The following is a 72,089-nucleotide window of genomic DNA, read 5'->3' as shown; positions in this document are numbered from 1 at the left end:
TCTGACTACACTTAATGCCCAGGTGGACTCAGCCACGCGCCCCCTGCTTTCAGGGCTGGCCGTTCCATCCGCCAGCGACCCCGTTGCTATGGCCAGGGAGGCTCACGCCCTCCACCACCTTAATTCCCAAAGCCTCCGCCACATGTTCTCCATCACGCGGGAACAAGCCCGGGCTATTGTTAAAGAATGCCAGGCATGTGTCACCTTTCTTCCCGAGCCACATACGGGAGTCAACCCTCGTGGCCTCATGCCTGGACAGGTCTGGCAAATGGATGTTACTCATTTCTCCTCTTTTAAGAAACTTAAGTATATTCATGTGTCTATAGATACTTTTAGTGGATTTATTTGCGCCTCTCTGCACGCTGGAGAGGCTACTAGAGATGTTATTGATCATGTTTTGTATTGCCTTACTGTTGCCCCCAAACCCTTTACATTAAAGACTGATAACGGCCCTGGGTATACAAGCTCTGCCTTCAAGTTCTTTTGTGCCCAACTGCAGATTAAACATGTTACGGGGATACCTTACAATCCCCAAGGACAAGGAATTGTCGAGAGGGCCCACCAGACACTTAAAGCAATGCTTAATAAGTTACAGTTTTCTAAAGGAATCCTATATCCCTCTACAGCAGGGCCTCGCCTGCTTCTCAATCATGCATTGTTCGTCCTAAATTTTCTACAAAAGGATGATCTTGGCCATTCGGCGGCCAATCGCCTTTGGCACTCTTCCACCTCCTCCACCTATGCCAAGGCTCTGTGGAAGGATCCACTGACCCACCGATGGCATGGACCCGACCCAGTCCTTATTTGGGGCAAAGGTCATGCCTGCATTTATGATCAAAAAGAACAAAATGCGCGCTGGTTACCTGAGCGCCTAATCAAACCTTTTAACCCCCCTCTCCCAGGGAACTCCCCTGAGGAAAAGATGTAATTGTGCTCTTTTTTAGGATAAAAAAGATACCACCGATTCATCATGTTGCTACTCACCGCGTCGCTCCTTTGCCTCTGCCTTCCTGAAGTGATTCTCGCCGCATTCCTGCGCCAACCTCAGCCTTATACAATCTATAATTTTACCTGGGTCATTATTAACCAAGCGGGAGATATTGTTAATTCCTCCTCCTCTCAGGGCATTAACCCCCAGTGGCCCGATTTACAGGTTGACCTCTGTGCCCTGGCCCTGGGAGGCCCCTCTTCTTGGGGCGTGGAAGACATTTTTTGGCCTAAGGCTCCCGAGGAGACGCCCCCTTTCTCTCGCTCGGTTGGTGGTCCCAGCCCCGGCTGCCGTAATGACCTGGAGCGCATCATGCTCCACAAAACCTTACACCAGGATGGGATTGCTTGGGCCGGAGGACTCTATGTTTGCCCGGGACCCTCTCATCGGCCCCGTCCTGATAACCACCGCTGTGGTGGGGCCCAAGATTTTTACTGTGCCTCTTGGGGGTGTGAGACCACTGGCGACACGAACTGGAAGCCATCCTCTTCTTGGGACTACATCATTGTTGATTCCTGGGTTCATCCTCAGCCCTATGGTGAGGCCGTTAAAGACCTTTGCAATGCAGCTCGTTCAGTCACCAATGGCTGGTGCAACCCCCTGACCATTCGCTTCACTGAGCCCGGTAAACGTGCCAGTTGGACGGGTCGTGGATTTAAATGGGGCCTCCGTGTTTATAAATCAGAGTACGATTTTGGACTTACGTTCAGGTTACACCTCCTGAAAAAGGTACCCAATAAGGGCACTGCAGTGGTTGGGCCTAATCATATTTTCCATCATCCTGTTCCCGTTCCTGCTCCTGGCCCCCCGCCTAAACCCGCCACCCCCATGCCTCCCTCCCCGCCCACCCCCTCGGACGTCCTCCTTCGGTCCATTTCACCCCCTCCCTTCCGACCTACCCTCCCCGTGGGCCCCCCCCAGTTCGGCTGATGTCATTCTCCAGTTGACAAATGCCTCCATATGGGCCTTTAAAAATGACTCCTCCTTGTCGTTTCCTGAATGTTGGATGTGTTTCTCCCCCTCCCCGCCCTTTTACGAGGGTATTGCTCTTCTTTCCACCTTGCTCTTTACTAATGTTACCCCACCCTCACCGGCTTAGCTCCCGACAATCGCATTACCCTCCAGTCCGTTTCCGGCATAGGTACTTGCCTCCTGGGTCCCCATATGCTCCCTCCTCTTCCCCTCAGCGGCGTTCGCGCCCAGACTGTCATTCCCGACCTCTCCCTCCCCTACATTCCCGCGCCAAATAACACCCATTTTGCTTGTTCCTCTGGTTTAACCTCGATCGTCTATGCCCCTACCTTCCTTTCCTCCAAAGACTGGTGTGTCCTTGTTATTCTTCTTCCCCGTTTTACTATTCATGACCCCGACTCATTTTTAAATTTTCTGAAAGGGGGAATTTCCCCAACCCTAACCTTGCCTCCCCCTGGCTTACTACTCTTCTCCCCACCCTGCTCGGGCCCCTCGTTGGTGTTCTCCTTCTATTATCCTTTGGCCCATGGACTTTAAACCGTCTTACATGGTTTGTTAAAAGTCAGGTTGAAGCTGCCACCAAGAATATCCAGGTTCACTACCGCAGCCTGGAGACTGAGGACTCAAATGAGACTTCTATTTCCATCCAGGAGATTTCACCTACGCCTCAGTCGGTTAACTACGGGCGGTCTTTGCAGTTCCTATGGGCGGCCTTTGCAGTTCCCGAGGATGCAGAATGCTGGATGGCGAGCCTGGTTGTGCCCTCGGTGCCTTTGGTAAACCTGTGCAAGCCCTCCCCTATATCTTTTGGCCTGAGCCCACCTTGACCTGACCCGCGATAGTGCCTGGTAAGTCAGAGACGGAGCGATCGAATAAGTCTCGGTTATCAGACGTCGGTCGGTCCTTGGTGGGAGGACAGACCATAGGCGTGGTAAGATTGAGCATCGATCCTCTAGCAGGCTCAGGCCATCGCGAGGCCCCCTTTCCTTGGGAATTTGGCCGGTCCAGAATAACTGTTGTCCTGAAACACTTGGACAATAGTGATTCTCAAATATACCGCCATCCTGTAACAATGACTGGTGACCTCCTAAAAGTCATTCGCTGGGCTGTAAGGTCTCCCTCAGGCCAAAATAAACAAAAGGGGTGAAGATGCCAGGGACCAAAAGGCCTGAGGCCGACCCCCACCCATTCAGCATTTGCAGCAAACATCCTGCTGGGCCACTCATTAGGTATGCAAGGCATCCGGCTTAGTCCTGAGAAGACAGCGATCTGATCCTAAGATAACCACAGAGATATCCTGCTTTGTCTCACCTGGAAGAACCCCTCCCCTTGCAAATGTTCCCGGGGCTCAACCCAGAAGATTTTGTACTTTTCCACTACTCTCCTTGCGTACCCCCGCCCTCCCTAAAGCAGGTTTTAAAAAGCCTGCCATTACCCTCAATAAATGGCTCTTGACAAGCAACTGTTCGCTTGAGCTCTATGTCTCTCTCTCGCCCATTTCTTTAAATACAGGTTGTGACCCCCCTCGGCCCCCCAATAACTGACCAGCTGGACTGGTTAGTGGACTAGTTATCGTTACATGGACTAGTTTAGAAGAGTGTTCAAGACTGAAGGAGAGAGACTTGTCATTCAGGCAGTGGAATTTGAGTCTAAAGGGATAGGAGTCTGGATAGGCTTTTACCAATTCTTCTCTGTGTGAGAATTTACCTGTTTTCATTCTGCTTTTGAGTTCTTGGGTACTTGTGCTTGAAGTTATTGACTTGAGAGTTCTCTCTGTGGCGTACTGAGGCTTTTGGGCTGATAGAGTTTGTTAAGGTGAATCTGTACTTTCTAACTGCCTGGAAACATCATATATTTGTGCCTATAGCACTCATTAAAACAAATCCACTCAACACTTCTATACTCTTATATGCAAAGCTACCAGGCAGATAGAGAGGAAAACACAAGAATTTAGTATTCTTCAGGTTTTTAATGATCTGTCAAAAGATATAGTCAGACTTTTAGACCTGGAGTATTTTTGACATATAATTTGCTATGAGTTTAACTAAATACAATATAATTTTCTATATTGCCATGTTTTTTAAAAATTATTTTGTATATGTGTGTTTGAGTCTATGTATTTTATGTGTATGCACATGTGATGCTCGTGCCTGCAGAGCCATAGGCCTCAAGAGTCACTGGCAGATGTAAGCTGTCCAACTTTGGTGCTGGGAATTCAACATAAGCCCTATGGAAGAGCAGCGTATATTCCAAATGGTTGAACCACCTTTCCTGCTGCTCAGTATTGCACATACTAAAAAACGAAACATTTTAGTGCACCAAATAGAATATATGTGTTTACATGTCTATTGTTGTTGCTCAATATACTTCAAAACATATATGAACAAAATCTGAATAATTAGATTTTACTCCTATATTTCCTTGAAAATTCAATTCTATTCCCAATCCCTTACAGAATTTTATCTTAATATAGTGTAACTTCAATTTTAAAGTATTTATTAGTCATCTTATAATATATTGCTGCAAATATGTGTATATAAATAAACACTCAGGCATATACACATATACATAAAATTAAAAAGAAAACCTTTCACTGTAAGGTTATAAGACTTACAAAAACTTTGAGTAGTCATCATTATAAATATACATTTAATCAAAACAGATGATACAAATTGATAATAAAAAATAAACTTTAAAAAAAACACCTCCTTTGATAAATCAAATGGAATATCATGATTGAAAGAGTTGCTGGCTTATTCCTTTGTTTAATATCCTGTAGTTTTGTGCCCTTTGGATAAGACATTAGTTAGATGCACCTGACTAGTGAGAAATAAATTGTCTTCTCACAAGTGAGCAAAAGTCTGAGGTGAAATGTGGTGGGGTATGGGAGCAGAATCTTCTTTCTTTCTTTCTTTCTTTCTTTCTTTCTTTCTTTCTTTCTTTCTTTCTGATTTTAGAGTTATTGTCCATAGTTTATAATGTTTTCATATCAATAATGAACTTTATTGCTAATGGGACCCAAGTCTGAACCTAAACTCATTTACATATCCTAAGCACCTTAAATACAACCTGTAGGTTAGTCTAAAATTGTTTGATTGGGAGAAGAGGGGGGCTGGGAAGTCATAACACATGTGTGGAAGCCAGGACAACCTCTGGGGACACAGAGCTCTCTGCTATGTTGCTTTTGAGGCAGGGCCTCTCAGTATTTGTCTCTGTGCTGTGTGCATCAGGCTAGCTTACTCACAAGCTTCTGGTCCTCTTCTTGGCTCTGCTCCCCACTTTTCTTCAAGAGTGCTAGGAGTACAAGGCATGCATCCAGATCCAGCTTTCTCATATGGATTCTATATGTGTAACTCAGGCTGTCAGGCTCCATGGCCAGTGTTTTACCCCTTGAACCATCTCTGAGCCCTGAAGGTAATTTTGTACAATATTTTTAGCATGCCTATATCTTGCCTAGGACCTATTGCTTGCAATCGGGAGTGGAATCTTCCATCTGTGGTATGTTGGTGCCCCACATGTTTCAAATTTCAAGAATCTAGTGAGGCAGGCTGTGGGTAAATATGCTTTTTTCTGCAAAGCCTAGCAGCATGAGTTCAATTCCTGGAACCCACATGGCAGAAAGAGAGAACTGACTTCTGAGATTTGGCTACTGACTACCATGCACATGTGAGGCATGCATGTACCCACCCACTCTCCCAACAAAGTGAAAATGTAAAAACAAAATAAATGAATGCACTTACACATTCATATACACATATGTGCAATGCAAACCCACTCATACCCATGTATATGTACACATATATGTTGTATGTCACTCTCTGCAAAGATCCAGGGCTACCTGGTCCAACTGGGATGGTGAAAGAATGAAGAAAAAAATGAACATATTGACACATAAACACAGAAAAGCCGGAACTAGGAGCCCTGGGTTCCCTAATGGAAAGCTGCAGCATCCCAGAAGTTCACCATGCATATTATATGCAGTTGAGCAGGGATGTGGGGTTACTGCATATAGCTGAACAAGAAGGCAGGTTTATATAATCCTGGCAGAAGTATTCTGTGTAAAACAGCAGTGTTCAAGATGAAACATCCAGAAGGAGAAAGCTACAGTGAACCTTTTCTGTGCACACTTCCAACATTTCCACTTGGACCAGAGGAAGCTTTGCCATTCCTCGGAGCCTTACCAACAGAGGGTTTGGCCACTCCCACAGGGCTGAGGCAGTAACACTTGACATGGCCACGTTCTTGTCAGCCATAAACAGTCACTCAAGACTTGCCTCACTTCCTACATTTGTACATGTTTAGGCACATATGTGACATACATAATCACTAGTCTTTGCTATTTGCAGTACCTATGTTTTTGTAAAATCACTATGAACATTGTGTTAGCCAATGCCATTGCTGGAAGGAATATTCAGAGTTAGAATTTTACTAGTTTCTAGTTACTATATTTTGATCAACAGATTGAGGCATAGCCTTTCTTTACATATATCTAAAATAAATATTTTTAAAGGTATCTTATTTTTTATTGCTTGAATTTAATTGCTTAAAATATTGTATAATAATGTTTGATCAAAGATATTTCTTATGTTATACTTAGATATTGTTGGCTCATTAACATTGGACTCATAGGCAACAGCATTATAAGTCATGTCTGATTGACACGTCTCTAACAAAAATATTTTCTCTATAAGAGCACATCCAAGAGAGGAAAGCCTTAGCCAGGTAAGATTTGAAGTGGATAACATGTAAAACTTAGGATTCTGATATTTACCTGTAGCCATGCTCAAAGACCAGGGTGAAGTCAACTGTGCCAGTCTACAAGCACCTGTCCATGTAATAAATATGAAACTCAGAGTCAAAAAACTTGGTTATTCTTGTTTCACAGTGAATTAGTGGCATGTCTGGGCCTCTAGTTTGGACATGTATCCTGATGCCTTTTGGACTCTGTTATAAAAGTACCTTACCGTTGTGAAAGACCATGTATGTCTTCTTTTTTTTTTCATTTTTTTATTTTATTAATTTATTCTTGTTACATCTCAATGGTTATCCCATCCCTTGTATCATCCCATTCTTCCCTCCCTCCCATTTTCCCCTTATTCCCCTCCCCTATGACTGTTCCTGAGGGGGATTACCTCCCCCTGTATATGCTCATAGGGTATCAAGTTTCTTCTCAGTAACCTGCTGTCCTTCCTCTGAGTGCCACCAGGGGTCCTGCTCAAACTAAGGCACCATCCAAGGACAATACAGGTGGTAAACTTTAAACCCCTACCCAGATCTAGCCAATGGACAGAACAGTCTCCACAAGTGAGTGAAGAGTGGGATATGACTTTCTCACATACTCTGGTGCCTCACATTTGACCATGACCCCTGGAGGGGGAGATCTGGTGGCACTCATGTATGTCTTCTTATTTACAAGTATAGAATTCTGTTTTCTTAATTCCTAATAGTTATAATTGAAAACCAGAGGACAAAGACCATAGGTTTTGCTGTGATATGCCACTTGTCATTGTAGTGAGAATTTCGGATTCTTTAAAAAACCAAAAAAATATTATAAGAATGTTTTTGTTTTAATATCAAATGTGTGTATATGGGGCTGCTTTATAGCAGCTGACTATGCTAGGGCACCAAGTACCAGGGTGGGTTGTTGTTGGTTGCTGTCGGTCATGGTTTGCTAGGTAGTCATGCACAAAGATGAAACAACAAAGAAGAAGAAATTAGAAATCCTGATAGTGAAGATCAAACTTGCCTCAAGGAACTTGACATCTTCATCAGCAGGAAGTAGCCTAATGATACCATCCCCACTTTCTGACCACTGACTTTATTCAGGGATCTCTTTCCTTTCCTCTCTCTATTTTTTTCTCTTATCTAGTGTTAAGGGGTTGGAAACGTAGAAGAAAAGGAGTGGAGAAGGATGGAAGAAAAAAGAACCCACAAAGGAGCAAAGTCTGGTTATAGATAATATTATGGAACTTACAATAGATTTCAATTATTACGAGGCATGAGAATCTTAATTCTTTTGTTTCCAAGTATTCTGAAACCAATGTTTCCCTCCCTCCCTGTGACGTTTCCTTTCTTCCTTCCCTCCTTTCTTCCTTCCCTCCATTTTTCCTTCTTTTTCCCCCCGCAATCTTCTCTTCTTCCTCCTCCTCCTCTTCTCTTTTTGTAAGAAAAGTAAAATTCCTTCATCAAAATTCAATATACCACTCTGAAGTAAACTGTCAACTGGCCTGTGAAAACTATCATTTTGACACTTTAACTGTATCAGCATTATAAAAACAAGACATAAGCCTGTAAGAAGCAAGCTGTGCGGCACTTTAGACAGAGAGACTGGGCTCCTGAGCTGGCTTTGACCCAAAAGCCTCTTCTCCAAGAACTAACTTTTATGGTACCAGAAGGCACCATGCTAGCTTTCAAAGAAGGGATCGAGAAGCGAGTGCCATCCCTGCATACCTTGGCAGTAATCAACAGCTCCCTTATTGGATTATATTCATTTACCAAGAGGGAAACCATGCCTGATAATTAAAAACCTGGCCAACTCTCTAGAGCTAGCTAAGTCATGGGCCTTGGAGGAGAACGTACAACTGCTACATCATGAAGGCAGCATAGTACTTGACTCCATTCTATATTTGTCCTTATATCAAAAGTTAAGTGTAAGCATCAAGGAAATCTCTCTTAGCAGCAGCAGGAGACAGTAACAGCAAACCATAATGACTCTAAATGCGCAGCTGCGGAGCTCAGTCACCATGGATACATCGACAACGCCACTCCTACACCTAAGCTTAGGGGAAAATTGTAAAAGAGGGACAGAAAAAAAATGGTCAGAACCAGGAGAACAGGGAGTCTCCTGTGAAACTGTCTGCTCAAAATGTCAGAAGTTATATCCATAAAGTCTCACAAACATGATCTCAACAAAGATGGCACCCATAGGCATGCTAGTGAAGATGAGGGAAGGCTTACAAGGTCTCAACCCTAGACAAAGAACTATAGACAACTGAGGAATTCGGAGAGTGGGAGATAGTTTCTTCCCAGGATGAGCACACCAAGGAGCTAGTCGACACCAAATGTTCAGCCCTAAAAACATATACATATACATACAAGTAACATTATACAGGCTGACCAGGCTTTATTTATGTATTTAGGAATGTGTGTGTGTGTGTGTGTGTGTGTGTGTGTGTGTGTGTGTGTGTGTGTGTAGGAATATATACAGTGATGTTAGTTCACATGCACTACTCTTTCAAAAGCTATCACTTGTTGAATTTTAATAAAGTATCTGTGAAGTGTCAAGTATGCATATTTATAGATGTCTGAAGAAGTAATTAGAATGTGACTTCCTTTTGCAACTGCATGTGTGGGAGGTGAGGTTTCCTTGACCTACTTAAATCAAAGTAGCATGTTAAAACAGACAGTGTGAAAGCATCCTTGAGTACTCAGATGTCTTCCACTAAGTCAAACATAAGATATATACACACAGAAAATCCCTCAGGCCTTTTCTTTTACAGATTTCAGGATTAGCTGGGTAGGGGTGGGGGTCTTACCATGAGGGTGCTACACCCTTTATTTCATTTACCATCGGGTCTTCCTTTAAACTTTTCATCTCCCTGAACACAGGACTTGGCTCCATCATTAGACTCCCTGGTGCTCTTCTGCTCCTCAACCTGTGCATTTTATAATTCTTTCTGCCCTGATGACTTTCATCGTGGATCTGTATAAGAGTGGTCACTAGTAACTATGTGACTAGTTCTCTTGAAGTGTCTTTTGCCGACGATGTTAGTCCAAAATGCTTTCATGAAGCCTCATGGCAGAGTCTTTGAACAAGGGCAAAATGCAGCCACATCCTTTGTCAAACTATCCCAAGAATGGTCTCCAGGACAATTGATCATATGCTTTCCCTCTGAAAACCCTTGGGCTGGGTTTCCACAGTCTACATTGCTCTCAGCACAATTGCCTTCCAAACTCCTACTATGATAGCCCATTGAGACCCATTTAAAGCATTCAGCTGCCTTTTTACAACAATACAGCACTCTGTGGTACCAACTCCTGCCTTAGTTACTGTTCTATTGCTGTGAAGGGACACTGTGATGAAAACACTTATAAAAGATAGCATTGAACTTGAGGTTTGCTCACAGCTGCAGATCATCGCGGCAGGGAACAGGACAGCAGATGAACTGGCGTGGCACTGGAGAGCTTACTTCTTAATTCACAGGCAAGAGGGAGAGAGAGGAGTGGGGAGAGAGAGAGGCGGGGGAGAACAACATTGACATTTTAAACATCAAAGTCATGCCTAGGGACACACTTCCTCCAACAAGGCCACACCTCCATGTCCTTCCTAAACAGTTCACCAACCAGAAACCAAACTTTCAAATATATGAGCCTATGGTGTTCATTCTCTTTCAAACCACGGTATTGAGTGAATGATTTCTTAAAGTTGTACAAATTTGATGCATTGTAAATGTCAGTTGAGAAATACAATCTATTTAATAGCTCTTTGAAGCTGTTGGTGATTTTTAGGAGTGTGAGGAGAGCTAAAGATTTATGAATACCCATCTGACACAGCAGTGTTCAATACAGATTCACATGAGTATTAGTAATGACCTTCAGATACATTGCATACTTGAGACCTAGCCTCAGAAATGCTTATTAATTACTCGGTGGTGGCCTGCATAGAGACTTGGTAAAACTTTTCGTGATGACCTTACTATATATAGACAAGGATTAAAGTCATTGCCAGAGCCTGTGTGCCTACACCATAATCTTAGGCACAAACAGCTATGTAGCTGTTGCTGTACCTTGGCAACTTGTGCTATAAAACAAAAACAAAAACAAAACCCATGTTTTAAGTGTTTTTATAAACTAGTGTGATTTCCTCTTGTTTGCACTCTTTTCATATGGGAGTATTCATTCAACAACTGCTTTGGCGTGAGCTTTTTCCTTGTTTGGATACTTACTCAAAATGTAACTAAGAAGATAGCTGTGGTTGGCAGTTAATAGGGTTGTGCTAAAACATCTTCATGGGAGGAATTTCAGGTTAAACAAAGGTTAGGAGCATTTCCTTACAGGAAAATGTGACCAGGTTCTGTGCATTGGTTGACAATGACTGCATTTAGAGATGGCTTTTTAGTAGTCAGTGTTCTCTAGAGGCACATAACTGGTGGGATGAATATAGGCATATGTGTGGTATGTATGTGTGTGTATGTATGTATGTATGTATGTATGTATGTACGTATGTATGTATGTATGTCTTAGCATGGCTTACAGCCTGTGGTCCAGCCCATCCAACAGTGATAGTCTATTAACAGAAAGTTCAAGAATCCAGTAGTTCTTCAGCCCATGAGGCTGGATGTCTCAGGTGTTCATCAGTATTTACTGGAGTCCCAAAGACATAATAGTCTCGAATATCAGTGCAGGGATATATTTGCCAGCAAGAGACACAGGCAGGCAAACAGCAAGAGCTTCCTTCTTCCATGTCCTTTATATAGGCTGTCTCAAGAAGGTGTGAGCCAGATTTAGGGTGGATCTTCCCACCTCAAAAGATGGATTTATGATGAGTCTTCCCAGAATGCATTCAATCCTGATGAGACTTGATATGATGGGGTGGGTGAGGGTGGGGAAAATCGCCTTCTCTGAGAAGGAAAGGAGAGTTTAGGGGGAAACAGGGAGTGAGCGTGGGACTAGGAGAGGAGGGAGAGGGCCATAGCCAGGGTGTAAAGTGAATAATTAATAATACAAAAGATGGGTGTTCCCACTTCAAATAATTTAACCAAGAATATCCCTCACAGGTTTACCCAGCCACTTGGGTATTAACAAAGCTGACAGTCAAGCATAGACTCACAATGCTCACCAGAAAGTTCTGCCAGACTCAGTGGTGAAATGAGTTAGCATTTCAGTGACTGCTGCATTTCTTCTGAAAAGTCCTTCCTTCAGTAGAGTAATTTATGCTCACTCAGAACATTTGCCACATCGTGTCACATCTCTTTTGAAGGCACTAAGCAGAGAAACGGCAATACTAGAGCCTGTTGCTGCAAACACAGGCATTGGTTTTTATTTTATTTATTAATTCTTTAAATGAACAATGCACCTCTCTTCTGCTCCTCAAAACTCCAGAACTAGGTTGACTGGGGAGAGTATTCCCTATGGCTTAGTCCTTTGTGATGTTTTGTAATGGCCACCAAGTGTCACTCTTGCTCTTTCTTCCTCTTCCAAAAAAATGCTGAGAGACAAGGGGCTCTCAGTCTTCATCCTATTCCTTCTGGTTTCAATTACTGCTACATTTAACTAGGTGTTTTGTCATAACAACTCAGAGCTGCTAGTTTGGGTCAATGACGATGACATGAAGATGAAAGAGTGATAAATGTGGGCCTTTCTGTCTCGTCACCTGGGCAAGCTGGGTCACCTAGCTCATTTTGCACCTCGGAGAAATCACTCTGACATCCCTGCTTGCAGGTGACCATTCAGAATCAGTCACATGTAGATTCCTGTTGATAGCAACAAAATGCCGGTTATTCATAGCAGTGGAACTACATAATCTCAAAGGGGTGAAACAGTTGGAAACTCAATTTTCTTATGTCTAAGACAAATTACAAAAGCTAAATACAGAGTCTACTAAATGAATGTATTGTTTTTAAGGAAACAGGAAACACGCTTTGTTGGAATCTTAATGACAAGATCTAGAAGTGGGCAGCTTTTACATTTTAGCCTCCAGATTATTGAGGTGGGCAGGGCAGGATTCAGTAAAGCTGAATGTAGTGAGAAGAGTTGATGTTAGTGCAAATAATACCCTAGAGTTCATCTGGGCTTAGGTAAGAATACACCTTTTAAATTTCTTTTAAAACTCTTTTAAAATATTCCTTAATTAAAATAGAACTATATCACTAGTCTTCCCTTGCTTCATCTAGTCTCTCTCAAGAACCCTCCTCCCTTCAATCTTTCTTATGCTTCCCCCTTCTCAATGGACAGTCTCCTTTCTTTGATTATTATTATGATTGTATACATGTATGCATATGTATGCACAAATATGTAACTACAACCTGCTGAGTTCATTTTTGTTGTAGATAAAGGCTTACACCGAATTTTCTAGAATGTTCATTTTCAGTCCCATGGTCCATAAATAGAAAGCGATATTCTGAGTGTCCAGGGTCACCTAATTTCTCATAGCCCTTCTCTGACCTTCTCCAATTCAGAAAGGAAGAGATGGGAGACATGGTGTTGGGTCTAATCTCTTCAAGTGGCACTTTCTCTCCTCAACACATACCTGAGACATCATAACTGTTCCCAGGTCTGTTAAAGAAAGACAGTGTGGGCCTGTTCCCTGCATATTTATTCCACTAGCTAAGAAGAATATCACACTATTGTCTCACTCAGTATGCTGCAGAGGGCTGCAGGGTTGACTGGACCATCCCTGAAGGCAGAACACAAGAAAGACAGTGCATCTCATTGTTCGTGCAAAGAGGGATGGTGATCTAGGGTCCAAGTGTGCATGGACACACTGACTCATAGGCACAGACTATTCTCCTGTGTGCAGGCTCGGAGAGAAAGAGAGAGTCTGGGCAAAGAGATATGAATATTTCTCTTAGAATGGACACAGAGCATGAAGACATTTATGTCCCCTATAAATGTATGCCAAGGGTCATCTACATGGGAGGGGTGCCTCCTGACAACACTGCAAGGACATAAGGGAACTTATTCCTGGACCTAGCCCATTTCCCCCCAGTTGCCCTAGAACTTAAGTTATCAAAGAACTAAGTGGCTACAATAGTTGGAATGGAGGCTACGTATAGGCTCAACAACATAGTCTTCTCTTACATTTTATGGCATTACTATCTTTAGAAAATATGTGTGTGTGTTGGTTGCGGGGTGGCTGACATTCAAACCATAGCACTATCCCATTTAACACTGCACTGACCAGGGAATACTCTGTATGAAAGATAAAAATAAAATGAAACAATGGGTTCAGTCTCCTATAACTCACCTTCATCTTGTCTAGGCTGCTTTAATACAGTGCTAGGGTGCCTGAAAGAAACTCATTTGTGGTACCTCTTGAGGGCTGGGGTGCTATCTGACCCTCAGAGGGAGATTCTTGCTATAAATAAACAGCGAATGTGTGATATCATCTTCATGGGCAGAATACATGAATTAAAAAAACAAAGTGAGGCATGGCAGCAGCTCTCCTCACTGTTACCCCTGATAATTCACTTGCCCTTTTTCATGCCCAGTGCCCATAAATATAGGGTCTAGATGTCCTGGCACCCAAGAAAGAAGTGTTTCTACATCACCAAATTAACATTCCTTTGCACTAAGCTGAAGGAAATATGTATGCATTGTGATAGGACACAAAGTCTTCATCCATTGGATCATTTTGTCCAGTGGCTAGCTTTTGCCATGTGCCTGCCATTGACCATTTCAGTGGTTTCTCCACCACTGTCCACTCTTCTCTATGTCATGGGTATTGCATTAACATGTCATCTTAACATCTAGGGTTAATGAAGAGGTTCCGGTTGAAAACTGGAGGAAGAGTTAGAAAACACAATTTCATGATTTTCATTCCTTTGGCCATATCCATACAGGAAAGAGAGGATCTGGATGGCTAGTTCTCTCTCTGTTTTCATTTAATTTTGATTGTTTTATATCTATATTTGATATATCATGATCATGCCCATCCTCATTACTCTATATTCCTCCCATCTCTAATATTTTCGTTCCTCCTAAATAGTCCCCTCCTCCTTTATAATTTTTTTTGATGTGCATTTTTGTGTGAGCAGGTCTTGTACAGGTTCCCGTAATTACTATGAGTTCATGAGTGTATTGGCCACATCATATTCAGAGGACAGTGTTGTTCAGCAGTCCTCCCCATTCCTCATGACTTATAGGCCTTTCCCCTCTTCTGTGGCATCCCCTGAGTCTTTAACGGGTCGTGTAGATGATGTCCTGTTGAGCAGTCATTTGGTTTCAATACCACCACTGGTTAGGAATAACTGCAGTAGTCATAGCCAGCTGCTCCAGAATGCTTCTCTGACCCAGGCTGAGAGCAGCACTCACCTGGAAAGTTGGCTTTGTAGCACCCAAGCTTCATATCTGGGTAAGACTTGATGGCTTTTCTCCCCAAGCATCCTTTACTGTAGAGTACCTTCTGGGATAAGGAATGCTAGTCAGGAAGGAGGAAGCCTTTAGCTTGATTTCTCTGTGTCTTGTAACCAGAGTATCTGATGTCTTTAGCAATGGGGTTTTACTGGATGGTTTTATGTCTACTTGATACCAGCTAAAGTCATCTGAGAGGAAGGAACCTCAGCAAGAAAATGCCTCCATAAGATTGGGCTGTAGGTAAGCTAGTGGGACATTTTCTTAGTGATTAATGGGGGAGGGCCCAGCCCACTGTGGGTGGGGCCATTTTTGTGCTTATGGTTCTGGCTTCTATAAGAAAGCAGGCTGAACAAGCCATAGGGTGTAAGCCAGTAAACAGCACGAGGCCACGGCCTCTGCATCCACTCCTGCCTCCCGGTTCCTGCCCTGTTTGAGTTCCATGATGAAGCCAAATAAACACTTCTCTCCCCAAGTTGCTTTTGGTCATGGTGTGCTATCACAGCAGTGGGAACCCTAACTAAGACAAGAGTCTTAGAAGTTACTGGTCATGGAAGCTTTAGAGGCTCCTAAACCAACACAGGCTGTTGTTATTGCACTTAGGTGGCCCTAGCTCTCACTGTTACTTCTCTTAATAGCTTTTCCACATGACTGACATCTTGTGAATTTTGATAACCCATTCTTTTATTAAGGACTTGGTAATAGTTCTACCCATAAATACCCTATGTATTTTATGTTTGTTTGTTTTTCATACCTTATTCTTATTCTGAATATTATCTATTTAAGAGCCCTTTTCAAGTTATACTAATTTGGTACCATTGATTTAGTAAATACAATAGGTATTACACTGCTTTTTGATCAAAACAGTCTAGTAGAGAGACATTTCATAATATACAAAAATAAGGAAATACTTGCAAGAGAGAAGTTATTGTGTGGGTGGAGGCATTGGAATTAACAACAAAAATTTCTTTAGAAAGAAACTGGTGAAAACCACTCCTTGTAACAGACAGAAGGACAGAGTGAAGAGGTAAAAGTTGAGTAAGTTGAGAAACTTTGTAAAACAGGGAAGAGAGTTGTTTTATGATTTATTTTACCTTGTCAATAAATGAAAAAAGGTACATTGTTTTAGTAATAATAATAATAATAATAATAATAATAATAATAATAATAATAAAAAATACCAGAGGAGAGTGATGCTGAAGAGATGACTCAGCAATTTAGAGCACTTGCCTGTTTCAGAGGATATGAGTTTGGTTCCTAGCACTATGCCAGGCAGCTCACAGCTCCTTTTAATTTGAATGGGAGCTAATGGTCTCCTCAGGCCTCTGTGGGCACCTAAACAAGTGCACATATACACACACAGACACAGTAATACAGACACTTACACATACATAAATAAGAAAATAAATCTTTAAAAAGTTAAACAGGACATTAAAAACCCCAACCATAAAGAAACAAATGACACCGTGGCATGAACACGACTAACAAGTCTACTTTGCTGTGGCTGAAGGTGTCACCTCCAAAACTGAGACACTGTCAATGTGATAGTTTGAAGAAGTGGGTAGGCTTGGAGGAGGGGCTAGGTCATAAGGGCTACTCCCTTGTCGATGGGATTAAAGCCCTTATTTTTTTTTTTAAATAGCCTTAGAGATTGTGCCCTTTGCTCTTAGCAAACAGCTACTCTTCTTCTGGTGGGCTGTCTTAGAAACAGAGGAGGCCTCGTCAGACAAATGAACTGTGGGCACCTTGAACTTTGAGTCTCCAGTGCTGTGAGATGATTAACTCTGGTTTTCATAAATTACCCAGACTCAGATGGTCTGCTGTAAAAGCACATAGAGGGACTGAGACGCTGTTCATCAAAAGACCCAAAGATTTGGTAGATTGGGAGGAGCGATGTCCAATACATGACTTCCTTCCAGAAAAGTGCATATAGCCCATGAAGAACTGTAAACACATAAAAACATTTGCACGATTGTGTGTCTGTGTGATGCATGTGGTTGTGTGTGTTCCTGCACCTCAGTGTATGTGTGTACCTGTGTGTTTGTGTGCACATCTGTGTGCTTTGATGTTGGGTATCTTCTTCAGTCACTCTCCATTTTGTTTGTGACACAGGATTTCAGAACCAGCTGGTCAGCAGACTCCAGAGTTTTGCGTGCCTCTACACCTCCCTACTAGGATTACTGGTGTGCACTACTATGCCTGGCTTTTTTTGTTTTGTTTTTTTGTGGGTGCTAAGCATTCAAACTTGGGTTCTCATTCTTGCTCGACAAGCATTTTGCCTACCAACTGATCCATCTCCCAAGATCCCAGAACATTTATTTTGAATGTGCCAAATACTTGGCTGGACAAAAAAGTCCAAATGGATGAAAACATATGGGGGAACATTGGATATCATTACTCATCAGATAAAGGCAAATGAAAATCCCAATGAAATACTGTTATGTTCAACTAGCAATGGCTAAAGTGAAAAAGATTGGCAGTAACAAATGTTTATGGATAGTTGGACTTAACCTTCTATGTTTCAGTCAAGTGAATGTTGCAGAGGTATCAAGGGAAGAGATCTAAGCATATTTATCAGGAAGCAATTATGACAGTAGCATGGACTCTAACTGGGAAGTGAGTACCTGTGGGTGGTGACAGAACAGTGAAACAATGACTTGTGAGACCTGAGGCAGTTGAGAACTTTCTGGAGTCTTAACTCACTGGTTATATTTAGTATCATGGGAACCTCCATTTCTTCTCACCTCTATAAATTGTCCCCAAACATTAGATTCATGATCTTTGAATAAAAGGGAGAGCCACAACATGCTGTCTTACCTGTGAGGATGTTCTTGACCCCAGTGAGTAGTTACCTGCCTTTGCTGTTTTAAGCACCAAGGTAAAGACAGAGCGGATTTCACTGGGGTTCAAAAGCATTCATCCCAAAGGAGGCAACTAAGGTATACCAACTTTTCCTGATGAAAGTGTGACCCCTTGATAAGGGGTGACTTTCGGAATGGCAAGACTGTCTTAGTACTCATTTCATATAACATATGAACATACACCTGGTGTTAAGAAGTGAATGAATAAATTATATGATTAATAATGACTGAGCTACTTTCATTATTGGTCTGAAGAGAGCCTCATGGTTGTTAGACAACCTGCCAGACTAACATGCTGGCTTTTAAATTATTTCATCCATTCAGCCAGGAAAATGGTTTTATGTGGTTTTTTTGCCTTTCCTGAATATAATAAAAAATGAAAGATAGTCAACCGTGCTCATGAATACACAATGAACACCGAGCAGCCAAGACAGGTCTGGTAGCACTTACTGACTGATAGTTTACAGCTCATTACTTCTCTGCTCAGTAAGGTGCCATTGCTGTGAGCTTGGAGCAACTATACAGACTCTCAGGTTGAGGGAAGACTTGGTGTCCCAGTGTCTTACAGGGCGTGTGCAGTAGTCTTTTCAGAGGGGGTGCTGGGAGAGTTGCTTTGACTTCACTGTTTTGTTTGTTTGTTTTTCTTGTTTTCTGAAGTTCTTCTTATTGGCCCACCCTGTTGGGGACAGTAAGCCATATGGCCAATGTTCAGCCATCTTGTCAGAGCCTGCACCTTTAAGTCTCTGTTTTTCCTAGAGCTTTCCTTTCACCAGATCTAGCTGTGGGTCAGCAGTTAGACTAAAGACAGCTAGAGATGGAGCAACCCTGTTATGGTTTAGCAGCTAGAATAGACAAAGAGGGAGCCAGATACCCTGTGTGGCAGGACATTATGACCCTGCCTGGAATTCCATGTGTTTTGAGAAAAGCCTGCAGCTGGGTTGCTATAGCAATATGCTTCCCTGCCTTCTGACTTATAAAAGCTGCTGCCTGACTAATAAAGTTTGAGAGTTTGATCAATCAGACTTGCTCTCCTTCTCTGTGTCCTGCATTCTCAACAGGTGACCTCCCTCCTGAGTTTTAGTCGAACATCGCAGGTCGGGCACCACCCAACAACAAAATATTTAAGAAACCTTCCCATTTATGTAACAGTGCATGGGAAGCCAACTTTATAGAACTATTTAAGCAGATTTGTCATGATTTTGTGCAATATCACACGTGTGTGTGTGTATGTTGTACATGCTTGTATGTAAGTTTCTGTATATGCATGGATGTGAGGATGTGCACTGCCATGTGTGTACATATGGAGGACAAGGCTCAAATTTGCATGTCTTCCTCAATTTCTCGCTATCTTATTTTTTGAGGAAGGGTCTGCCCCTGAACTTGGTACTCACCACTTGGCTAGACTATCTAGATGGGAAGATCCTCAAATCCTTCAGTGTCTACCTTCTCAGAAGTGGCCTTAACAGGTTTTTGTATGAAATGTGGGCATCTACACTCAGGTTCCCATTTTTTCACATCAAGCACTCTGCTCACGGAGACAGGCCAGCGTATTGGCCTTTTGGCTAATCATCTATTATAGCTAACAGTCTCATCCTAGGTTTTGGTTTAGTACTGTTCTGTTCTCCTTGAGACCCCAGAATTGACATGACATTTTTTTTTGCACTGTTCATGTGAAACCTTACATTCAAGTGCCATTATTTAATAAGAGGCTAGAAAGATGATGGATTGATGAACAGGTTAAATGAATCTGCGGATGGCCATGTACCACGTATGGTGAACGAGTGGGTAAAGAGGACAAGAGAGAATGGATTTAATTTTTGCTTAAGTGTTTTTATGTGTAGTAATAAGTGAGCTAATTTCCTTAAGAATTATTATTGTGTATCCATTCATTAAGAGCTATAAACTGAGAAAGCCTATTTCCTTTAGTTTTTTACTACAGATTTCTTTTCTATCCTTTATTATCAAATGATCCATTTTCAGGAAAAAAAAAACCTTATAGCACAGAAAGGAGCTCCACCCCCAACACAGACAAATACTCTGAGAGTCTCAAGCCATCCCATGTCCTCCAGGAAAAATGAAATCTGCAGCCATAGTGTGACAGCCAATCTGGGTCAGCTTGACTGCATCTGGACTCACCTGAATCCCGAGCCGCTGGGCCCTCCTGGCAGGGGTTGTTTTGATCAGATAGCTCAAAGCAGAAAGATCTGCCCTGTGTCAAGTCCACGCCTTCTTGCCACAGCCCGCACAAAAGAGAAGGGAAGAAGGCAACTTTCCTCTTTGCCTGCTTACCCTCACTTCCACTGGCAAGTCCATCTATCCTCGCACTGAGGCATTTATTCGCTGTTATTAGAAGTTTCTTAGTGATTCGTGTAGAGACTGAAGGCCATCAACTCTGCAGGAAACCTCTAAACTTTCAGCTCCTTATCAGGACTACTGAGACAGCCAGCATTATGGACTGAACAACTCATATATATTTCAGTTCCTCCCATGTTCGCTAGCCATTGTTGGACCTCTCAGAACATGTCCTGTGAGCCAATCGGAGAAACCTCACATATACATTCTATTCACTCAGCTCCTGTAGAAAACCCTGACGTGATGCACCCACCAAGGACAATGCATGCAGAGAAGCTAGACCCCAGTTCAGATGTAGCCATTGACAGCTCATTCTCCACAGTTGTCAGGGGGTGGGGTGGGGTGGGGGCTGCCTCTGACATGAACTCTGGTGCCGCCGACCTCCCCCCCCCAACCCTCTCCCTGCCCCAAGTTTGGTCACTGCCCAGTGGCTGGGCAGCACACAGAGGAAGGGGATGCAGACTATCCTGATGAGACCTGATAGCCAGTATGGGAGGCGGGCCTTCCCTGTTATAGGTCTAGGGGAGGGGAATAGGACAGAAGAGGGAGGGAGAGTGGGAAGGGAAGATAAGAGCAAGGGGATGACAGTCGGCATGTAATGTGAATAAATTATAATAAAAGTTTTTAAAAATAGAAAACCTGACTAGCATGCATAGCATTTCATAAAGTGTTCTCATGTTTTATTATAAAGTGATTATGTCCTCATGAAATGTTGATGATTCATAAACAATTTAAAAGCTTTAAAGAGAGCGGTCATGACCTATAGTCCAGATACTAAAGGTTATTGCTATAAAATACAGACAACAAAAGCAAAAATAGAAACGTAGGATATTATCAATCTAAAATACCTCTGTATAATGAAGATTGAAAAGTAGGGCTTGGACAAGATGCTTTGAAAAGGAAAGTCTTACAGAATGTTTGTGGAGAATATGAGCTTGTGCAGCCATTATTGAAAACAGTATGACAATTTCTTGAGAAATTAAAAATGGAATTCCTCTACTATACAATATTCCCATTCCTGAGTTTATACAGCAAAAGTGAAATCAGAATGCAGAAGAGGTGTCCTCACTGTAAGAATGTTCAACATGACTAGGATGTGGTGTGTGGATTGATGAGGAAGGAAAATGCCCTATATAGTCATGCAGAATGAAGGTCTTTATACTGAACATCTGTGGTCATTTATAGCAATGTGTGTGGGGTGGGTGGGGGAGTATCAGAAGGACTTTTAAAAGGAGGAGCTATTTATTTGTTTTTCCCTCGCAGAAGAGAAGGCAAGATAATGACCAGGGACCCCCCTGGAATCTGCTTCAGCATAATGAAAAAACTGATTTATAGTGTGAATTTGCATAGGCAAAACAGATTTTATTGAAAAGGCCCTTTGTACAAATTCATCCATATCGGCTCCAAGTCATATTTAGGTGGCCGAAGTATTTCATGTTTATTGCCACTGGTCCAAGCAAGCAATGCGTACAGATGTCCACATTTAACCTAAGAACTCCATGAAATATCTACCATCACTGCTATTCACACCTGACAAATGAGAATGGAAGCAAGGAGGGTAAAGCAAATTGACATCTCCACATAAGCAGCCAAGATGAACAGGAGCAGCAGGGTCTGCCTCTAGCATCTCCCTAATGCCTAATCCAGGCATCCCTAGAGCAGAAACAGGATGCTTGGTACTCTCTTCACTAAGGCAGGGGACAGGGCGAAAACGCTCTGATAAGGAACTGAACCAGAGGAGAATTATACCTAGTCCATAATTTAAGTTGAATTAATTAGAGCCTGCAGTTCAGGATCATTCTGGGTAAATGAAGTCAAGTAAATAATAAGCTTGTACTACACTGAAATTGGCTCTGAAAGAAAAGCTACAGACAGGAAGGAAGAAGACCCCCCCCAAGAGAGGCAGAGGGAGGGGCTTAGTACTACCCACCCCTCAGACCAGGCTGGAGAGGGCGGGGAGGGGGCAAAAGGAGAAGGTAGTGGGGGCTGCTTTGGTGATGGTGTCTAGACTTCCTCGATCCTTTCCAAATGTGGTGCCCTTTCTGGAAGGTAGATGACATTTCCTGACCCCCTGCAATTTCCAGGAGGCGGCGCGGGGGCGGGGGGGGGCGGGGGGGGCGGGGGGATGTTAAGTAAGTGTCACAAGGGCTTTCTATATCACAGAGTCTTGATAGTTTCAGGAAGGAATTGGCATAGAAAGGGGTTCAGAATCAGGTGTCAGTTTAGAATCTTCTAGACCAGCAGTCTGCTCTATTTTATGCTGGGCATAAGAAACACCCAGATGGACACTCCCACCCTCGGTCTATTGGCACCGAGAATCCATTCACAAGTGACACCAAAATTGGACCTGCTGATGGTTTGGCTTGTCACAGACACCACCCAGCTAGGCTCAAGATGCAGACAGTCTGTGGCCCTCACCTCCAGCAGCCGGCAGTCATCTGATAGAGGATATGATTTGTTTTACACTGTTCTTGAATTGCTGCATACCGCATATGCCTGTGCGGCTAACCTGCGGATAGGTTGAGTGTTGCAGCAACGGAAGATTGTTGGAGGATTGTCTTTTCTTCCCCCACCCCCATTTCGCTTTTTATTAAGCATCTGATAACAAAGCTGACTGTCTGCATTCATGAGTTGCTGCAAACAATTCCAGTTCTCTTCTCCCCGCGCCCCTGTCTCTTGGTCCGTCTGTCTGTCTGTCTGTCTGTCTGTCTGACTCTCTCTCTCTCTCTCTCTCTCTCTCTCTCTCTCTCTCTCTCTCTCTCTGTGTGTGTGTGTGTGTGTGTGTGTGTGTGTGTGTGTGTGAGAGAGAGAGAGAGAGAGAGAGAGAGAGAGAGAGAGAGAGAGAGAGAGAGAGAGAGAGAGAGATTCCAATTTGAAATATATGTAGTGGCCAGACTGAACAAGGACAATCAGGAGACATCTTTGCCATTCAGAGAATTTATGAAAATGCCTTGCTTCTGGAAGACTCTCGCAGCTCCGCACGCGCCCTAGCGAGCGAGCTCTCCGCGCAGCAGCTGGAAGCCAATCTATAAATAGCACGGGGCGGGAAGCGCCCCAGGAGCTCAGCGGGCGGGAGATTCCGGGCTCTCCCCAGCGAGCCCCGCCTGCGCCAGCTCCCAGCCTGGGAAAGCCTGCAGGCAAGGCTGCGCGCAGCCTTAACCCCTGCAGCGCCAGAGCCCGAAGTGTAGGAAAAGCCCCACATCACGGATTCCTTTCTCCCTCTAAACCACGGTGAACACACCTGCAATTAGGCCCTAATTTCTCCAGTCACCACACGCAGAGAGCATGGAATTTGTCCCGGGGTCTTTTTTTTTAGAAGCTTCAATCCAAACCTTAACATCAAAATCATCCCCAAATTTGGTCTTGGGCAGGATGTCTCCAGCACAGGCTTCCCTCCCTTGGGCTTTATGCTGTTTAAGGGCAGTTGGTTTCCAGGGAAGCGCCAAGCAAAGGCGTGTGGCGTGTGTGTGTGTGTGTGTGTGTGTGTGTGTGTGTGTGTGTGTGTGTGTGTGTGTTTGCGTGTGCGTGTCAGTGCGCGCACCCGCGTTTATTTTTGGCGTACGCACACTCTCCGTAGCCTCAAGGTCGGCGACAACCCTGATCCGTAGGGGTCCCCCGCCCACCAGTGCTTCCCCCCCCGCCTGCCAAGGGCGCGGGAAGGAGGAAGTCCCCCAGTGGTGGCGGGGCATCTTGGGGCGCCCTGCAATTTCAGCACTGTCGTGCTGGAGCGGGGACAAGCAGGCAGAATCCTGTCCCCAAAGGTGTGGACTTGGACCTTCACCAGTGGGCAGCTGGGGCCTGGCTGGTCCCAGCCGCGCCCCCACTCCGGCTCGCTGCCCACCCCCAGGGGCTCCTTGCCACCCCTTGGAGCCCTCTCTGCCAGCTGTCACGGAATTTGGCTCTGAGAGGCAGCTGGTCCTGGCCAGGATCCCTGGTCCATCTCAGATGGAAACAGTTCCTCCCGAGGAATCGGCCGGGAATCTCAGTGGAAACGCACTGGGGCTGGGCCCCCTGGCGTGTTTAACCAAGGCCAAGCTTACCACTTTGAGGCCAGGGATGCTTCAAATGGAACGGGATTCCTGGTTACAGACCCAGGTAAGCCCTCAACTAAGGTGACATTGACTGGGGACTACAATTTACTGGGGCCAGCGTCCCCCAGGTAAGATAGAGAGCTTTGCCTTCCTTGCCTGACTCAGGCCTCTGACCATCCCCAAAGTCTCTTCCCATACTGTTTTTGCCGAGCTTCCCCTGTGTGAAAGTATTCCCCTGTGCGGGTATGGGCGGGATTTCCTTGGGCTCTAATTTTAGCATTTTACTGTATACATTAGAAGGTCAATGCCATGGCTGACCTGAAGTACCCCCTCCCTCCCTCTGGCACCTCCAACCTCCTCCCTTGCTTTATTTCTCTGCTCCATTCTTTCCTTACCTTGTGCATCCTTGCAAATTGTGTTTCTAACTCACCTCTTTTCTCTTTGCAAATATGAGCCAGAATACAGACAGGGAGGGAAGAGTGTTGTGATTCTGTGTGATGCAATGTTGGGAGTATGGGGGGTGGGGTGGCTTGTGAAACACTCACTCATTAAAAACCTGGCTAGCCATCCGGTTTCTCTCCTTCATCGTCAGGGAGCCAGGATCATTTTCTGGACAATAAATTGCACCCCTGTGCTTGTCTGCCTCCTTCTCTTGGCTATGAGAAGCAGCACCTGCAATAGTAGGTGGGTGCTAAACTTGAGGGAAACTAGGGTGCTCTTGAGGTCCACACTACTTTGCATCCTTTATGCTGAAGCTATAAGGAAAGGTCATGGCAATGCAGAGTCCTTCATGATAACAGCTGCATTAATCAAGCGCTAGCTATACTTGTATTATTCTAAGAACTTTATGCATGTTGATTCAAATGTTAAAGCTCCTAGGATATCGCACAAAATACTCCTTTTTATAGCTGGAGCAACTCAGGAATAGATGTGCTAAGTCATTTGATCATGATCAGAGTAAATGGAGACATTTAGATGGAAAGTCAGTATTATCTGGCTCTTGTATATTCTTAGCACATCATGTGACTCTGTCTCTCATGTATTCGCCTGTCCGTGCTGGGCTAGATGCAGTTCTAGCCACTGCAGGTAGATGAGTGAGCAAAGCAACCAAGATTTTTGCATTGTATTTGAGGGAGACAGATCCAGTCACTAAACAAGCTAGATGGCTCCAGATAATGACAGATCCACAAAGAAAAAACAGGGCAATGCACAAGAGTTAGCTCTGTGGTATGGGCAGGGGCGCAGCCCAGTTGGTAGAGTGTTTTCCTAGCACACAAAGCCCAAGGTTTCATCTTTTAAATCCTGTAATCCCAGCACTTGAGAGATAGAGGCAGTATCATTAATTCATAGTCATGCCAAACCAGGATACATGAGAGCCTTTCTAAGAAAACAAAAACAACATGAGCCATGAAAACCAAACTAAAAGTTATCTGCACATGGAGAATACTAAGAGAAGCCTTGAAGAATGCCGATACAAATTTGCTAATAAGCATCAGAAGTGATGGTAATTACCTTTAACAAGCATGCAGGTGAAGGTGAAGACCACACTGAAGTTCCTTTCATATGTATTTGGTTGGCCCCAGATCAACTTTGGAAGGCACTAGGGCACCACATACTATTTTGATCATTTGCCACATCTGTGATCCAACTCTTGAGCAAATGGGCACATTTTCAATAACGGACAGGCATACAAACATACATTACAGTCTGCTTTCCAGTCAATGAAAACATGGAAGGAATTGCAGTACCTGTTGCTAGGGAGTGGATAGAGAAGCATGGTGTTGCCACGTGGGGAATATTATACAATCGTCAAATAAACAAGGTGCTGGGGAGATAGCTCAGCTGTGAAACGACTGCTGTGAAAGCACAAGGAATTGAGCATGAATCTAGCACCCGGGTAAGAATACCGGACATAACAGCACACACCTGCAATCCTAGCACTGAGGGAGGAGGGAGTCACATCACTGGGAGTTTGCTGGCTAACCAGCATAGGGTCCCTGCAAAGAATGGGCGTGCTGGGAACTATAGGGAGGCCCATGCAGTAGTGGAGGGGAGAAAATGATGGCAGGGTTATGAGTTTCTGCATAAGGTACTCATCTTGAGGAAGGGCCAAGTCATGAAATCTAGCCCGTCTCCCCCTACCAGCAAGTGTCTAGGTGCCGGGCAGGGATGGGTGAGTGCATCTTTCAAATTGCGGAGGGCTCTTTGGCCCCTGGTAACCTGATGGTGACTCAGGGAGGTAAAAATAGATTTGAAGAGAAGTGAATATATTTTTCAGATCTTAGAGTTCATATGACTAGACATCAGGGTTGATAAAGACAAGAAAATAATCAGAGATAATTCCTGGAGTTTCCTTTTTTTTCTTCTTTTTCTTTTTTTTTCTTCCCCACTCTCATGCATTGTCTAACTGCAAGGCCCTTGACTGTATATACAGAGAAAGGAGAACATAGAGGTTTTGTATTCAGAAGGGAAACCATATTTTAGACACATTAATTTAAAAATTAAAAATGGAAATGGAAACGTCAGCGGAGGCATTGCTCATGATAAAAGGGACCAGGGACAATTTAGGACAAGGAACATAGCTGTGGAAGTTCAAGGTCGTCCTGCAGTTGTCATGAGAGAACATGAAATCCTACAAACAGAAATTCTCCTTTCTTTCTCTCCCTCAAGCAAAGTATACAGGAGAACAGTTTATTGATAAGTGTTTGGTGACTAGCTGGCAAAGATGGCTTTATAAGCAGTGGGGATGGGGGAAATATCCTAAGTTCCTACCTTGCTGTTGTCTGAAGGCTGAGGGTGGATATCCTGTAGGCAGAAGCAAGTCCAACGGTGAGTGCAGCTCATTAGTAGGATGTTAACTGTGGGTCCTGGGCTTAGCATGGGAGTGGCCAGAGCTATGCAAATGAACCGGAATTGCCAGGGACCACACAGGGAAGAGATTGGGGAGTAACCAGGGGAGCCTTGAGCGTTAAATAAGGAGAAGAAGGGAGTGCTGAGGCAGAAGCAAGGACACAGCTCAGAATACGGCAGAGCCCATGGATGAAGGAAAATCGTAACCACCAGGAAAACACAGGCCTGAGATAGATACACCTTGCCAAGCAACAGACCCAATGTGCTTAGCACTGTTTGAGCCTCAGGGATCCCTTTCAAGGCCGCTCCAGGTAACCAACCAAGGGACAGCCACAAGAAGCGCCACAGTAGCTTAAGCTGTGTGTAGTGTTCTGTGACATCTTGAGAAAACGGTTGCTGAGCCACAGGGGATATTTCAGCCCCACTCTGGTAGACCTGTTATGACGTATTTGGTTGCATATGGCCTGCCATTGCTTTATAGGTACGCTCCCCATGCTAGGGCTGAGGGGCAGACTGCTCATCTAAGCTCCGGCCCTCATATCCTCCAGGCTGCCACATCCTATCAACTTGGTGACATCCGATTCCTTAGTAACGCATGTCTCATTGCAATTATTCCTCTCTTTTTGCATTAAATGAATGTCGGGCCTTTTATTCGCTCCTGCCTAGCATAATGTAAGCACATGGCATGTGGGCAGCGATGGTGAAAGTAAGAAATGAGGCAAGAGAGTTGGGCAGAAGGCAGTGAGATAACTGGGTTGAGGGGTCACGGTGTTACCACTGAGGAGACAAGCTCCTGCGCTCTTCTTTCTGCAGAGGTTGAGCGCAATGGGCCCATTCTTGCTTAGGAATGTAGACTGGCACTCGCCCAGCAGTTCCATTCTAGCTCCACATCTAGCCTCATTAGGTCACATGGGGTCTGGAAAACAGCATAGCTTCTGGCGTAATACAGATACGATTTTTAACTTCGATGATGTGAAAGTTAGATAGTGGTGCCTGGCGCGTAAGAAGAACACCGCGACGTTCAGCTACGGGCCCCTTCCAAGGCATTTCTTTGTCAGTGCCTCTTTTGATGACCAACTTCAAGGAATGTTTCTTCTGAGAATCTGAGCTCTAGGAGTCGGAGTAGTAGCCAGTTTTGGCAGATGGGGAATTATTCCTGAGCACATGGGTGTTTGCTGTCCCGTTTTACACACTGTGCCACGTGGTATTCCACTGTCAGCTGGGAGTTTGAGGAGTAAGAAAGGATTCAGAATGTATTCATTCAACATTATGGAAACAGTAACCAGATGTCTGTGTAAGCAAAGAGAAAGTGATGGGGGGGGTGGGGAGGGGTGGGGGGGTGGATATGGCCCAATCCCTCTTTTCAAGGTGTTTGAAGTCTAGGAAAGGGACAAATAGACAATTACCACAAAATATTCAAGGAGTCACTGTGTTGCGACTCCCCACCTCCATGATACCAGCATCTCACCTGGCCGGGAAGATTGGTGTGAACATGGCCGTCATGGGGATCCCTTGTATTTACAAGTGAATTTACAGTGTACAAATCGTGTTCACTTTCAATCGCTCCATTAATATTTACAGCGTTCTGGCATAGGTAGGCTCTCTTCATGTTTTATGAATGAAATTTAACTTCACAGAGCAAAGTTGTTTCTTGTAGGACACAGCCATTTTCTGTCCTTCTAGTTTCTTTTGTACATTGTTTCCAATTAAGGGTGTGTAGCTGTGATCCTTGTGGGGTGAGGTTTATTTTTAGAGTTGATGGCTAGCTTTGGACCTTTGCTCCCCATCTATTTCACACTGATAACATGTCCTTTCAGGAAGGATGTGTACAAGCCCCTTGGTACTGGCTAGAGGGCAAAGCCAGGTGAGGCCAAGATGGTTTCTAAGCTTCTGTTAAATTAGTAGCCACTTAGAACACTTGGTTTGATAAAGCTTGGCCAGCCAAGCAGAGAAGATAGACTTCACTTTTCCTTTTTCAATGGATTATTTATACATTCTTAAGTTGATTATTTATGAAATATTTATATCTCCTTTTATAGAACGTATTACTGATTAAACTCGTCTGTTGATTACTTGCATAAGGAATGTGAGTTCTTTAGTGCTTTAACACTTAGCCAATAAAAATAAACCTAGATTTGTCACGAAACTGTGGCATAGGAAAATGAGCTTATGTGTCTCAGATCTACTGTTAGATTTTTCAACTCAGTGGAAGGTGGTGTAACAAGTGTTCCTGCTGCCTGGAGAATCTGCCCATGTGGAAGGGCAAGTGGAGGAGGAAGGGGCCCATTCCTCATTACCTCCTACCCGGCCTGCAGTGAGCTGGCTGCAACCACCAGAGGTACCCGCTCAGCAGCTGGGAAGTCAACCACAGCCAGTTTGACTCTATTCTATCATGGCGGGGCAGGCCTTTGGTGTTGTTGTTGTTGTTGTTCTTATTGGTTTAGATGAGAGGTTTGTGAAGAGTCACAGTTTATCAGAGATGAGTTTTGAGAAGGTGCTTTTTATTTCCATTTGCCTGGGCATGCCAGGACTAAGTGACATGCTACTTGACTGGAGAAGAAACCAGACTAAAGTTTTGGCTCAGTGAGCAAGGGAACCAATCGTAATGAGTAAAATATGGAAGTGTTTTAAGAAATGATTTTTTGCTGAATATGGTGGTTCTCCTTCTTTGCTGAGGCAAAACATCGGGACCAAACCAAAACAAAACAAAACAAATCAAAACAAACAAAACACCAAATCCTTAGGAGAGGAAAGCATTTATTTGGCTTGCATTTACACATCATAGTTCATTCTCAGGGAAGGCAGACTTTGAACTTAAGGCGGGAACCTGGAGGCAGGCACTAAAGCAGAGAGCACAGGTGACTGCTGCTCACTACCTTGTTCTCCATGGCTTGCTCTACCTGTTTCTTGTACATCCCAGGCCCCCCTCTCTAGGGTTGATGTAGCCCACAGGGCTGGGCCCTTGCACATTGATCTGCAGTCAAGACAGTGTGCCACAGATGTGCCCGCAGGCCAACATGATGGAGGTAATGTCTCAATCATATGCAACTTTTCTCTTCTTGGACATCTCTAGTTTGTACTAAGTTGACAAAAACAAGCCACCACAGTAGTGCATCCTTGTAATTCCCAGCATTCAGGAGACCCCTGTAAAAATATCTCTAAATTGAGGCTACCCTGTGCTATGTAGTCAGATGCTATCTAAAAGGAAAATACAGTATATGAAATTCTCAAAGAATTAACAAAAATCTCAAAATGGAGCATCTTTGTTTTGCTTTTGATATGTCAAGAACCATTTTGTATTAGCATTTTCTTTATTAGCATTAGATTTTATTTTTAGCAATAGACTCTAGAGTCTGTTAGCATTAGACTCACATGGATTTATTAATAGACATCCCATAATAAACAGGTGAATTTTTTAAAAGTTGCTTTGAGTTTTTTTTTGTTTTTGTCTTTTAAAATATTTTTTTGATATTCATTTTTGTTAATTTATTTTTATTATGATTTATTCACATTCCGTCTCGACTGTACTCCCTTTGCTCTTATCCTCCCTCCTGCTCCCACGCTCCCTCCCCCCTCTGCCTTATTCCCCTCCCCTGGATCCCTCACAGGTAGGGTCACTGACCACAGCCTATCCTGCCTCATCCAGATAGCCTGCATCCCCTTCCTCTGTCTTCCCACAGCGCCTCTCCTCCAAGGAGCAGTGATCAGATGGAAGGCACGAGAGTTCCTGTCAGAGGCAGTCCCCACTCTCCCCCCCCCCCCGGCCCCCATCTCCACGTGGAGAATGAGCTGTCCACCAGCTACATCTGAACATCTGCTTGCAGTGTCTTTGGTTAGTGCACCAGTCTGTGCAGGTCCCCCTGGGTCCAGGTCCCTCAGCCTTGATAGTCTCCTTGTGGAGCTCCTGACCCACCCCCATGCCCTTCTGTCTGCCATCTCTTCCCTCAGAGTCCAGCTGCAAGTGCCAGTATCTGTCCCCATCCCCCGCTGGGTGGAGTCTCTCAGAGGACACCTATGTTGGGCTAATTCATTTTAATCTTCACAATAACAGTTTTGATTTTTAAGGCAGTTAAACGAGAGGGTATTAATTTACTTTATACACGTCTTCGTTGCTCAGAAGTATACTTTACCCTAAGCCAGTCCAAAAGAAGGTCATTTTGAAATTGCTGAGCTCTTAATGACTTTTACTGTGAATTCATCATGAAAAATAAGCATTTAGCCATAGAGAGGGCTTGGTTTTATGCTCTAAGTATTGACAGTTTTGGTGTATTCTGGAATATAGGCTTTACTCCCTGAAGACAGCTGGGCTCAGGTCTTCCTCTGTCCACACTCTGGTTTTTACTGTGGACCTAAAACTTTTCCTTCAGCCTCTGAGGTAAATGATTGACAAAAAACGAAGGCCAAAATAACGATCCGCATTATGTGTCTGAACTGCTGGCTGCTCTTTGTCAAAACGTCTCTGGCTGCAATTAGCACTGACTGACTCTCCCTGGTACCCATTTTATATCTCTGTTGCTAAACAGAGACATGATTTTGGCCTGTGAAGGATGGCACAGGCAGGAAAAGGAAATCAAGGCAGGCATGTTTTGAGTCAGGCTTTTCAAAATCAGAATTCTGAGTATTACCCGCTGGAGATTCTGGCCCAGTGTCCAGGGGAAAATCCCCATATTGCCATTGCTAAATCGCTTTCAGCTGATGCTGATGTTGCAAGACCCTGTTTCCCAGCTCTGGCTTAGATGATGCTCCAGAAGACACTTGAAGTGATGATCAGTGATGATGAAGGTGCATTTCAGAAAGCAGATTCAGCAGCCCATGGCCAGCCCCGGGGAAGGAGGTGAAGCCGCCTGCCTTGATTTGACTCTTAGTATCCTGGCTTCAGCGCTGAAATGATCATATTCCCAGAAACCACTGGTCTCTGATAGACTGAAACTTTGCCCCATCTCCCCTTCCCAACCCTGGCAACAGGCCTGTGATAGGAGCTTTGTGGTGCTTGAGTGTGAGTATTTAGCCTAAAACTTTAGACCCAGAGTGCTTTAAGTGGAGCCATTGTCCCTGTGAAGTGACAGATAAGGTATGGAGCTGAGGTGTTGCTGCAGAGAGCCGGTGCCTTTGCTAAATCTCTTCCCTGGAGATAAAGGCTTACAAAAGTGTCCACGTGCTAGAATCACCTGAGGGAGCTTTCTGAAGAAAGAAATGCTTGTGAGCCAACACCAGACCTTCAGAATTTTGTAGATAAGTTTAGGAATCTTTGTAGCAGATAGCCTCTGAACACAGTAGCCACTGGTGCCTAGGGGCAGACAACTTTCTGTCTCTTGTCAGAGTGCTAAGGCCTGCATCTTCATCCCCTGGAACCACACTGTGGTTGTAACTTTATTTCAGCAACACAAGAGAGTTAACTGACATGGAGATTAGGGATGATTCAGTCTCCACAGATAAGATGCTGGTCCAGAATTCATAGCACTATGGGGCTCAAGCTTGCCTTGTGGAGAACTGTACACAGAACCCCAGCAGGCCATTATGTGCTAGAGAGGATTTTTTAATCTGCTCAGATCATAGCTGCCTTTGGCACAGTGAGAGAGTGGGTCCAGGAGCAGAACTGTAGACAGGCTCCCTGAGCCCCAGGAGTCAGACTCTCTGAACCCCAGTTACTGCCTTACTTCATTTAGCTGTAGGAGGTTTGTTATAGGATATCGTATAGATACCATGCAAGTACATTCCTTGACTTTCTTGGCACTCATAGGACAATGAATGTTTTGAATGGCCCTGCCATCTTTACCCTAAAGTGAAAAGGGAAATGCGCCTCATGTGACTTACTTCTTAGAAAGCCATGATTATCATTTTTCTGAGTGTAATGATTGATGAAAGCAAGCAAAGATGTAGGCCATCAACAATGCCTTCTCTCTAGAGAGCAGAACATAAGACAGTGTTTCTCAACCTCTGGGTTGTGACCCTCTGGGGTCTAATATCAGATATGAATTCTCAACAGAGGAATATCAAATGGCTGAGAAACACTTAAAGAAATGCTCAACCTCCTTAGTCATCAGGGAAATGCAAATCAAAACAACTCTGAGATTCCATCTTACACCCATCAGAATGGCTAAGATCAAAAATTCAAGTGACACCACATACTGGCGAGGATGTGGAGAGAGAGGAACACTCCTTCATTGCTGGTGGGAATGCAAACTAGTACAACCACTTTGGAAATCTATCTGGTGCTATCTCAGAAAACTGGGAATAGGGCTTCCGCAAGACCCAGCTATTCCACTCCTTGGAATATACCCAGAAGATGCTCCAGCACACAAGAAAATTTGCTCAACTGTGTTCATAGCAGCCTTATTCATAATAGCCAGATCATGGAAACAGCCTAAGTGTCCCTCAGTAGAAGAATGGATAAAGAAACTGTGGTACATTTACACTATGGAATACTACTCAGCTATTAAAAATAAGGAATTCCCGAAATTTGTGGATAAGTGGATTGAGCTAGAAATGATCATAATGAGTGAATTAACCCAGAAGCAGAAAGAGTCAAATGGTATATACTCACTTATATCTGTATACTAGCCCAAAAGGCATGTCCCATGAAAGTCTTCACTTACCAGGAAACTGGGACAGAGGGGAGGACATTCTAGTGGGACTCTAGATGAGAGAAGCATGGGAGAATAGCAAAGTAGAAGGATCCAGAAGGTCCTAGAAACCTACAAGTAGAACATTATGATAGGCAGATTTGGGCCCAGGGGTCCCACTCTAAGGCACCAGCCAAGGACAATACAGGCCGTAAACTTCAAACCCCTACCCAGACTTAGCCAATGGACAGGACATTCTCCACAGTTGAGTGGAGAGTGGGGTATGACTTTCACATGTACTCTGGTGCCTCATATTTAACCACGTCCCCTGGAGGGGGAGACCTGGTGGCACTCAGGAAGGATAGCAGGCTACCAAGAAGAGACTTGATACCCTATGAGCATATAAAGGGGGAGAAAATCCCCCTCAGTCACAGTCATAGGGGAGGGGAATAAGGGGAAAATGGGAGGGAGGGAGGAATGGGAGGATACAAGGGATGGGATAACCATTGAGATGTAACAAGAATAGATTAATTTTAAAAAAGTAGGAACATTATAGCTATGAAGTAGAAAATAACTAATTTTATAGTTGGGGGTCACTACAACATGAGAAACTGTATTAAAGGGTGTCAACATTAGGAAGGTTGAGAACCACTATCATAAGGTGAAACAGTCAATGTGAGCTTTGACCCTATGGAAGCAGAATCTGGCTATGTCTGCCATCTTAGTGGTTCCTCAGGAATCCAGGCATCCTGATGGAAGTCCAAGACTAGATGGGCATCTGTGAGGGGATGAGACCAGTAGGAGAGACAGAAAGGAGGAAGACATTGAGGAAAACCAGAAAATGAATGATGCTTTCTGTTTTGTTGACTCAATTAATTTTGGGTTTTGCTAGGGCATCCCGAAGGATGCTCACCAAGCACATTCTTTGGCTGGAAGAACACATTAGCGTAGTTTCCCAGCCTTGCCTTGGCTGTATGCTCAGAGACGAATGCCAACATTCAATGCAATGTGACTCTTGACTGACCTATGCCCCCCCTATGCTAGCATGCCAAACATCGCTCTCCAGCGTTGGCAGGACCAGTTCCAACAGCTCTGCTTTCATCTTCTGCTGTTTTCTTTGACTGTTTCCTTGGGTGGGATGGAGCATACTCATCACCTTGGAGGGAAGCTAGGCACCAATATATCCTTCCTCCTGAGCATCTGTCCTGCATGATTACATAACCATTAGCTTCTCTCTGGCAGACTTTTCCTTACCTTTTGCAATGGGGAAAATGGCTTGTAGTGTAAACACTATGCCATGTCTAGTTATCGCACATAGCTGGCTGCCTCTTAAATGTTAGTGGCTTTCTGTGGTTATCATGTTTGTCAGCAAAATCCCCACCTGACCGTAGGAACTGTAATACAAAGAGTCAAAAATCTACTTAACATGCAGGAACGTTCCTTATCCAGTGCCTAATTTTCCTGAACATTCAATTGTACTAGCTTAGCACTAGTTTATCAGAAACACGTTTTCCCCCTTTACATTTTCTCCTGTGTACAGGCAATGAAGGCAATCTTAACTTGTAGAGTATGTGAAGAGGACTCTGCAGTGACCGTGTATATTGTCAGGCCATTGCTTTACTTGCAGCTCAGATGAGTTCCCTTATGAACACTAAGGTGCCTGATGGCAGTGATACCCATGTGTCACTTTTCTGTGGCATCACGTTCTTGTTCACTTCTCTTCCATAGTGGTATTCCTAAGTGCATAGGAGGACAGCATTTATGGTGCAGTACAAGACAGGATGATTTGCAGAGTGCTTCAAGTCTTTGTTCCTTTCCCAGGGAAAACATGGAAGTAAGGTTCTGAGCCTGTGCTGTTACTTTGTGACTTTTCTGTGTCACTGTTTCACAGTGACAGTGATTGGGTTCAGCATATTTAACTTTTATGAAGGTTCGGCTCATACATAACGATCACCTAGCGCAAATCCAGATTCCTTGTGAGTATCGATTCCCACCAGGCCAAGTGTCAGTCTTTCAACCTAGCTAGTACTTTTTAGGTAGAAGGCATGCTCTGTATGCAGAGCTATAAGCTGTTCTTTTATGTCACACTTTGTTTTGCAAAGGCAAGACACCCAAGTCCATCTGTCTAAAAAAAAAAAAAAAAGTCAGTGGTTGGTTAGTTCAGCACAAAAGCCAGAGATGGGAGCAGTCGCATCAGAATTTAATTAACTACTTCAGAAAGAACTCTCCTACTCTTTCTGTAGTTCAGAGTTTTCTCTGTCACTAAAGCACTTCATTTGCTCACAATGACTTAATTTTCAGCTGTGTTTGTGTTTGTGGCCCCACGACAAAGACCAGCAGAAGACCTAAGCTTCCAAACACTCCCACCATTCAGAATTCACATGCCTCTCTGCAAACAGACCCAGAGTTCAGGGAGATAATCTCACTTTATAGTAGATGATAATATAATCCTAATGGTTAACAATATTAAACTTAATAATAAAGATGATCTTAACTGAACACAAAGACACTGATGTATAAGCTGGACAGCAATTTATTATTTTACAAAGAACATGTAAACGATTCCAAATGTTAGTGTCGACAAAGCAGTACGTTTTCCCCCAAGACACAGCACAAGGAAATCCAATCATAAAAAATCTAATAAATGAAAATAGATCAAAACAAAAGTAGACAGTGTCATGGTCTACAGTAGAATCTGCCACAGGGGCTAGACAACTGGGCTTTCCAGGGTCAGAGCAACATTAGTTTTAGATGTAACCTCGGAATGCTTGATATTTAGGCTTCTATTTTCATAAAAATCTCCTTGGAACCTGATGAAGTGTAGGTATCAGGCTCATTCTGGTTTTGCTTCTGCAGTGTGAGGGTTGTTTGAGCTGATTAAACCTCTGTTCACACAACCTTTAGTATTACAGAATGTAAGTGAAAAGCATTCTTACACTCGTAAACACTCTGCTTTTGGATTTTTTTTATCATAGCTTTCAACTTAGGATGTCTTCAGATTCACCTTAAGCATAAACTCTTGATTGGTGGAAATAAATGTATCTAGACTACTATGAAAGATGAAAATGTGCATGCATATATAAGGGGTTAAACAAAGTCATCTGTATATTCATGAAGATATATTTTCATTGTCTTGTGTGTATCCATTCATCCCCACTTATCTAACCAAAGACCTATATATAATGCAGATAGAACTTTTTTTTTTTGCCTATACAGGGTGATGGGGTTCACTAACATTTTCATGCATATATATTTTTATAGTTCATTTTTAATTGCCCATCACACACTGTCCTTTCCTGCCCCTAACACCTCTATGTCTAGTCTCTTTTCTCTTCTTAAGTAGTCCCTCTTGTTGCCGTCATTCCAAATATATTTCCTTCCATTGTCCCTCCCTTTAGAACTCTTCCATCATATAGTCCTTTTTATATTTCATATTACACACACACACACACACACACACACACACACACACATACACACATACACACAAATCTAGATTTCAAATATAGAGACCACACAGTAGTTGCTTTCTGAGTATGGCTTATTTCACTTAACATGATTTACAATTCCATCCATTTTCCTGAAATTTTCATAAATTATTTGACTTTACAGCTGAATAAAATACCACTTTGCATATGGACTACATTTTCTTTATCTCTACGCTGGTTCCATACCTTAGCAATTGTGAACAATGCAATGACTAATATGGATGTGCAGGTATCTCTGCAGTGTACTGACTTAAATCCTTCAGATATATTCCCAGGATTGAGAGAGACCCAATGATAGCGTGTTTTTAGTGTCTCAAGAAAGTATTATATTAGTTTCAGCAGTGGAGACCACACAAAGTCACATTCTTATTTGGTGTGAGAAAGCCTTCTGTTTTTTTTTTTTTTTATTTTGTTTTGTTTGCTGTGATTTTATTTTTTTCCTTAAATTTTTTTATTAATCCTTGGAGAGTTTCATACATTGTATTTTGATAATATTCAAACTCCTCTTAATGACAGCCATTCTGCTTGGGGTGAAATGAGATCTCAAGGTTGTTTTAATTTGCATTTTCTTGATGGCTAAGATACTGAACAGTTTTTCAAATATTTATTAACCAATTGCATTTCTTTCTTTGAGAATTTCCTCTTTTAAAAAATTGGATAATCTTTGGTGTTTAATTTTTTGAGTTATTTGTACATTTAGTTATGACCTCTTACAGAAAATATACATGGCAAATATTTCTCTCCCATTCTCTGACTGTGTTTCACTCTGCTCACTATTGTCCCTTTTCTATGAAGAAACTTTTTAATTTTATATAATCCCATTTGTTTATTATTGGGCCTTTTTCCTTGTGCTATCAGAAGCCCTTTCAGATGTCCTTGCTTGTACTTATATCTTAAAGTGTTTGCCATGCTTTTGTCTCGAAGTTTCTGAGCTCTAGATGTTAAAGTATTTGATTAATTTTGGACTGTTGTTCAGCATGAAAAAGAGTCATACTTCATTTTTTATATGCGGATATCTGGTTTTGCAGGCACCATTTGCTGAGGAGGCTGCATTTCCCTAATGTGTGTTTCTGACAAGTTAGTCACAGAATAAGTGGCTGTTGCTTTGTGGCTTTATTTCTAGGTTTCCTACGACATTCACTTGTGTGTCTACCTTTGAGCTGGCACCATGTTGCTGTGTGTCACTATGGTTCTGCAGTCTGATTGGAGATCAGGTATTGTGAGAATTCCAGCACTGATTTTTCTGCTTCTTCTTTCTTTGGCTCTTTGGAGTCTTTTCTGCATCTGTATGGATTTTAGGATAGATTCTTTTTATTAGAGTTCTATGGAGAAACTCATTCTCACTTACATGGGAACTGCATTGAATCTACAGATTGCTTTAACAGAGCAAATAGCATGATACTAATTCTGCCAATGCATGAGCATGGGAGGTCGTGATATTTTCTACTATCTTCTTTATTACTTTCTTCAGTGTTTTAAGTTTTCATATAGAAGTCATTTGCCTTCCTGGTTAGATTTACATTTCCTAGTTTCTTTCCTCTTCTTTTCTTTCTTTAAAAAATCCATTGTAAATGAGTTTGTTTGTTTGTTTGTTTTTTTCTGATTTCTTTCTCAGCAAGTCTGTAGTTAGTATATAAAAGGGCTCCTGGTTTTTGAGTGTTGATTTTGGACCCTGTCACTTTGCTAAAAGCGTAAATGAGATATGAATTTCCTGTCCATCTTTAGGGTCTTTAAAGCATAGCGTATGCCTTCTGCTTCTGATCCTCTGACTTCCTCGTTCCCAACTGTGTGTTTTATTTCCTTCTCTTGTCTTATTGTTCTAGCCAAGACTTCACACACTGTATTGAGTAAAATTGAAGAGTGTGGGCATCCATGCTTATTTTGTTCTTGACTTTAGAGGAAATACTCCTAATTTGTTCCCATTTGGTGTAGTCTTATTGATGCTTATTTGGGATTTCCTATGTTAGTTTTCAAAGATTGTTGGTCTACCACGTGGGACATAATGGGTGCCTTCTTTTATTCATCTCTCTTGAGTTTAATTTTAATGTTGTGCTTGAGACCATATCTTTTTTCCTCCTCTGAGTATAATGTGCGCCTTTGAATGCCTTTTGCAGCTCTGCTTTGTTGGTCATGAATTGCTATACTTTATGCTTATCTTTGAAAAGCCCTCATTTTTTTCTATGAATTAAAAATATCTTTGCTGGGTGTAGCAGTGTTGGTTGGCAGCTACTTACTTTCAGAGACTGAAATATATGTCCTGACATTAAGAGTTGCTAACGAGAGGTCTAATGTTATTTTCTTGTGTTTGCCTTTATTGTGTGAGCTAGTATATTTATTTTCACAATCTTTAAATATTTTTTCTTTGTGTTTTTGACATTCTAATTGCAATATGTTTTGGAGAGGTTATTCTCTGGTCATGTCTATTTGGGACTCTACATAGATTTTGTTGTTTGCTATCTGTTTCTGGTTCTAGATTTGAAAACATTTTCTAGAGTTCTTGGATGTGTGCTCATGCTAATTTTCCTTTTATTCTTTCACATATGTGTGGGGGTGTGCAGATGTGTTGAGGCATGCGTGTACATGTGAGCACATGCATGTGGAGGCTAGAAGGCCACTTCAGGTGTCATCCTCAGGAATGCCAGCCACCTCTTTTGAGACAAGTACACTCATTGACCTAGATATCACCATTTAGGGTAGACTGGGTGTCCAGCGAGCCTGGGGGCCCACTGTCTGTGTGTGTGTCCTAAGGGCTAAGATTGCAGATGCTTTGCTTTTTCTCTTGGGAACTGAGGATTAAACTCAGCTCCTCATGTGTGCAAGACAAGTGACTTACCAGGGGAGCCATCCCCAGTTCTTTCTTTTCCTGACATTTAAATATAGCACTTGTCCCCCACTCCTGGTATTGTTTCGTCTGCTTGGTTAAGTCTATTGATGATATTTTTCAATATGTTTTTAAATTCTATTAATTTATTTCTTATGTTCAGTGTCTTTATTTTTTCAAAATGTTCATTTCCTTGCTCATTTCCCCTCTGAGTGGGTCTTTCTACATCAATCAAGGCAATCGGGGCACTTCTTCTCTACTCAAGTTATCCTAATTTGTGCTAAGTTGACATCAAAATCAACCACATTATTTTGTGTTTTGTAATTGTTTTGTGAAGAGGGTATGAGTGATTAAAGGTAAGCCTTGAGTATGCTGGCACATGAGCTCCCAGAGGGCTGCATTGTCCTGTGATTTGTCATAAAAATTGAGCGAGGTATTGTCACAATGTATTCTAACAAAAAGGTACATTTCAAAGGAGACTGTAGGTGTGTTTCAATAAGTGAATATTATAACAAAGTTGCAGAGGTCATGGTCAATTGTTAATGATGGGGAAGGTATTTAACTTCTTATTATTGAAACATAATACAAATTAGTTTAATAAGTAAGAACTTACATTGTCATCAAATATTCTAACAAATGAAATTTTCTATAGTGATTATACTTCATCACAGTGGAATAGGTCAATAATCCACAGAAGATAACTATTTAATACATTCCTTATTTTAAATATTTCTTCCCTTTTAATTTATCATGTTGGACAGAAAACTCAATTTTGAACATACAAAATATAGGATGAGTATGTGTTTACCAGAAAATGTAAGGCTACACATGGTCTGCAGGTTTTTCACACTCTTTTGATTCACCACTTTGAGTCAGTTTACCTGTTTGTCCCCAAGACTTCATGTTCAATTTGAAAGGTGTACACATGATGTTTTATACAACCTCCAGACGGACGGCCCTGATTGATGGCTCAGGCTTTTCTTTCGTGCTGGCACACACTTTCACTAGTGGGCACATCTTGCCTGCAGGCTGGTATTGTGGCTGATAGGATTCACAGCTATGTAGTACTGTGACGATTCTGCCCCAGCAGCGTGTATGTCCTCATATGGCACTATGTACTTGGCATCTTATAACACCATACATACACACTAGCAACAGGAACTTCCAGTTTGTGTCTGGCTTGATTTCTCTATGTACTACAACTAATGTATAATATCAAGCTTTACTCCATTGCCTGCAACGTAATACTCAAATGTTTCACAGGGACCATTGTTTATTATTAGCATTTTTCTCTGGTCACTTACGAATAGGATACCTTTTATCAAAATTTATAAGGACTGACTCAATCTATTGTATATGTCTGTTAAACTCAGGGCTGTTGTGATAATATCACCACTCTCTGATCCAAAGTTGCATTTGTTGTGCTCTTAGTTTGTGTCCTTAACTACCATGGACTCATTAGAATAAGCCCATCAGTTGAGATCAGAACCATAACATCAGATCCAGAATGAACATGGGTTTCCTTTATTTTGCTTGATTGGATTTCGATGATGGACTTTTCAAATATCCTTATCAATAACCTAGGTCCTCAACTAGCTATTCTATCAATATACCCATCCTCTAAATATTTGTCCTGGATGTCACTTTTATTATTATGTCTCACTGACGGCTTCTTGTTTGTGTGATTGCTATCATAACCATGGTAGTAATATTTTCAGAACCCAGTTCAATGTGCGTTGAAGAGCTTATCATTCACAGTCCCATAGACCTAAACGACACTGCATAAAGAACCCTTACTCTGTCCTTCTGTGACTGAACACCAGGTCAGGTGAGCACCCTGTTTAACACTACTTTCTGGTTCTATCTCTCCCCAGGGCCCTTTGAGAAGTCGTGCTAAGGAATCCCCTCCTTATGTTCCCAAAGCCTAGCACAGCATTTGACAAATAGTTGGCCTTCACTGAAGGAAATGGAAAGCCACATACAAATAAAGACAATTCAGGATATGCAAAGCAACACTGAGAAAGAGGCAAATATAGACTGCACTTTGTCTACTCTAATGTATGATTTCATTTCAGTTTGTTCAGATGATATTGTTTTTCCCCTCGAGTTTCTCAGTAGTTCTCTCTAGATACAGACTTTTTTTTCTTCAGAATTTCTAGGGACGTATAGAGGCTTTTACACATTACTTTTAAAGAAATATACTTGTTGCCAAGTACTTATGGCCTGTATTCAATCTTCAAGGCCCACATGGTAGAAGAAAAGAAATGACTTTGTGAGCTGTTCTCAGATCTTTGTGTGTGTGTGTGTGTGTGTGTGTGTGTGTGTGTGTGTGTGTGTGTACACACGCACATGCACATGAATGCATGTATGTGCACGCACAATCATGCACATCATATACACAAGTAAATAGATAGTAAATAAATGTGGTAAAAATAAAATTAAAATCGGAAATAGGCATGTAGATGAGTTGTGACAGTGCTTGTCTAGCATATATGAAGCCCTGAGTTCAATACCCAGAGCCACATAAACCGTGTGGTGGCACACACTTTAATCCTACAGTTGATAGGGGTATCTAGAGGTATATCTGGAGTTTGAGGCCATCATTGACTACATATCAAATTTGATGCCTGCTTAAGTCACATAAAACCATTTTTTTAAGGAAAAATATGCATATATACATACTTTTACTGTAAGGATATATATATATATATATACTTTTTTTGTCAAATTTAGAACTTTCCTGGCTACATTCTTCAAAAATAATTTTTAACAAAGCATTATTGTTCTTATGAGGATGTAAGGAAGCAGTATTAATCTGATTAACCAAAGTAGGTGAAATACTCTATGGCTCTGAGCATGTGTGTTGATTGCTCCTTACTGTTAACTTCACCATAGTACCTCTCTAATCATGTTATTTAAATTTTCATTAGTAGAGAAATCTCCATGAATTATAAATGTTTGTACTTGTTGATCAAGGAAAGAGACAGAGGAGTAGCTAAAATGAAAACCTTCACAAGAATACTGATACTACAAATTATTAATAGAATCATCAAAGAGTCAATGATGTCTTCCCTTCAAGTTCTGACAGATATCTAAGAGCAAAGCCAATGGTTCTAGAGGGCCTCTAGGACACCCAACCAACAATCCCAAGGAAGGTGTCCTGCATTAAACACTGGGCTTTCATTTGGCAATTTATGGCTTCTGGAAGGAGTGTTGTCTCCATTGTAGAGTAAGTTCACTTCCATTCTTTATTTGTGTTTTACACACACACACACACACACACACACACAGGTTTTGAAAATTTATAAAATATATTTTTTCGTATAGCTTTTTACTTTTTACACATACTTACGATTAATTTTCCCTCTTGTACCTCCAGCTCCCTACCCTCTTATTGCCCTCCTCACTTAAACTCCACCCACATTACTTCTCCTTTCCACTTATTATCACTTGCATTCTACTCTCCCATCTTTAAAATGGTGCTGCTTGCCCCACTCATCGATACCCACACATTAATAGTGGGAGACTTCAACACCCCACTTTCACTCAAGGATAGGACTTTGATTCAAAAACTAAGCCGGGAAATAACCTCATTAACCAATGTCATGAATCAAATGGATCTAATAGATATCTACAGAACTTTCCACCCAAACGCAAAGGAGTATACCTTTTTCTCAGCACCCCATGGAATATTTTCTAAAATTGATCACATAGTTGGTCATGAAGCAAACCTCAACAGATACAAGAAGATTGAAATAATACCTTGTATCTTATCAGATCACCATGGTCTAAGGCTGGACTTCAACAACAATAGAAATAACAAAAAGCATACCAACAGGTGGAAACTAAACAACTTTCTACTTAATGACACATGGGTCACGGAAGAAATAAGGGAAGAAATAAAAGACTTCCTGAAATTCAATGAAAATGATGGAACAACATACCCAAATTTGTGGGACACATTGAAAGCAGTGCTAAGAGGAAAATTCATAGCACTAAGTGCCTTTAAAAAGAAAATGGAATCATCCCACATAAACAACTTAACAACACATCTGGAAGCTCTAGAAAAAAAAAGAAGCAGAAACACCCAAGAGGAGTAGACGCCTGGAAATAATCAAACTCAGGGCTGAAATCAATAAATTAGAAACAGAGAGAACAATCCAAAGAATCAACAAAACCAAGAGCTGGTTCTTTGAGAAAATTAACAAGATAGACAAACCGTTAGCCAATCTAACTAAAAGACAAAGAAACACTATCCAAATTAACAAAATCAGAAATGAAAAGGGAGACATAACAACAGACACCTAAGAAATACAAAGAATTGTAAGAACCTACTTCAAAGACACTTATGCCACAAAATTTGAAAATTTAATGGAAATGGACAAATTTCTCGGCCGATTCCATTTACCAAAATTGAACAAAGACCAGATAAACAAATTAAATAGCCCTATTTCGCCTATAGAAATAGAAGCAACCATTGATAGTCTTCCAACCAAAAAAAGCCCAGGGCCAGATGGTTTCAGTGCAGAATTCTACCAGTCCTTCAAAGAGGAACTAATACCAATACTATTTAAGCTATTCTGAAAGATAGAAATGGACGGAATATTACCAAACTCCTTCTATGAGGCCACAGTCACACTGATACCTAAACTCCACAAAGACCCAACAAAAAAAGAATTTCAGACCAATTTCTCTTATGAACATTGATGCAAAAATATTCAACAAAATACTCGCAAAGCGAATACAACAGCATATCAAAGACATCATTCACCATGACCAGGTAGGCTTCATTCCAGGAATGCAGGGATGGTTTAACATACGGAAATCCATCAATGTAATCCATCATATAAACAAACTGAAAGAGAAAAACCACATGATCATCTCTTTAGACTCAGAAAAAGCATTTGACAAAATCCAACGCCCATTTACATTTAAAGTTCTGGAGAGATTGGGAATACAAGGCACTTTTCTAAACATAATAAAGGCTATATACAGCAAATCAATAGCCAACATTAAATGAAGTGGAGAGATACTCAAGGAAATCCCTCTAAAATCGGGGACCAGACAAGGCTGCCCACTTTCCCCATATCTCTTCAATATAGTTCTGGAAGTTCTAGCCAGAGCAATAAGACATCAAAAGGAGATCAAGGGGATCCAAATGGGAAAGGAAGAAGTAAAATTATCCCTATTTGCAGATGATATGATAGTGTATATAAGTGACCCCCAAAATTCCACCAGAGAATCACTCCTACAGCTGATAAACACCTTCAGCAAATTGGCAGGATACAAAATAAACTCAAAAAAGTCAGTAGCTTTCCTATATACAAATGACAAACAGGCAGAGGAAGAAATTAGGAAAATTACTCCCTCCACGATAGCCACAAGCAATATAAAATATCTAGGAATAACCCTAACCAAGCAAGTGAAGGATTTATTTGAAAAAAACTTTAAACCTCTGAAGAAAGAGATTGAAAATGACATCAGAAGATGGCGGGATCTACCTTGTTCGTGGATTGGAAGAATCAACATAGTAAAAATGGCCGTCTTACCAAAAGCAATTTACAGATTCAATGCAATCCCTATCAGAATACCTACTAAGTATTTTGAAGATATTGACAGAACAATTCTCAACTTCATATGGAGAAACAAAAAGCCCAGAATAGCAAAAACAATCCTATAAAATAAAAGATCCTCTGGAGGAATCTCCATACCTGATCTCAAGTTGTACTATAGAGCAATAGTAATTAAAACAGCATGGTACTGGCACAGCAATAGGCTAGTGGATCAATGGAATCGATCTGAAGACCCAGAGATGAATCCACACACATTTGCTCACTTGATTTTCGACAAAGAAGCCAAATCCATTCAATGGAAAAACGATAGCATCTTCAACAAATGGTGCTGGTCTAACTGGATGTCTACATGTAGAAAAATGCAGTTAGACCCCTATTTGTCACCATGCACAAAACTCAAGTCCAAGTGGATTAAAGACCTCAACCTAAAACCACAGACATTAACCCAGTTAGAGGAAGAAGTGGGGAAGAGTCTGGAACTCATAGGCACAGGAGACAACTTCCTGAACAAAACACCAACAGCCCAGGCCTTAACATCAACAATTAATAAATGGGACCTCATGAGGCTGAGAAGCTTCTGTAAGGCAGATGACACCGTCAAGAGAACAAAGCGACAGCATACAGACTGGGAAAAGATCTTCACCAACTCTTCATCTGACAAAGGTCTAATATCCAAAATATATAAAGAATTCAAGAAATTAAACACCACCAAACCAAGTAACCCAATAGAGAAATGGGGTGCAGAACTAAACAGAGAATTCTCAACAGAGGAATATCAAATGGCTGAGAAACACTTAAAGAAATGCTTGAATTTCTTAGTCATCAGAGAAATGCAAATCAAAACGACACTGAGATTCCATATTACACCCATCAGAATGGCTAAGATCAATAACTCAACTGACACCACATGCTGGCGAGGATGTGGAGAAAGAGGAACACTCCTTCATTGCTGGTGGGAATGCAAACTAGTACAACCACTTTGGAAAGCTATCTGGCGCTTTCTCAGAAAACTGGGAATAGGGCTTCCTCAAGACCCACCTATTCCACTCCTTGGAATATACCCAGAAGATGCACTACCACACAACAGGGACATATGCTCAACCATGTTCATAGCTGCCTTATTCATAATAGCCAGAACTTGGAAACAACCTACGTGTCCCTCAGTAGAAGAATGGATAAAGAAACTGTGGTACATCTACACTATGGAATACTACTCAGCTATTAAAAACAAGGAATTTCCAAAATTTGTGGACAAATGGATTGAACTAGAAATTGTCATAATGAGTGAGTTCACACAGAAGCAAAAAGAGCTAAATGGTATATACTCACTTATATCGAGACACTAGTCCAAGGTGTACATCCCCATGAAAAACTGTACCTACCAGGAAAGTGGGTAAGAGAGGAGGACATCCTATTGAGACTTTAGGTGTGAGAAGCCTGGGAGAAAGAGGAAATAGAAGGATCCAGCGGGTCCTGGAAAACTACAGGCGAGTCTGGGCCCTGGAGTCCTCCGCAAACTATGGCAACAGCCAAGGAAAAAATAGGCAGTAAACCTCGAACCCCTACCCAGACTAGCGGATGGACTGGACATTCTCCACTGTTGAGTGGAGAAGGAGATTTAACTTTCACACAAACTCTGGTGCCCCATATTTGAACATGTCCCTTGGATGGAGATGCCTGGTGGCACTCAGAGGAAGGATAATAGGTCACCAAGGAGAGACTTGATACCCTATGAGCATATACAGGGGGAGGAGGTCCCCCTCACACACAGACATAGGGGAGGGGAGTAGGGGGGAAGTGGGAGGAAGGGAGGAATGGGAGGATACAAGGGATGGGCTAACAACTGAGATGTAATATGAATAAATTAATTAAAAAAAGAGAAATAACAGAAAAGACAATTTCAAAAACTATTGCATATATTCAATAAAAGGAGCATGTCTGGCCAGTGGGGAAAAAAAATAAAATGGTGCTGCTCGTGTTTTCTACTCTCTCACACTGCCCTGCTCCTGTTGATGGGGCATGCTCCCTTTGAAGAATTAGTTAACTGACAGGATGGTTCTGTGCAGAAGAAAATTAACTCTGAAGTCGTTCAGATGTCCAGAGAAATTAATGTTCTTGGAAAAGCCTGAGGACACTCAACATTAAAAATAACATGGTAACAATTTAATGGCGGAAAGGAGAAAGCCAGTCACTTTTAAGTGACAGTCTGAACATTAAATGAGATCAGATGAAGCTGTTTAAATATGCAAAATTACCTTAACTTTGAAAACAAATTGAAATTCTACAACCATATTTCTTACCAAATTTACCGGTATGCATCCTGCTAATTCAAAAGACGCCAAAAGGCAGGACCCTCCCTCCTTGCCTACTTACTTCCTGTCTCTGTGATGTCTCACAGCCCTAGGTCTGTGGGTAACTTGGCCTGGGGCCCTGGTGATGTATAAGACTTGGGTGTTAAATGAGCTATGCCTTTAAGGACCCGAGTCAGGTACAGTGGACATGTCCAAGTCCTACCTTCTCAGATGTTGAAATGGGAACATCGCTTGAGTCCATGTGGACAACATATCATGACCAGGTCTAAAAGAACCTAAAAAATTAGAAAAAGAAAGAAAGAAAAGAAAAGAAAAAGAAAGAAAAAATACAACAACAAAAAGAAAAAAATCAAACCAAACAAACAATTAAAAAAGAAAAACCGAAGCAAAACATAAACAAAAACAAAAATCAGAAGGCTGTGGTATAATAAAGACTAGAAATGGGAGATATGTATAATAGTTCGCAAACATAAATTTTTCTACACATCTTTTCATTTTGTTAATAACTTTATCTCATGGTCAGTGAGGTAGATTTCAAAAAATTTTAGTTAGGCAAAATCGACAAAAACAAAACCTAAAAATTCTAATAAATTGAGAAACTTTTTTTTATCTTTTTGAGCATTTCACATAATGTGTTTTGATCATTTTACTCTTCTTCCCAAACTCTTACCAGATCCTCTCTCTCTTGTCTACCAACTTATATTTGTATCTTAAAATAAGGAAAACAAATGTATGCTGCTCAAATATCCACGCATGTGTGGCCTTGTACTGGCAAATATTGACCTAGCAGCGACTATGCTCTTATAAAAAAAAGCTGACTCTCTCTCCCAGTTGCTAATACAGCCAATGACTCTTTGGCTAGGGGAGGGACTTTGTATCGAATTCTAATTTCCATGCTAGAGTTTAATCTGGCTTAGCTTTGCACAGATATTGTGCCTGCTGCCACAACCACAGTGACTTTATATGTGCAGCTGCCCTGTTGTGTGTACAACAGAGTTTCCCTGTAGGTATCCACCGCCTCTGGCCTTTACACTCTATCTGCCATCTCTTCTGCAGTGATGTCTGAGACTTGAGAGGGGGTTACAGTGTATTTGCTCCATTTAAGGCTGCGCATTCTGCAGTATTTTATTCTCTGTACCTTGACAAGTTAAGGCTTTGTTAATCTCCACCTATTGCAAATTGAAGCTCTTTTGAGCTCTCAGAAGTTAGTTTAATACTACAAGCACTTAGTAAGATAACAGTAGGTTCCCCAGTGGGCTTATGATCTGTCTATCCATAGGTTTTTGGACCAATAATGGTACAAGATATGGAGTTCACCCTATGGAGCAGGACTTAAACCCAATTAGAAAGTGGTTGATTGCTCCCACAGTGTTGCTATTATTGCACCAATGGGTATGTCTTGCCAAGGCAGCTATTATTGTAACTCTTAGGGTTCACAGCCAGGAAAAAATTGATAATTACTTTTCTCCTTCAGTGTCCTGCCTAACACCATTCCAGTCAGTAGGAGTGAAGCATTAGGTTCAGGCCAGTTTAATTCGACATTGTCATATAATTCAACAATATAATATCTTCAGGAATAAGGTCTTACTATCAAGTTCTGAAGCTTAACAAAGACATTGACAATAGCCACTAAAGTTTGTGGCTCTATGGGACCTCTCTGGCCCATTTCAAAAGAAAGCCATTCCTGATACTGGCCCTTTTTATTTGTTAGTCTGTGGGTATCTAGTAGGGTGTCTAGTTGTCCCATTGTACAGCAACTCCGTTCTAACTATATATATATATATATATATATATATATATATATATATATATATACACACACATGTATATATACATAAATATATACATATATTTTTCTTGATCTGAAGAAAAGATATTAGTAAATATACTGTATATATCAGTGAAATATGGATGGAATTTTAAACATTTTTACAGATTTTATTTTTACATTAGACTACAGTTTAATGTTTCCATATAAGATTTTCATACATATTTCTCCCCTTCCCTCTTTCCATATTGTCCTGTCCTTTCTCTTTCTCTATTATGTTTTTTTAGCTCCAGTTTCCCCCTTTCTTTTGGATCTGGTCTCTTCCCCTCCCCTTCACTTAAAGCCTCTTGTTTCCATCACAATGGTACGTTTCTAGTTTCCTGGCTTTTTAAAAAATTTTTATTAATTTATTCAGATTACAACTCACTTGTTATCCCATCACTCATATCCTCCCATTCCTCCATCCCTCCTGCTTTCACCCTATTCCCCTCCCCTAGGTCTAAGACAGAGGGGGACCTCCTCCCCCACTATATGGTCATAGGCTATCAAGTCTCATCTTGGTAGCCTGCTTATTCTTTCTTTGAGTGACACCAGGCCTCCCTACCAAGGGGAGGTGGACAAATATGGGGCACCAGAGTTTATGTGAAAGTCAGTCCCCACTCTCCACATAACTGTGGAGAATGTCCTGTCCATTGGGTAGATCAGAGTCGGGGATCGATGTTTACTATTGTATTGTCCTTGGTTAGTGCAATAGCTTGAGCAGATCCTCCTGGGCCCCGATCCATCAATCACGATGTTCTTCTTGTGGGTTTCTAGAACCCTCTGGGTCCTTCTATTTCCCCATTTCCTACATTTCTCTTACCTAGAGTCTCAGTAGGACGTCCTCACATCTATCCCAATCTCCTGGTAAGTGAAGACTTTCATGGGACATGCCTTTTGGGCTAGTGCCCAATTATAAGTGAGTATACACTATGTGAGTCTTTCTGCTTTTGGGTGAACTCACTCATTATGATCGTTTTTAGTCCCATCCATTTGTCCACAAATTTCAGGATTTCCTTGTTTTTAATAACTGAGTAGTATTCCATAGTGTAAATGTACCACAGTTTCTTTATCCATTCTTCAACTGAGGGACATTTAGGCTGTTTCCAGGTTCTGGCTATTATGAATAAGACTGCTGTGAACATGGTTCATAGCCAGTTTCCTGGCTTTTACACATGTTTCCTCCCATCTGGATACTCACATTTAGGAATTAGAGGCTAAGATCTACATATGAAAAAGAAAATACAAGGCTTGATTTTCTGAGTTTGGGTTAGCTTGCTCAGTATAATGTTTTCCAGTCCATCAATTTCCTTAAAAAAATCATAATTCCATTTCTCTTTATAGCTGATAAGGTTTCATTGTATATGTACCATTTCCATTATCCTTTATTCTACTGATGGACACCCAGGCTCATCTCATTTCCTAGCTCTTGTGAAGAAAAAAACAGTTAGTGATAAAGCGAGATGTGCAAGCAGAGACATGAATGTCCCAGCTGGCTTTTATTGAACATGAATCTCTTAAAGCTGCCGTTGCTTAAAGGTATCATCGCTCAGGAATTTCCTAAAGCCATGAGTGACTGACTACCCTGAGGCACAAGTAACAACACAAGAGGACGGGAAGGGAACTTTAGCAGGGAAAGAATATGGAAGACAGAAGCAAACCATCTCTGACAAGATTTTTTAGTTTCTATATCTGTGTATAACTTTAGATGTTGTACTAAAGGCTGAATGAGGCTAAAAGTGTCTTAATTCCTCTTGATCTGAAAACTCAACTTTTACTGCACAATAAAACTTTACTATAAATACAGCTTGTAAAGTACATACATAATTAATCTTATATTAATTAATCATATATTTATAAACAAAGAAGGCATCTCCTTGGTAAATTGAATATGGGAATAAATATAAGATCACACTGGCTGGGCAGTGGTGGCGCAGGCCTTTAATCCCAGCACTCAGGAGGCACAGGCAGGTGGATCCCTGTGAGTTCAAGGCCAGCCTGGTCTACAAAGTGAGTCCAGGACAGCCAAGTCTACACAGAGAAACCCTGTCTTGAAAAAAAAAATCACACTGATGGGGGCAAATCTGTATTTTTGTGTGTGGCAGGGTTTTGATTTGTACCGTTAACCTCTGTGGCCATTTCTCACCTGAGATATATTCCGGAGATGGAGCCACCACTTAGGCAGTTTGGGACAATTTGGAAACCCAGGCTTTCTCTTCTCCAGCCAGGAGGCTGGTAGCAATCAGAAACAGTGCGTGCCAGAGTTGCAGTTGGTGCTAGAGCATTTGCCTGAGCTCAGGTGCTGTGTGCTAGAGCATTTTGCTGGACCCCAGAGCCCTGCCCACATGCAGAACGTTGGCTCAGTATAACAGTAATACACCTGGGTGCAGGCATGCACAGTTACTACATATATAGTATGCAGTGGGGCTGTGGAGTGGCTGTAAGGTTGGCAGGGCAGACAGGATGTGGCATATATGACACATGGGTGTTCATATATCAGGACCTGAAGCAGGAAGGATACCTTCCTGGATCTTGAGCTCTTCTCTCTGCTTTTCAATATTTGCATCAGGTTATAGATGAACTTTTGAAGTCATCCCTCCCTCCGTCCCTTCTGCTCATTGGAATGATAATTGTAACAGGTGCATTCACAATACATAGGAATCAGAGAGAACAGGGACACCTGCCTCCCTGGACTGCTGGAAGACTCAGATAGAGGGAGATTCATATAAAGCAAGGCAGGAGAGAGTCACTCTGAGGCAGAGGGAAAGGTGCGTGGGAAGTGAGGAGCAGCTCTAACTCCGGGGCTGCCTGGCCAAGGCAGAGATCATGTGGTATTGGAAGTGTGGTTCTTTCCTGCTGATCTGGCCATTTTCTGCAGTTGAGACAGATGTCAGTGGAGTATTTCTTTGGCCAGATGTGTTGACTTATTTTAAATATAGCATTAAAATACTCTTCACTTTTTCCTTGGGGCGTATTTTAGAATCTGTGTTATTGATTCAATAAATCCATGTTATTGGTGTATAAAAACAGCATTTGAAGAAAATGACCAGTGCGGTTACAGTGAAGATTCAAGGAAAAGATTCATTGTGCAAGGGTAGTACAGGAAAATCAGGGCAGTCTAGTTAGAACATTTCAATTTCAAGCTTCTGATGGGTATTAAAAAATGATTAAAAGGGATTTAAAATGTAATGAAAATACCTTGAGGGTGTCACCTTAAATTAGGGAACCAAAATTGAGAATCATATCAGCACTTTAAGGTATATTAGAACACAGAGCACACGTGACTACAGTGTGATGACCTTGATGGTAAATTAAGGACGGGGCCGCTTATTCCTGTCCTAACACAGTATCCGGTGTGCTTTGCTTTAGAAGCTTTGTTTCCTGTAAATGTTCAATAATTTGTGTACTCAGCGCTTGGCCTGTATTGTCGTGGAATGAGGTGTCTGGAATTCTAGAAGAAGACTAGGTAGCATGTAAGGCTGTTTCTGTCATTTGACTCCAGGAAAGGCACACGGTGGATAGAGGACAGCAAATGTGATAGATATTCTTTGAAATTGGATTAAAAGGATGAATTTCTTCCTATGGGATAAAAGGCAGTTTACAGGCTTCTTAAAGTTTCTTTCGAGAGATACCAGGAAGAGTGTTTGAAACCAGAGAGGCTGGACAGTGTTGTACGGGTGTATATCGTATGTCTGGAGCTAACATGGATAGAGGAAGGAGTCATTGGAAAAAAGTGAGACCAGAAATGCAGAACTAGGCTGCATTTCTGGGGCACTGTGATTTCCAATCCAGAATCTGGACATGATTCATGTATACAGAGACTGCTGGCATCCGGTGCAGATAGGGGCATCTGCTAGAATTAATAGAAGAAAGATAATGTCATTTAAAAAACATGGCTTTTATCTTTGTGACCTGACATGAGACATTCAGGTGGAAGTTCTTCCTATGGTGTTCAGACCTGGCCCCTATAAACCAAGTACTCATACTCTCTTCCAGTACATCCAGCATCAAACAAAACAACAACAAATAAACAATAACACCAGCAAACTTCGCAAATACCTGGTTACAATATGTCTGCAGAGACAGCCACTCAGCTAGCTTACTGAGCAAAGTCAAGGTGAAATTTTCTATTGAAAATAGACTTGTTTCCAATCTGTAAATTGGGGGTGGGGGTGGGGAGACATTTAATATTTGTTAGAAGTCTGGTTCAGAAACTAGCAGAAATTTAAATATATTCTAATACAAACTTTGAATCCAAAATTAGTTGTTCAAAAACAAACAGGCCAAATGTAAACTCTAATAAGGCAATGTCAAGCATGATAAAATATAAATGATTCAACTAATGAGATACCAAAACATAGTGATGGAGTGGTTTCTAAATTTTGATTCCTTTAAAAAAAAAAAACCACAGAAATGTTATAAGAATATATTTTTGTTTTAATCCCAGGTGCGGGATATGGGGCTGCTTCATAGCAGCTGACTAAGATTTTCCTTGTGCTCTAGCAGAGGTGTGGTTTTGCCGGTTGCAGATAATTTCTGGGATCGTGTGATGTTTGGAATTCTGAGGTTATACAACTGCTAGGGCCCCGAGAGGCACGATGAGCAGTTGTTGGTCGTTTAGAGGAATTGGTTGCAGGTTGGTAGTAGTCATGGTCAAAGAAGAAGCCACAGGAAAGAAATTAAATTCAGGGATTTTTCTAAACCCTCTCACCTCTCTATCCTTGTCTCTCTCCTATCTAGTGTTAGAGGATGAGACTGGGGTATGACTTTCTCACGTACTCTGGTGCCTCACATTTGACCATGTCCCCTGGATGGGGAGACTGGTGGCACTCAGAAGAAGGACAGCAGGTTACCAAGAAGAGACTTGATACCCTATGAACATATACAGGGGGAGGTAGTCCCCCCCAGGAACAGTCATAGGGGAGGGGAATAAGGGGAAAATGGGAGGGAGGGAAGAATGGGAGGAGACAAGGGATGGGATAACCATTGAGATGTAACAAGAATAAATTAATAAAAAAATTAAAAAAAAAAAGAATAGGGAAAAAGAAGAATCCACAAAGTAGTAGCAAAGCCCAGCTACGTAGTGAGGGTCAAGGTAAGCCATTTCTCGTTGCAGAAACAAATACAAACTGCATGGCCTCTAGGATGCAGCAGCCACAGGCTTAAGTGCTTGCTTTTCTTGCTGACTGTGAGCGTTAGCTATTTGTTTACTCTCTAAGTCTCAGCTATCCAAAGTATTAGGTATAAATAATAGTGAGGAAATACCCAGATTACCCAGGACAAGTGTCTTTCTCAATGTATTCTGAATCCCTAGACTCCATGAAGACATATGTACATTTCATTCTGTTTAACTTAGTTTCTAACACATAGCAGGGAATATTTGGCAAGTATTTGGATGAGAGGCTCTTAAATACTATCTACTGATGTAGATACTAAGTATCTGTTTCCACAGCCATCAGTTCTAAGAGGAAAAGTAATAAAATGATAGTGACGAGAAAGAGAATATTAACGCATACTTGGACATTCCTATGAGCTTAGGTTACCTGTGCCTGTGTTCCATCTTCTATGGCACACCCCAGCGTTTTCAGCTGCTATTATCTTCCTCTCCTGAGTTTCACAGCCTACAATTCACCGGTGTCGTTAACAGAAGCCCTAAGAGGAATTACAGTGTAGCCCTCTTTCCTGTTGTTGCTTGGCAATAGAGACAGGCAATAGAGGTTAGCTCAGCTATTGGGGCCGTCTCAGATACATCCTTGTCTTTCCGTCGGCCGATATCATGAGTGTCAGAATCTAAGTAGAAGTATTCTACCAAACGTGTGTGGAATAGAAACCTAAGAGCACAGGAATTAAAGTTAACATGCAGAGAGAAACCTGCTCAAGGCCTTGTACTTAACTGTCCGACAAACAGTACACATTCATGTTTTGATTTTGTTGTCCATGTAACCATGACTGCATAAAATGAGTCAGGAATTCATGTACGGTCCTCAGCACATGTTTGATAGAATTTACCAATGAGCCTGTGTAGCTTGTGGAATATCTGAGGAGATAGTTACATTTAATTAAAATAAAAAAAAGATACTGCCTTATTTGAATTATCTATTTCTTCGTGTAAGTTTTGAGTTTTTCAATGACTTTTCTCATTTTATATCTTTTGACAAACTTAGTGACATATTATTTAATTACTGACATCTCAATTGCAAAAGATTTGACACAATTCGGAACCTTCTCGTGAGAAGAACGTTTAAAACACTGGGAACCGGGGACTGGGGATGCATCTCAGTGATTGATGCACAAGGTCCCAAGTTCAAGCCTCTATAACAACAGGATGCATACAGGTGATATGAGGGAGAAATGGGTAAAGGAAGAGGGGGATTTAATTAAGGATAAGAGGAGGGGACAATACGGAAGATGAAGGAGGAAAGAATGAAAAGCACGAAGGATGCTTGAAAATGGCATAAGAAATCATGTTATATCTGCCTAAAATTACATATCACACACATACACGCATACACACGCGTGCACACACACACACACACACACACACACACACACACATTGTGGGGTGATAATACTTCCCTTGCAAACTATAAACTATCTAATAAAAATCCAACTATCAGGCATGAGAAATCTTCTGAGATTTTGCACAGCGGAGTCCATGAGATATCCCAACAATATAGCTTTTTGCTGATATTAGTGGTTGCCTCCAAGAAGATTAAAGTAACCCCTATTGCTGAAAAAAATGCAATTTGGACATAGTTTCCAAGATGGTTTGGGCTGTAACTGACCAGAAGCATCCATAAGGACTAGCTTTCATAGTATTGGAAGATGCTATCCAAGCTACTAAGGGAGGAAAATAATCAGTAACCATACCTGGTTATATAATGCCCACAAATCACAACAATGACCAGAATGGCAAGATATCCCTAAAGTGAAATAGTGGCATTTATGTCTTGACAGTAACCAACAGCTGTCTAATTGGACTCTGGGCCTGCTTAACAGGGACAAAATCAAGCCTTGTACTTCAAACCTAGCTAACCACAGATGGCTAGTGAAGCCATAGGCCTTAGAGGAAGACCTGCTTATTACCATTTTCCTGAACCAGTATAAGAAAATAACGTGTGTAAATACTTATTTTCATATGCCCAGGTAAGTGCAGCTCTCATCCTTCACCAAAGAGCCTTCTTTTTACAGCAGTGGGAGACTATTACATAAGGCCACAGTTTGTCAAAATGCAGAGAACAATTGACTGTAGAGTGCCCAGCCCCAATGCATACACAACTCCTACCCCCAAGGTTCAGGGAGCGTCTCTGGGAAAAGAAAGTGGACCAATTATAAGGTTCAGAGGACCCAGGAGCCTGATGTGAGACTGTCCCTTCTGGCTATAGCAGGGAAGCTACTCCCATGAAAGCTCAACAACAACATGGCTGTCACCTGAACAATTACAACAGCAGTTCACACCTCAATGTAGATAGGGAAATTTCACTGGGTCCCAGCACTAAATGAAGAGCTGACAGGCAATTAATAATTACAGAGAGAGGAAGAATTAGTCTTCCCTAGGTATGAGCTCTCCCCACGCCCCACTCCAATACAAAGCGATCTGTCTTAGAAACACACTTCCAGGCAACGCTGAACAGACTGAACGGGTTATATTTAGTTGTTCATTTGCTGTTCATTGTTGTATGTATTACAACAATAGTTAAAGGAAAATAGGCAGTGAATTTTGGAAGTGGGGAAATCAGACCTAGGAGGGGTAGGAAGGATGAGAGGAAGAGAAAAAAGATGTAATATTTTAAAGCATTCAATGGCACATCATACTCCAGGGCAAAGACTGAAAGTATTTCCTCTAAGCCACTTTATAGTTCTAGCTAATGATAAACGAGAAAAAAAATAAAAGAGCCTCACTTGGAATGAAAGAAATAATTTTTTTTTTATAAAAGAAATCATCTTGTAGAGAGAAAACTTTCAAGATTCAACACACAAAGCCTATTAGAACTAATAAGTCACGAGTGTAGGACACAGTTAACACAGCCAAGCCAGTTACATTTCCAGACACGAAGGATGAGAAATCTAAGCAAACAAATAAAAACAACTGAGCACCCAAAGTATGGACAGGAGTTACTGGGGGCTGAAGGTACACGCCTGTAAAAAGACAGAAGCCCTGAGTTAGTGGAAATACATCTCATGCTCGTGGGTCAGAAGAGTCAACAAGGAACTAATCTTACAAACAGAAATCACAGGTTTGGTAGCGTCCCCATAAAAACACTCAGCACCTGTTTTGCAGAAACAGAAACAGAAAAAAAAACCACATTCTAAAGTTATTACAGACTCATGGAGCCCCCAAATAGCCAGAGAAATTGTATAAAAGAAGAAAAAACTATATAAGAAGATTTACTTCCTGATTTCAAGGCTAAGCCCAGAACTACAGTAACCAGCAGAATGTGGTGCTGACGTGAAGACAGGCCACTGGAATGAGTGGTCAGAAATAAGCCCTCCTAATTTTTTAAAAAAGGGTTGTTTTTTAGAAAGCTGCTGAGACCACACAATGAGGAAGTGAAAGTCTTTTCAACAATTGGTTCTGGGGAAATTGGATACCGATACACAAAATAATGAATTTTGGTCTTTGTCTAATACATTTACCTCAGTTGATTCAAATAACTAATTGAGAGCTTAAAATGCTGAGTTATTATAAGGAAACAAGGCAAAATGTCATCACACCTCTCTTCCCACTCCAAACCTCTGGGACCACTTATGTTTGCACTGTCTCGGTACCCCTGCTTTCTGAAAGCCAGAGTCAGCATAGAGCCTTTGCAGTTTTTGTTCTTTTACTCAGCAAAGTCCTCTCTGCGTTTTCATGGATTGACAAGGTATTCTTTTTTTTTATTGCTGAGTGGTGTTCCACTTTTTGAAGCCTGTCTACCACAGGCTTCTCCATTTGCCTTGATGAGTATCTTGGTCGCTTCTTCTTTGGGGACATAGGATGAGCATAGCTCCATTAAACATTCGTGTAAAGGATTTTGTAAAGAAACGGTTTTGGATTAGTTGAGCAAACATCTAGGAGCATGAGATTTGGCTTTGGGAAACACCCTGCAGGTTGGGTCTGGTGGTACTGGCCCATAATCCCAGCTTCCCTGGAGGCTGAAGCAGGATATTCTTAGGTGCGGGGCCTACCTGAGTACAGAGTGAATTGAAAGCATCCTGGGCACCTGGTGAAAACCAATTTCAAAATAAAAGGTGAGAAGAGGGTAGAGTGGGGACCTGGCATTCACTAAATGTCAATTACTAGCACTGTAGAAACAGACAAAAACTGCTAAACAGTCTCCCAAAGTAGATATGTCATTTCACATTCATGCCAACAATAGCATCTCACTATTTTAATGGTTTTTGCATTTTACATGTCTGTGTGTGTGTGTGTGTGTGTGTGTGTGTGTACATAACCCAGGAATGCAAGTGGAGGTCACAGAACATTTTGGGGAGTTGTTTGTCTTCTTCCACTATGAGGGGGCCAGAGATTGGACTCTGGTCACCAGGCTTGAAGGTAAGTGTTTTTACTCACTGAAACATCTTTCTGGCCTTTGTTCTTATGATATGTTCGTATGATATTTTATGTATGTATCTGTCATCTGTATATCTTTTCAGATGTGGTTTCACATATTTTCCCATTAATTTTTTTCTTTACATTGAGTTTGAAGAGTTGTTTATGTGTTTTGGACACAAGTCCTTTGCCATATTAGTTTTTTGAAAATATTTTCTCTCAGCATATGTCTTACCTTAACATTATCATTTATGGAAAACATAATTTTAATTTAAAGATTGGCTACTTTCTAACTTTATCTGCTAAGGGTGATGTTTCCTTTATCTGGAACATTACCAAATTTAAAGTTTTGTAGACTTTCTCCTGCTTTACAAATTTGTTATCTCTTTCCTAGGCTTATTATGATCAAATTTCAATTAATCTTTATGAAAGATATAACATCTGTCTTTGCTTTTGCATGTAGATGTCCTATGGTTCAGAGGCATTTGTTGCTAAGACCACCTTCCCTCCTTTGTCTGCCATAGATCAACTCTATCATTTTATTTAAAATTATTTTATTTGTATTTTTAATGTTTTCATTTATTCTTTGTATTATTGATCACATTTGTATTCATATCTACCTTTGGCAGGTGTTTGGTTCTTTGATCTGTATACAATATACACATTGCTGTATCCCCTGTCTTGTTCTCATTTAATCCCTGAGTTAAACTGTCCTTCCACATCCTGCCCTGCTTATGACTGTAAGTTTTATTGTGTGTTTCTTAGAATACTTGAGTTGACCTCACGCTCCAAGGCAGCAGTTCTCATGCTGTGGGCAGGGACCCCTCTGAGGATCTAACAACCGTTACACAGGGGTTACGTATCAGATATCCTGAATATCAGATATTTACATTATGATTCATAACAGCAGCAAAATTACAGTTCTGAGGTAGCACTGAAACTAATTTTATGGTTGGGGTCACCGCAACATGAGGAACTGCGTTAAAGGGTTGCAACGTTAGGAAGGTTGAGAACCACTGCTCTCGGGCTTGCACTGGATATTATCCTTTCTGCATTGGATATTATTCCTTCTCCTAATCAGGGTTTTCAGATGTGTGGAAATTTGCTTGTATCTTATTCTTTAGCAGACTCTGTCCAAACAGCATGATTTCTCAGTCCAAACTTATTTCGACTGTGTTTATGCAGCCCTCGCTTAGGGTGACTAGCTTGGTGTCCGTGATTTCAGGGGGTCTCTTGCTAGCTGACGCCTTTGAATGGCCTTGCCACATTTGTGCTGGTGTGTTTCTGCTCACCAGACCATGTTTTCTGTTCATGTTTCCACTCACAAAACTATATCTTTTCCATTTTAATTAAAAACTTGTGCTGTCTGGTTACAGCATTTACAGTTTGAGGTACAAAAATAAAATGGACCCAGGCCATTTCCTAGCATCACAATTTGTTCTTACCTTAAATCATATTGTCCTCAGAATAATATGGTTTCCTTTCCTTATTAGTCTGAGACTTCCATCATTTCACTTGGATAAGGCAGTTGATAGCTGCTCCTCAGCATTTGGAATTGCCAGTCTTTTTATTTTTGCACTCTGAGACCACCATTAAATAAAAGCAAGGTTACTGAGCACAGACAGTGGTGTACTATCATAACAGTCAGTCTGATAACAAAGACAGCTAGTCACTGAGCGACCACTGGGCAGATATCTTAGACACTGTGCATACACAGGGACTAAAGGAGAATTAATGTTTCTTGAGGGAATGGAGTAAAGTGGTCCAATTCCATCTTGTTCTCAACAGAATGCAATTTAAATTGCACTAACTTCATGCACCTTATGAGTTGTTTCTTCCAGAAGTTTTCACCCTTGGGATTATGGCTGCCTGCAGGTAACAGAAATGAAAGCAAAGCCACTGATAGGAAGGGTAGCACTATAATATTAGATTGATAAGTGTCTAAATTTTGCTGAGATTTTTTTTCTCAGAACAGCTGTGTTCTTGTTTGCCAACTACCAGCAGATGAGTTTGAAACTTTGCAAACTCATTTTTTTTTAAGCCTTGGGTAGGTCTGCAGTAGTTTACTTGTAGGTGTCCAGTCCTGTCTGAGGTCTATTACTAAAATGGGCATCCTGGGATCATTTTGGCAATTGCATTTCAGTGGACCGGGATTCGAATCTCCCAGGCCAGTGGATGCTGCAGGAGCCATTCAGCTTAGAGACTAGGTTTTCCATGTTTCATAGTTGCTCATTAGGAAGCCCTGTTTTGGTCAGATTTGTACAGTTTAGTAGTAGTAGAGAAACTCAGGAGAGCCCCTATGTAGATGTGTAGAACTTTTTCCTCCAAATTCCACATTGCCAGTTCCAGAAGTGGGTGCTAATGAGATTCAAGTGTTTGCTGATTTTAGACAAATCATTTATTCTTTTCTTGTATTTTCCCTTTTGAAATTATATCAGAAAATTTTTTCAGTCAGAAAACCAAGGCAATAATATTTCTGGTTATTTTAATTCTTTGTTTGTTGTAATACATTATAGATTAAACCACAGTACTAGGAGGAGAGTAAAAAACTAAGAATAAAATGAAATTGTAGAATTTTCTGACCTCCCTATTATGTACGTTAACCACAAATTAGTGATTTGAACATATTAATTAAAAATAACTCTATACTTTTATTCTTGTACAAGATGGTTTACAGTCTTTTCTTTGTAAGTCTTGGAGTTAAATGAATATTTATCTTTTGGATTGTGTCTCAAGAAAAAGTTCAGACAAAATCTGCAAGGAAAGTTTTATAGTGATCAAAATTTGTAAAGATAAAGTTAAAAAATGATATTTTGATTCTCTAAAGATATCTTCTATGGCACACTTAATATGACAAAACCAAGCCAAAATGTCCAGGAAATGCATTATCATGTGTATAACCCAGGAAGAGAAGTGCTTTTGTTCCTTTGTAGTGAGCGGGCATGAATAGCAGTTTCAAATTGGAGGACTAGATAAAATCTTCCCAGGTTTATGAATTTTATAAGAAGTATTTCCCCTGTATTGTTACTGCATATTTGTGCCCCTTTTATTAAATTTCTTTTGTGGAGAAATCTGGAATTTATCATACCTGTTTTTCAAACTTTCCTTTGAAGGACCTGTTTTCTTAGTCAAACTTGAGCAAGTGCTGTGACATTTTAGGTCCGATATCTTAAAAGTAGACTGCAAACTTAAAGCCAGCATCAGTGTCCAGTTCTTTCGTTTTGAATACATATACTTTCTTACAAGCATTATACAGTCCTAAAATTACAAATGGATGAGGTGTATGGGATGCATAGAGCAATTAAAGCTGGTTATCTGCTCTTTGAGTGAACAGAAAAAAGACATCTGTAAATCCTCATTCATGCCATATGAAGAATGGCATCTAATAATAAATCACAGGGATTCTGTAACCAACAAGAAGCATTGTCTATGCATAGACATTTGTATCTCAGCCAGTCTCAGAGCTGTTCCCAGGTAGTAGGATTAGCAATAAGTTACCCGCTTGTTCTGCAGTTTGATTTCTTCACATCCTGATTGTAGCCCCCTCCCTCAGCCCCTCTCTCTCCCTCTCCTAATCTTCAGAAAGGAGATCCCTTCTCCCCTAACATCTGACCTCAGCTAATTAATTTTATTCCTTCTTAAGTGTCCAATGTGGTTGAAGACCAGATAGTTTAGTTTTACAATTAAGCTTAGTTGTTTAGGAGTTAAGATGTTTTTAGGTCTAGACAGATGTTTTAAGTTGATAATGATGAGATATGCTAGATATTGATTTACATTCAGAATTTTAGGCTTGCCAAGATAGGAAAGATGCCAAAACACTATGAATATAACATTTATATAATTCCTGACTGTTTTGTGGTTCTTCTTGCTGTAGGTAGTTTATTGTATATATGTATAATAATACAAATGTATGTTTTTTAAAAAAAGAAAAATCAAAAGGAAAAAAAGGAAACTTGAAGCCTTTGCCATAATCAGGTGCAGAAGAAATTCCACATGCATGCACCTGTATGCCAAACTTGTTTCATAATATACTTTCTCTTTATATTTAAAATATTTGTTCTAATTTTAATTGAGTGTGTGTGCATATGAGGTGAGGGTATGTGCATGTGAGTGCCTGTACCCAGAGGCTAGAGGCATTGGATTTCCAGGAGCCAGAGATACAGGTGGTTGTGAGCTGCCTGGCGTGGGAGCTCCTTCTCTGGAGGAGCAGCAAGTGCCCTTAACTGCTGAGACATCTCTCTAGCCTCGTTTTATACATTTTAAAAAATACAGTCGTATATGTAAATCAAACCAGGGACACTTGGTTAGTTCTCTGGCTTGCTAAGTATTTAATCCTCTATTATTTGAATCCTGTCACTACCTTAAGAAAGATACTGTTCAGACCTACAGTTTTCACTGCCATTTTCCTGCTTTCACGGACACTTGTACCTACCCTAGAGGTTTCCTTCAGAGGAATCTCTGCCCAATCAGGTTGTCACATGAGGGCTGATCGCCATTGGTCACTGTGGTCTGCTGCCTCTGTCCATTGTCCCCTGAAGGTCAGTTAAAATAACAACCGTCACCTTCTTGTTTTCTGGTGGCTAGGTGAGAAATCGCATGATTCTATATGGGCTCTTCTAGAGCTGAGACGCTTTCCTAAAATTAATGTTGAGAAAATATCTCTTCGCCTTTAGGGTCCTAATACTAGATAGATATAACTGGGAACTTCTTATAATACCCAAGTTGTCTACCATAGGTGAGAATGAGGTTAATATAGTGAACTGAATGTGGATTAAATAGTGACAAGAGTCCCCTCAAGGCACTGAAGACCTTGTTCCAGCCATATTTGAACTGTGTCTCCTGAGCTAACAAGTTGCTCTTCCCTTAAACTAATTTAAGACATCTCACTGTCTCTTGCAACCTAAAAGATGTCCTACGTTGCAGATATTTCTTCTCCATGTTGCAAGTAATAACTGGAGGCTTTGCGGGGTTAAGCAAGCGGTTCCAATCTATGCTTGGTGTGCAAAGCTAAAACCTGTTCTTGCTTCAGCTAACCATCCTGCTTGCCAGTCGCCCTGTCCCTCAAGGATAAATAGCTTGGCTCTCTCTTTACTTCGATTGTATTAGGGCTTGAATTTTGGTGTGTGTGTGTGTGTGTGTGTGTGTGTGTGTGTGTGTGTGTGTGTGTGTGTGTGTGTGACCTGGTTATTTTTCACTGGAGAGAGTTTTCTGATTTGACTACATAGCATCCTTTTGTCTGCACCTTGGCAGATATATAGCTGTGTGCTTCTCGGCCTCTTCTGTAAGCCTTTATCTGCACTTCCTCCTTAATGCCAGGTGGACATGCTGTAGGGCTTTGATTTATAGCAGACTGTGTATAGAACATGCCCACCAGACTTGAGTCATTTTAAATATAACTCTGAAATTAATTGGAATGAACCCAAGCTGACCATCCCATCTCACACGATTACAAAATTATCTGTGAGGTGCATGGAAGGAAGTAGTCTAACCGTTTTAAAATACGTGCAGGCTGGCATATAGGCTCTTGCATTTCCCTGACATCCCGTGAGACCAAATGCACAGTAATCTCTTAGAATTGAGGGAGGAAAAAAAAATCACCTCTAGACTTCGCGAACAATGAGAAAAGACAAAGAACAAGTAATGTGATTCCTCAAAGGTTAGTGCAGTAGCAATTTGGCTGTGCCAGAGAATGGGCTGCCCTGTAAGTGAATTTTAAAGAAACACCCCAAGCCACAAAAGCTGTTTATAAAAATTCGTTTTGACAGTTATGAGACTGAAATCTTTCTATGATCTGTTGCCCATTTCCTCACTTTGCTCTGTGAATCAGAGCCCTTCTAATGAAATCCATCTTCTTAGAGACTGAGGGACCTCTATATTGATTGCTTCTAGATGGCCATACAGCAGGAGACTCTCCGTGGTTTCTAATTCCACCCCACCTTATAAGAATACTGACATTTCTAGGCTCTTAAAGTGTCTTTTCTCCATCCTGTGCTCATCCTTATGCCTGTTGGTGTGTTCCTTGCTGTTGCTTTAGATCTTCCATTCCACTTTCCACTTATTTGTGCAGCCATCCCCAGCCCTCTCTGGAGCGTGGGGTACTGAACATCAAGTAAATTCTTTTCTCTAACTATGTAGACACATCCTCTGGTTTTATCTCCTATGTATATGCAGTGTGCTTAGACACAAAAATCTGGATGGATCTCAGGAAGAAGATGATTAGAAGGTGCCAGATACTTGCTCAGTTATAATAGCTGTCATTTTGCTGACCACTTGTGAGGTTCCAGGCACTGTGCCGATCTCATTAAGCCACACTGCCAGGATTACGTGAAGACCTGCCAAGTGTTGTGCTAACTGCTTTACACACAGTATGCCATTTAACACCCAGATGTCCTGATACGCCTCAAAGGAAGAAGGTAACTTGGATATAAAACAGGGGCACAAGGTTTTGACCTCAGTACTTTGAATCTTGAGGCAGATTTGGCATCAGAGCAGAATTACAAATTCTCTCACATGAGATTCTGTTTAATAAGATGACTGGCCAGATCTCTGAGCAAATGACAGAGCAGATTTAGTTCTGAGCATTTGAGAGGCTGCGCTCTTAACCACTTTTCATTTTGCCTTTAATTTCTTCTCTCTATGACTCCGTCTGTCTGTCTCTCTATCTACACACATACACACACACACACATACACACACACACAACCACACAAACTATTGTATCTTTTGATTGTTCTGTAGAATTGTCCAGTTGTTCAGAACACTTGGATGTACATTTATATATTGTCTCTTCTTTAGCTAGTACTTCTATATTGTATTTGAGTCTTTATCACATATCTAGCCTATAGAATATGTAAGTAGACCCATTACTGTAACTTGATGGCTAGTCCCTTAGGGTCCACAGTCTCCAGGTTGTTATGCAGTGGTGGTACGGAGCCAGAAGCAGCTGTCCAACACTCTTGGGTTCAAGGTATAAATCTATAAGTTCTTTGGTTCCATGAACTTGATCATGAAGCTTAATCACCACCACCATGATGACCTTTTTCTAAACTCATAATGTCTAGATTGGATCAGGTGCTTCACCCACATTTTTAAGACAGCAACCCAGTTTTTCATGAGATACTATTATTTTGAGCATAACAAGTAAAACAGAAAATGATGAACCAACTTGGATCAAGGCATGCTGGATCCTGGTTTAATTTTCTAATATCTGAAGATGAGGCTTCCTATAAATATATAAAAATTGAAATTAAGACTTCTAGCACTGTCTATACTGTGAAAACTCAACCAAGTAGCATAGTAATGACCTATACATCACTCCACAGAGGCATCACCTTTCTCCCAAATTTGTTCAGAGATACTGTTTCGAATCCAGGTTAATGACAAACCTTGTTTAGTAGATTGACTTGACCAGCATTGTTTTAGAAGCAAGCTTTTAAGAAAGACTTCATTCCTAGGTGATGTGAAAATTAATTCAAGGTCCAAGATTAGTTTTCAAACGATGAGAAGTAGACCCCTTGCTTTTGGTCTGTTCACTATGCCATCTATCTGCAAGTGTGTTCCAGCTGCAAAGAGTGGCACTGTGTCTTTATGAATCCATTAGGCTACAGAGTATCTTTCCATGTCAAAAATACTAAATTTGGTAGTGAAGGTTCTATGTAGACACTAACTTGACCTCTCCGTGTTCAACTAGTTGTGTGGGTGTTGTTTTCAATAATGGATCTTATTGTAAGTTTGTGAAGAGCAACTTATTGTCTTGGCAAGTGCCTGGAATGTTTGGGGGTTTTCCACAGGACCCTTTCAGACAATAACTTAATTGGATGAAACCCAGTCCCAGTCCTAGAAGCCTTGTTTAGTGACAAGAGGTGGCTAGTTGGGGTTCTGTCTCTCTCCTTATTTCAAGACTTCATTAGGATCACCTTTCTATATTTCAGGAACTTTCCACTGCACCAGGTTTCCATATTGCCCTCAAATACCCTTCAATTCTAGCTGTCTCTACCTTCACTCCTTCCCTCAATCTCATCTCTCCTTTCTCATCCCACCTGATTCTCTTATTCTCATCCTCCCTCTGCTCCTGGCTCTAGTTCACTCATAATCTATTCTATTTCCCCCTTCTAGAGAGATCCATGTACACCCCCCGAGTTCCTCCCTCCATCCCTAACTTCTCTGGTTTTATGGATGGTAGCTTACTTGTTATTTATTTGATGGCCAATATCTACATATAAGTAAATATGTATCATATTTATCTTTCAGGGTCTGGATGACCTCACTTAGGATGACTTTTTTTTTTCCTAGTTCTATCCATTTGACTGCAAATTTCATGATGTCATTTTCTAAAGAGCTAAATAATACTCCATTGTATAAAGGCCCACATTTTCTTCATCCATTCTTCTGTTGAGTGACATCTATGTTTTTTCCAATTTCTGGCTATTATGAATAAGACCTCAATGAACATGGCTGAGCAAATGTCTCTGTGGGGAAGATTTTTACCAACTCCACATCCAATAGAGGGCTAACGACTAAAATATATAAAGAACTCAGGAAAATTTGTATCAGAAATCCAAACAACCCAATTGTGGTGGTTTGCATAAGAGTGGCCTCTATAGGCTGGTAGATTCAAATGTTTGATCATTAGGGAGTGACACCACTCAAGCAGGATTATGAGGCGGTGACCTTTTTGAAGTAGCTATAGATTGGTTGGAGAAAGTGTGTCCCTGGGCTGGTCTTTGAGGTTTCAAAAGTCCAAGCCAGTCCCAGTGTCTTTCTCTTCCTGCTGCCTGTGGATCCAAATTTAGTACTCTCAACCACTTCTCCAGCACCATGTCTGCCTGTGTCCCACCAAGCTCCCACCGTGATGATGATGGACTAAACCTCTGAAAACTGTAAGCCAGCCCCCAATTAAGTGTTTTCCTTTATGAGAATCTCCTTGATCATGGTGTCTCTTCACAGCAACAGAACTAAGTCTAACACGACAAATTAAAATTGTGCAACAGATCTAAACAGAGAATTGTCAATAGACAAAACGCAAACGGGTGAGAAGCACTTAAAAATGTTCAACATCCATAGCCATCTGCGAAATGTAAATTAAAACTACTTTGAGATTTCATCTTACACCTGTCATAATGGCTAAGAATGGCAATACAAGTGACAGCTCATGCTGGTGAGGATGTGGAGCAAGGGGAATACTCCTCCACTGCTTGTGGAAGTTAAAAAAAAAAGGTTTTCATCTATAATACATGGTATAACTATATGTGTACTAATTGTTTTAGAATAAGTTTCTTCATGGTTTATTATGTTTATTAACAAACTGCTCCATTTGTATATCTATGTTTTACACTTGTGAAGCCAGGATCACCATAGTACACTTACTTAGGTACACTTACTTTGGAGGGGGGTCATGAGTGTAAAATTGTAAAGAGTTCTGATGTATAGTGTTGGAGCCTGAAATGCTTGGTTATAACTTTGTTTTTAAGTTAGGCTGGGGGACTGGGCATCAGCTCTACTTAGAAATAACAAGGCAGCTGCTGCAGTATTAGCTGTACTTTCCACATGTTCACTCTTCTGGGTGCAGCTCTAAACTCTCTGGCCATTAGTCTTCAGTGACCTTATTTCCTCCAACCTTCATTGTTTCTTTTTGTTGCTAATTATCACAAACTCAGTGGCTTAAAATAGCATGAGCTAATGACCTCATGGTTCTAGAGTTTAGAAATTTGGATGGAGTTGTAGATGGATAAAATCAAGTGGTCTTCAGCACTAGGTCCCTTCAGAGGCCCTGAGTAGCGAATCGGTTTCTTCTCTTCTCCAGTGTCTAGGGGATGTCCTTGTTCCTTTGTCCATGGTCTTTTCCTCACTGTTTTTGTGTTCTTTGTCTAATCTTCTCCCATCCCTCCATAAAGATTGTTGCAATTATAGTGAACCCACTGAGGTGAGGCCATAGCGATTAGCTTTCCATATCCGCGAAGTCCCTTTCCATGTAAGGTCACATGTTCAGAGGCTCTACAGTTAAGACTTCAGCTCTAGTACCATTATCTGGCCTACTGTATCTGTCTTATAGAGGACTACTGAAAGAAAAGTATAACTCTTGTTGTGGTAGAATGAACATTAAATTAAAGGAAGAGAGACTTGACTCCCTTCTTAATGCCAACATTATAATTATGAACAAAGTTTGTCATTTCAATGATAAAATGGCACATTTTGGGCAATGAATTAGTCTATTAAAATTCTTAGCTATAAAACTGTATAATGCTAAATTTATTTATATTAAAATGTAAGTGACTTGAAGCAATGTTTACAAGGATTTTCTGAAACAATTTCTATGAAAGATCGCCTGTATATTAAGAAACAAGGAACCATCAAATTTAATATAAGTTGTGTTTTGTTTAGATGAGAAACATATGCTGAGCTCCTGAACAGTATCATGCAGGCAACCAGGAAGTTCCTCCAATATTAAGGTCTATCTATTGTGCATATGGAGGTCAAGGTTTCTCAATGATTATCCATGGATCAAGTGCAGCACCATGCCTTGGATACTGGTCTAAAGTGCACATTTCTGACATTCATCCTAGACCTATAGAGAGAGCTGATAACTGACATATCCTAAGTAACTCAAAGTAAGCCATTTAAATAAAAATCTTTCAAAATTACTGAAAAATAGGCATCAATGGTTGCAAAAATCATAAATTGTTTAGAGCTAGAAACAGCTACCACCAACATCCCCCTGCCTACTGCAACATTCACTTTGCCGGTGAGGGACCTAAGACCTACAGAAGTCTGGTTTCATTCCCTGGCTTAACAATGGCTGTGAGGCAATTTCAAGACTATTATCCTGAATGTTATAAATAGTACACAAGTAATTAAATACATTTATGAATTAAGATGTAAAATGTCATAGTATAGTAATTTTATATTTATTTTGTAGGAATAGGAGATGTCCTATATATTAATTCTTAAGTTATAATTTATTATTTTATCATATTCTTACTTTAAATATTCTTGTACATATCAACTCTATGATTAGAAGTAGGCAAAATTTATGATCTCTAAGCAGTGAATAAAATAGAATAAGAAGGAATGACACATTTCTGAGTGTAATTTTATTCTAGATTTGACTTTAGAGCTATGCTCTAAATTTCTTAAAAAGAAACATAAATCTCAAAAGAAGAAATAAAAATGGCAAAGAAATATCTGTATGGGTGTTCAACATCCATAGGAATTAGGGAAATACAAATTAAAACTACTCTGAGATTTCAGTCATAATGTCTGTCAAGAAAACAACTAACAACAAATGCCTGGGAAGGTGTGAAGAAAGAGGACCCTCATTTACAATGCAAACTGGAAACTGGTGTATGGAATTCTCAAAAAATTAAAGATAATCTAACATATGACTCAGCTAAAGCGTTATGTGGCTTCTTTCAGAGTTCTTGACAACCTATTCCACAGATAACTGTTGGGCCATGTTCATTGCTGCTCTATTCACAACAGTTAGGAAATGGGAACAACCTAAAATGTCCTTCAACTGATGAATGAATAATGAAAACGTGACTCATATTCACAATGGAATACTATTCAGTGATAAAGAAAAATGAAATTGTGAACTCTACAGATAAATGAATGAAACTAGAAAATATTATATTGAGTGAAGTAACTCAGACACAGACAGATAAATCCCACATGTTCTATCTCATTTGTTTATCCAAGTTATTAATTTTTAAGATATGAGTATACACTCACATCTAGTGTATATGTATATATATGTTGAACCTGCAAGAGCCATAGACTGTGTAGGAAAAGCCTCAGTATAAAGATATTGTGCTGTTGGTCAGGAAAGCTCAAGGGGCCCCCAAAGGAATATAAGCTATTGCCACTCCCATTTGTTGCCTCCCAGAATGTGAAGTCTTTATTGCTGAAGGTAAGATACCACGCCCTTCAGACACAGGACTTGGAGAGAAGAATCAAGCTGGAGCTGACTTGGAAGCCTCTTCCCTGAAGAGTAGATCTCATAGTACCCGACAGCACAATGCAACAGGCTAAAGAAGACCAATCAGGGCTCCTACCTATCTGAAAAGCCCATGGCTCACCAAAATGACTGACAAGCAAGATATCCCCAATGGTGCATTCTTTATATTTTCATCTTGGCAGTAGCCAATAGCTGTCTGATTGGGCTTGAGGGTTTCCCAAAAGGAGAAAATTTATACCCGATACTATAAACCTATGCAACTTTCAGTGGCTCCAGAGATCGCAGACCAGAGAAAAGAACCTACTTCTGCCATTTTCCTAAATCAGTATAATTTCTAACAGTACTACAAGTACTTATCCTTATGCCCATAAACTAAGTGTAGCTCTCACCCGTTATGAAAGAAGTTTCTGTGCTGACAATGAAAGGAAACTATTACAGAAAGCCACAACTGGTCAAGAGACAAATACGTGACTGCCCAATGCCCAATGCCAAGTGATATATCACCAATTCAACCCTGATGCCCAAAGCTCAGGGGAAAAAAGGAGGATAGAAAGATGGGAGGCACCAGCTGCCCAGGATGCCTTTTCTTAGATAGTGCTTCTAGACACAACAGGGAAACAGCTCCCATGAGTTCTCAGCATTACAGTTACTCAAAAATGACCAGCATAGCACCACTGAAGGAAGAGCTACAGTTGGTCAGTGGATACTGAGCAAGGAGAAACTTGTCTCTTCAGGGGTGAGCTCATGCATGGTATGTCCACTGGACACAGCACTTTCATAAATATTGCTTTTACTTGCATACAGTAGGCCATGATGTACATAGGCTTATGGTAGGCCCAGTGTAGTTCTTAATCCTACGCATATATAAAGTGATCACCATTTCTGTAGTGCTTTATGCCAATGGCATCATTTAGG

This window comes from Acomys minous, assembly GCF_964271855.1.
Source record: "Acomys minous genome assembly, chromosome: 4".
NCBI classification, from domain to species: domain Eukaryota; kingdom Metazoa; phylum Chordata; class Mammalia; order Rodentia; family Muridae; genus Acomys; species Acomys minous.
Note: the sequence above shows the minus strand (reverse complement) of the source record.